This window comes from Saccopteryx leptura, chromosome X (assembly GCF_036850995.1).
Source record: "Saccopteryx leptura isolate mSacLep1 chromosome X, mSacLep1_pri_phased_curated, whole genome shotgun sequence".
Taxonomy (NCBI): Eukaryota; Metazoa; Chordata; class Mammalia; order Chiroptera; family Emballonuridae; genus Saccopteryx; species Saccopteryx leptura.
In genome coordinates, this window is record NC_089516.1 from 82,340,233 (window position 1) to 82,412,321 (window position 72,089).

At 43.5% G+C, this 72,089-nt stretch overlaps 1 protein-coding gene across 1 annotated transcript; it reads left to right on the top strand.

The window, feature by feature from the left end:
- The first annotated feature begins 277 nt into the window (after positions 1 to 277).
- On the top strand, positions 278 to 32,399 carry TRMT2B (tRNA methyltransferase 2 homolog B). Its single transcript, XM_066357832.1, is given in 17 exon segments — positions 278 to 320; positions 3,470 to 3,622; positions 5,359 to 5,370; positions 7,648 to 7,876; positions 9,500 to 9,554; positions 11,003 to 11,137; positions 12,576 to 12,675; positions 14,093 to 14,163; positions 17,979 to 18,125; positions 20,582 to 20,674; positions 21,028 to 21,075; positions 21,077 to 21,236; positions 21,404 to 21,505; positions 22,655 to 22,758; positions 23,237 to 23,333; positions 23,375 to 23,474; positions 32,240 to 32,399. Coding segments are annotated over 17 exon segments (1,809 nt in total).
- Positions 32,400 to 72,089: the final 39,690 nt, after the last annotated feature.

Here is a 72,089-nt window from a genome sequence, read left to right on the forward strand (position 1 = left end):
TCCTTCTGGCCTTCAAACACTGATTTTGTTCAGGTAGCGCACTGGACCACTTGGGCTGCCATGACAAACGGCCGCAGGCTGGGGGAGGTGGCTCACAAAACAGAAACTTATGCTCTACCAGCTCTGGATGCTGGAAGCCCCAGATCAAGGTGTAGGTAGGGTTGGCTCCTTCTGAGACCGTGAGGGAGAATCCGCTCTCAAGCTCCCACATGGCTGCTGGTGGTTTGCTGGCATCTTTGGGCTCCTTGGCTGATAGAAGCATCACCTGCCTCTTCACATGGCGTTCTCCCTGTCTTGCCACATCATCTTCCCCCCAATCGGTATCTGTTTCTGTTTAAGTCGACATGGAGGTCCTACTCTTCCTTGTGGGGTGGAGAACACAAACGGATGTGATACAGTCTTAACCATATTTTTAAATAAGTAAAAACATTATGTACTAGTCATGTTAAAATTGCACATATGAAACAAAACTTGGTGTTATTAGAAAAGAGTGTTGTAAAGCCAGTATTCACTGCCACTATCACAGCTGCCTGGCCCATGCAGGTTCGCATTGGATTCGGACAGTCGGTAAAGAAACAACGGAGCCAAAAACTGATGGGCCATCATTTTTAATCCTAGCTTGCACCCGGCGGGCAAGTAAAAACACACACTGGGCTCCAAAACCCACTCACATTCAGTGCTCACAAAGCTATTGACTTATCCGAGTTTCCTAGAATCAAAGGTTTCTAGCTCACCAGACTTATTCACCTCTGTTCCCCATCTCCTTCCTTCTCTCTGCACAAACTCTGCACAAACTGGCTTCTCACTCAACACTCCGCCATCTTGGCTGCTTCTCCTGGCCTCTTCCACATGGCCTTTCTCTGCTCTCTGCTCTCTAATGCTAATCTCAGGAACCAAGAGCGCAAGCTCCCGTTCTGCCCCCATTTTATAGTGTAGAAATCCAAACCTTTAATCCAATATACAAAATAGGGAAGTCTCTAATACAAGGGTCTCCAAACTTTTTACACAGGGGGCCAGATCACTATCCCTCAGACTGTTGGAGGGCCAGACTATAAAAAAAAAACTATGAACAAATCCCTTTGCACACTGCACATATCTTATTTTAAAGTAAAAAAAAAAAGGGAACAAATGCAATATTTAAAATAAAGAACAAGTAAATTTAAATTAACAAACTGGCCAGTATTTTTTTTTCTTTTTTTGTATTTTTCTGAAGCTGGAAACGGGGAGAGACAGTCAGACAGACTCCCGCATGTGCCCAGGATCCACCTGGCACGCCCACCAGGGGCGAGGCTCTGCCCACCAGGGGGCGATGCTCTGCCCCTCCAAGGCGTCGCTCTGCCGAGACCAGAGCCACTCTAGCGCCTGCGGCAGAGGCCAAGGAGCCATCCCCAGCACCCGGGCCATCTTTGCTCCAATGGAGCCTTGGCTGCGGGAGGGGAAGAGAGAGACAGAGAGGAAGGAGGGGGGGTGGAGAAGCAAATGGGCGCCTCTTTTATGTGCCCTGGCCAGGAATCGAACCCGGGTCCCCCGCACGCTAGGCTGACGCTCTACCGCTGAGCCAACTGGCCAGGGCCCTGGCCAGTATTTCAATGGGAACTATGGGCCTGCTTTTGGCTAATGAGCTGTTCAATGTCCGGTTCCGTATTTGTCACTGCTAGCCGTAACAAGTGATATGACGTGCTTCCAGAGCCATGAGGCGTGCGTCCCGCGTCACCAGAAGTAGTACTGTACGTGAGCGACGCCGCGCTTTGCGGTGGTCTCACTGACCACCAATGAAAGAGGTGCCCCTTCTGGAATGCGGCGGGGGCCGGATAAATGGCCTCAGGGGGCCGCATGTGGCCCGCGGGCCGTAGTTTGGGGACCCCTGCTCTAATACAAAGTCACTTATCTGGGGCATGATGGGATTGTACCACCCCACATCAAAAAGGGTGGGAAAGGCTTAATCCTAAAACCAAGCCCCAGGCTACAAGGATTCTGCCTGCCCACAGCCCACAGAGACACACATTAATATCACCTGGGCAACAGCTCCCACGTGAGCAGCGCCATCTTTAACAAAGTGAGCATAATACATTTTATCTGCCCAACAAGTGTAAAGTTGGGGTTTTGCGGAGGGACCTTCAGAAGTCAGGGTCCAGAGCCCACGCCCAATGCACCCGCCATTAAATCTGCCTCTACCTAGAGCACTACCTTCCTATACAGCATCTCTGGACCCTGGGTCCCTTTCAGATCAATTCCTGAGGCAGAAATAGAGCAGTTGTCACACATTTAAAAAAAAAATCCAGCCTGACTCGGCGGTGGCACACTGGATAGAGTGTGGAACTGGGATGCGGAGGACCTAGGTTCAAAACCACGAGGTCTCTGGCTTGAGCGTGGGCTCATATAACTTGAGTACAGGCTCACCAGCTTGAGCGTGGGGTTCCTGGCTTGGGCATGGGATCATAAACATGATCCCATGGTTGCTAGCTTGAGCCCAAAGGCCAGTGGCTTAAAGGCCAAGGTCGCTGGCTTGAGTGCAAGGTTGCTGGCTTGAGCAAGGGGTCACTCGCTCTGCTGTAGCCCCCCCCCCCATCAAGGCACATGTGATAAAGCAATCAACAAACAACTAGGGAGCTGCAACGAAGGATTGATTCTTCTCATCTCTCACCCTTCCTGTCTGTCCCTATCTGTCCCTGTCTCTGTCTCTCTTACTGTCTCTGTCACACACACACAAAAAATCAAAGTATTTATGTAAAACAGGAAAAATATAAAAATAGTATTTTCTGTGAAAAATATAGTTCAGTGTGGAATTTGCTAAATATGATGAAAGGTTCTTTAGTGGGAGAGATGGCTGGTTGGCACCCTAAAATAGTAGGATCCTATTTTATATAATATCTGATTATTCTGAGGAAGAAGCCTAGATCAACAAGGGGCTTTCTGCTGGGGCACAGGGCAATTAGAGCACTATCTCATGGTGGCAGTCACCAGTGAGAGGACACACACACTCACAAAAAAGTCTAGAAGTCTAAATATAGCTGTCTCCAAATTGCTCAGCTCTCCTGTCCCTCCTTTGCCAACCCCCAAACGGGCCAGGGGCTTCACTCACGTCTCCATGCCAGCTGGCAGGATGGGCCCTTCCTGTACCGGCACCGCTTCCTCCCCCATAGTCTGGGCCTTCTGGTGCGGAGAGGAGTAAAAAACATTCTTTATTCTTTGTCTCCTGCCTTTGCACTCATTTCCTTAAGTGTTTTTTTCTTTTTTTAAAAAAATATTATACACGTACATTTGCCTCACCCTGGGAAAATTTCCTTCACAGGTCACACCCGTTTGCTAGTATTAACAGGTGGTCCAGGTCAGGCCGTAAGCTCACCATGCTGCAGCAGGCACCGATGCAGAAGGGGAGGACAGGGTTCTTGTGTGTGTCGTTTTTTCAGTTTCCCACATCATTGTACTTTCCCTCACACCACTCACATACGTGATTTCATCTCTCCAGTTCTGCATGTTAGATGTGGGGAGGCACGAAGAAGTCAAGTGACGTACTTCACATCGGAGTGTGAGGAAGGGCAGCAACACGTGTTGAACAGTTTCCGTGTTAAGCACAGTCCTAAGCATTTTATATATTTCATTCACACCACAATGCTGAGAGGTAGGTATTATCCATCCTATTTTTATAAATGATGACACTGAGATTCAAAGTGCTTAAGTAACTTGCATCAAGTTGTAGAGCTAGTGAAAAGCCGACCTGGGCTTCAAACACGGCTTCAAAGTCAAGTCCATGTTCCTTTTTTTTTTTTTTTTTTTTTTTTTTTGTATTTTTCTGAAGCGAGAAGTGGGGGGAAGCAGAGAGACAAACACCTGCATGCGCCATACTGGGATTCACCCAGCATGCCCACCAGGGGGCTATGCTGTGCCCATCTGGGATGTTGCTCTGTTGTGGCTGGAGCCATTCTAGCACCTGAGGCAGAGGCCATGGAGCCATCCTCAGCTCCAGGGCCAACTTTGCTCCCATGGAGTCCTGGCTGTGGGAGGGGAAAAGAGAGACAGAGAGAAAGAAGAGGGTGAAGGGGGAAAAGCAGATGGGCACTTCTCTTGTGTGCCCTGGCTGGGAATTGATCCCAGGACTTCCATTTGCCGGGCTGATGCTCTACCACTGAGCCAGCTGGCTAGAGCCAAAGTCCATGTTCTTTTTTTATTTATGTATTTATTTTTATTTTTTATTTTATTTTATTATTATTTTTTTACAGAGACAGAGAGTCAGAGAGAGCAATAGACAGGGACGGAGAGAGATGAGAAGAATCAATCATCAGTTTTTCATTGCAACACCTTAGTTGTTCATTGATTGCTTTCTCATATGTGCCTTGACCGCGGGCCTTCAGCAGACCGAGTAACCCCTTGCTGAAGCCAGCAACCTTGGGTCTAAGCTGGTGAGCTTTGCTCAAATCAGATGAGCCCACGCTCAAGCTGGCGACCTCGGGGTCTCGAACCTGGGTTCTCCATATCCCAGTCCGACGCTCTATCCACTGCGCCACTGCCTGGTCAGGCAAAGTCCATGTTCTTAACGACGTATTTCTTCCTAGGAGTTGGCTGGAGGGCACTATCAATGACACCTGAACTCTGGGCCAGTTTAAATTTATTCTGATAGAAATTTGAAATCCTCCCACAAATGCTTTCATATTATAACAATTACTTTTTTTTTAGTACTTTGTAAACATACAAATGGTACATGGGCTAAATATTACAGCACCTGTGTCAGCGTAAGTTACCTGGTGACCATGACATGCTGATTTACTAGTAAGAGAGGGAGGTGTGGAAGAATCTTACATAGATATCATTCTGAATTAAGGTCTGACTTACATTGGGATGAAGTCCAAGGTAGAAGGCAAGGGCAAAAAGGCAGTTTCACAGAAGATCAGCAAGGTGTCTGGTCAGGTCCCTTCTCTTCTCCTGTTCTGGGTACTCAGAAGAGTTCCACAGCAACGAATGATCAGGCAACGTAAGGTAAATAGGCAACAACACAGAGTTCTGCTGGAGGAAGAGGGATTCTTTCCTCTTTCCAAGTCTCCTCCTCCTGTTCTAACCCTTCCAGCTTTTTCTTCAGTTCCTCCCACTGTTCCTTCCCCCTGCTGACCTCCTTCAGTATTGCCACTGCCACTCAGTCCCATGTTGTCTTTGAACATCATGACGATTATAATGAACACGTACTGAGTTTTAGTACTGGACACTGCTCAGAAGTTTAAAAATTTTTTATTTAATCTTCTAAGTACTTTTTTTTAATTAATGATCCCTTAGTTAACTCTTACAACCACTAAATGAGATAGTTACTGTTATCTCCATTTTACAGATGAAAAGAGGAAGATCAGAGGGAATGTTAACCTGTCAAAGGCCACCTAGCTAGTAAGTAGAGGAACCAGGAGATTGCTCAAGCCTCTGACTTTAGGGCAGGAGTCGGGAAACTTTTTGGCTGAGAGAGCCATGAACGCCACATATTTTAAAATGTAATTCCATGAGAGCCATACAATGACCAGTGTATGTTATGCATTATCCAATAAAAATTTGATGTTGTTCCGGAGGACAGCTGTGATTGGCTCCAGCCACCCACAACCATGAACATGAGCGGTAGGAAATGAATGGATTGTAGTACATGAGAATATTTTATATTTTTAACGTTATTATTTTTTTTATTAAAGATTTGTGGCCCTGGCCGGTTGGCTCAGCGGTAGAGCATCGGCCTGACGTGCGGGGGACCCGGGTTCGATTCCCGGCCAGGGCACATAGGAGAAGCGCCCATTTGCTTCCCCACCCCTCCCCTCCTTCCTCTCTGTCTCTCTCTTCCCCTCCCGCAGCCAAGCCTCCATTGGAGCAAAGATGGCCCGGGCGCTGGGGATGGCTCCTTGGCCTCTGCCCCAGGCGCTAGAGTGGCTCTGGTCGCGGCAGAGCGACGCCCTGGAGGGGCAGCGCATCGCCCCCTGGTGGGCAGAGTGTCCCCCCTGGTGGGCGTGCCAGGTGGATCCTGGTCAGGCGCATGCGGGAGTCTGTCTGACTGTCTCGCCCGTTTCCAGCTTCAGAAAAAAAAAAAAAGATTTGTCTGTGAGCCAGATGCAGCCACCAAAAGAGCTACATCTGGCTCGCTAGCCATAGGCTCCCGACCCCTGCTTTAGGGTCTGCACACCTGAGATCTCAAACCTCATTTGTCCTGCCACTTCCCATTGTCCTATTTCCCTTCTTTCTTTCACCTCAGACTCGCTGGATGTGTCAGTGCCTCCCGGAAAGGTATCTCCCTTGCCCTCCAAACTTCATACACTCCCGGTTCTGAGTTACCAGCATCCCTTCTTGTTCTTCAACTATTGCCTTTCTCCCAGGTTTAGTTACTGCTCTTTTGCTATTCTCTTGAAAGCTCTGTTTGTTTAAAACAATTATTACAGCTTGTACTTCTTATTGGCAATTCATCAAATCTCTAGCCCTGATTTCTTTCCTGCCATGTAGTACTGTTTCTCTACTTGTTAGACATTTCCATTTGGTTGTTTCACTGCCATTTCAAACCCATGCCTCAAACATGAATTTGCTTTTTAATAACCTCCCTGTTTTATCTTTATTTCTCTACAGAAAACCTCCATCAACTCATTACTGCCTTCATGATAAAGTCTATATTTTATTCAGGCATTAAATTTTTTTCAGATCTTACTTTGTTATAGCTTTTCAGTCTATTTCCTCTATTCACTAAAAGGAACTACTATTTTAGCCAGATCAGTCTTAGCCACTAGTCCTCTAAATATCTGATTCACCTTTCTTCTGTCCCTTAAGACCTGGTGCAAGGCCTACCTGCTCTGGGAAGCCTGTTCTGAGTACTTACCAGGAACCAAGAATGTGATGTTTGTTTGTTTATTAGTGAGAGAGAGAGACAGACAGGGACAGACAGACAGAAGAGAGAGAGATGAAAAGCATCAACTCATAGTTGTGGCACCTTAGTTGTTCATTTGCTTCCTCATATGTGCCTTGACCAGGGAGCTCCAGCTGAGCCAGCAACCCCTTGCTCAAGCCAGTGACCTTGGGGTCATGTCTATGATCCTACGCTCAAGCTGGTGACTTTGCACTCAAACTCATGAACCTGCTCTCAAGCCAAGACCTTAGGGTTTCAATCCTGGGTCCTCAGCATCCCAGGTCGATGCTCTATCCGTTGTGCCACAGACTGATCAGCTTGTGGTGTTAATTGTTATCATTGTTTCCTGGTTCTACATTTGTTTTTCTCAATTAGATTGTCAACTTTGTAACCCCTTTAGAACCTCGTGTTGCACAGCGCCTTACATAGTGTAAGTACTTTATAAATATTAGTTGATTGGTTGGTTGTTGGGTGGGAGGGTAGAATATGGAGAAGGACTGACTGGCCATAGAAGTGTATCCAGAGAGTTTAACTTCTTCCTGGAGGACAAAGACTATATTTTTCTTATCCTATTTGGGGGGGGGGATTAAGTCAGTACCTAGCCTTCACTAGTTCAGTTCTTCTCAGCAGGCCTGTTTTACTGAGTGTTGACTGTGCCGGGCACTGTGCTAAGTGCTGATCTTCTAGAAAGGTTTATAAATGAATGAAAGGATCTGGGAGTTGTGCCTTTGCTTCCAAGCTTCTGTCTGTCCACCTTTCATGCAAGTGAATCTCAGTGTTTCTGTGGTTGGCAGGTATCCCAATGCACAACCCGAGATGCGTTCTCTCCAGAGTGGGTCTCTTCCCCAAACCTGGACTGCTCCCCTGGTGTTCCAAAAAGCCTCCAGGTTGGTCACAACTCTTCCTGGGCTCAGTATGTAAGGGAAACTTCACTCGTGTGATCACAAGGAAGTGGCAAAGCAGACAGAAAAGTCAGAAGAAACCAAGCCATCTTGGGCCACTAGATTGCTCCTGGCAGGAAAGGTAAGAGCCAGGTTGATGTTCTTTCCCCTTAGCAAGTCCGAATCTCTGGGCGTTCTGGAAGTCTGCATTCCTGATGTAACTAATAGGGATGGCAGGGATTCGAAGGGGAACCTTTGCTAGGACACCCAGGGCAAACCTGAAGAAATCTGAGGAATATTGTAGGAAATGCTTTGGAATTGCAGGAAATATTCTACTTGCCTTTAAGATATTAAACTGAGACCTTGGCCTGACCTGTGGTGGCGCAGTGCAATAAAGCGTCGACCTGGAACACTGAGGTTGCCAGTTCGAAACCTTGGGCTTGCCTGGTCAAGGCACATATGGGAGTTGATGCTTCCTGCTCCTCCCCCTTCTTTCTCTCTCTCTCTCCTCTCTCCTCTCTCTCTAAAAATCATAAATAAAATATTTAAATTGGGACCTTACTAAAATGGTCCAAGGAAGGTGGACTGACAAGACAACCAGATACCCAGAGAGAGACTGGATGGACTAGAAAGGAATAGCCCATTGCAGCCATCAAACACACATACCTTATTTCATGCAACAAATGTACTTTCTAAATCAAATTATATCTTAAAAACATTAGAGAGGTGGGCTATTTAAAGGAACCCAATAGTTAAGCCTTTTGTGATATGACTAATTACTTCCTTATAAACCTGGATTTTTCTTGTATTAGGGTTGTCCATCTGTTCGGCTTTATTAAGTAGACAGCACCAAAATGGGCTCTTATCCCAGACTTTATCTTCCCGGGGCTATGAGAATTAGGTCCTCTGAATAATAAGAAAAATGCCAGAGAAAATGGTGGCGGGAAGTACTAATGCATAGTGTAGGTACAGGCAGTCCCCGGGTTACGAAAGGGTTAGGTTCTATAGATTTGTTCTTTAGTTGAATTTTTATGTAAATCAGAACAGGTACATTTACTTATTAAATGCAATTTAGACAGATATTTGTCTTAACATAGTTTTTTTACCTTTATGTGGATATAAATACCTAAGCATATTTTTTTACCTTTCTGTGGATATAGATACCTAAACATTTTCATATACAACCTTAAACAATCTTGTGTGGCGCAGAAGATGATGGACTTGTTGGAGGGGACAGTACTGTGTTAGAGAGTCTGGGTTCGATTCTGCTGCCGGAGTCAGTTTCCTGAAGTGTAGGCATCAAGGGAGGTTTGGACAGAGCTTTTCTTTTTCTCATCATACATGGCCCTGTAGCATCTCAGGCCTTTGGTAATTGTACGGGAAACTTCGGTGAGCCTCTCTGTGTCAGGATCTTGCTCCTCTCACTTTGCCATTCCTGCTTCAATGAGATAAAAAGCATCAGCTAACTCTTTTGTAGAAAACTTCTTTGGTTCAGAGTTTCTAGATCCCTGTTTTCTTTCCTAAATGCTGTCACCTGCTGCTCTAGTTCCGTAAGGTCTTCATTGCTTAGTTCTTTGCTGTGGGAGTCGAGTCACTATGATATCATTTTCACTGATGTCCAACTGCAGGTGATTACCCATAGCCCTTATGGTGCTCTGTTCATAAGTACGAGTTGTATGTAAGTTGGATATTTGTGACTTAGGGACTTACTGTACCTAGTTCATATTTATATAATGAACTAAGTCTTTGAATTATTTTATCCAAGGCTGGCCAATGTTGTGTCGCCACTTTGGAGGCTGAGCTATGAAGAACAGCTTAAGGTTGGTACCCAGCTTAAGTCTTCACTCCTCTGTCCCACCACATCAATGGTGTTAGATTTGTAAGAATCTTGACTGGACAGCTCTGCCCAGACACCCCAAGGAGTCCTTAAACTCAATATACCAAGAACTCTGAAATTTTGACTTTAGCCCAGTTATGTCTTCCAAACTAGAGCCATATATAAATGGCTGTTTCCTTTCTTCCTTGCTTTTTTTTTTTTGTTATTCTTACAGTTTAGCTACCTGTGGTGATTTAAATTTAAATATAGTCAATTATACTATAATGCTTGTTTTGAAAATAGAAATTTGTTCCAATGGATTGATATATTAGGAAATAATTTGAACATAATATGTCGTATTTGCTTAGGAATGATTTCAGCTGTAGGAAATATCAGCTGAAAGAAGGAAACAACCCCTCTGAATTGAGTTGCATGAGAATCCATAAAATGAACATGCACGAACACACACACACCTCAGACATCTGCTGCCCTCAATTCGCCGAGTGTGTTACGAGCCACACCCATTCATGGCTGCTGTTAGAAATCTCTGTCCCATTCACATGACCCTCATGATAACTCACGAGTGGATAGCCACCTTCCACAAGCAAACTTCAGGTCGTGGTCAGGGCAAAGTGCCACCCTTATTGTGGTATTTATCCAGTTTGAACCACTTAACATGTGAAACTATACTACTCTCTTTGTTAGCTTCCTGTCTTTTCTGTGTGTATTACTGATAAAGTTTTGGAATGTGTGTACCCAACCCTATTTTTCTCACAATCCCGGTGATTTCTTTTGCATGATTTTGTATAGTATGGTGTAGGAAGGCTTATGTTATGTTATAGCAGAGTTGACTGTACAATTAAAATTAAGATTAAAAATTTAGCCTGACCTGTAGTGGCACAATGGTAAAGTGTCGATCTGGAATGCTGAGATCGCTGGTTCGAAGCCCTGAGCTTGACCGGTCAAGGCACATATGGGAGTTGATGCTTCCTACTCCTCCCCCCTTCTCTCTCTCGCTCTCTTTCTCTCTCTTCTCTCTCTCTAAAAATGAATAAATCTAAAAAAAATTTAAAATTTAGTTCCTCAGTCACATGAGCCACATTTCAAGTGCTCAGTAGCCACTTGTGGCTAGTGGCTGCTGTATTACATAGAATATAACACCAAAATAGAAGATTTCCTTTACTACAGCAAGTTCTACTGGGCAGCACTGACATATAGCTTGGGTGTTCAGTCTGAAAGATCAGATGAAACAATGAGCTTACATAAGAGCTCACTCTTGACCTTATCCCAGTACCTTCTTAGGACTGTTGCTTGTCTATCATTCCGGATTCCTTTTCTGCCAAAACCATGTCGCAAGTGTCTGTGCAACAGTCTTCTCTTACCCTATTTGTTTTCATTCCTTGAGGTGATATTGCAAAAGTCTTTTATTTTATTGTTTATATTCTTTTGCAGGTGAAATTTGAAGCTCAGAAGAAAATTCTACAAACACTCGAGTCTTACCCCCACATGCTCAATGGATTCAAAGTGACAACAGCTGCACCCCAATCAGAGGGGTTCTATTGTCTTCTCCATCCTATTATACCCTCAGTAAGCCCTCATGTCCTGCTCAGTTGCTGGGGATCAGATCTTCTGTTAAGTGATTAGTATGCATTATTGTTTTGTTTACTGTTTACAATCACTCTGGGGGGGGGAGGCACTATCATTTGACAGATGAAGACATTGAGGCTTAGAGAGATTAAGTAATGCTTCCAAGGACACACATCTAGAACGTAGCAGAGCTGAGGTTCATACTCAGGCCTATCAGATGCAAAATCCACTTTCTCAACCACTACACTACTACCTCCTTGGAAAAAAATATGACTTTAGAAACCTAAAGATGCCTGACCAGGTGGTGGCGCAGTAGATAGAGCATTGAACTGGGATGTGGTGGCCCTAGGTTCAAAACCCCGAGGTTCGTTGGCTCATCTAGTTTGAGCAAGGCTCACCAGCTTGAGCCGAAGGTCACTGGCTTGAACAAGGGGTCACTCGGTCTGCTGTGCTCCCAGTCAAGGCACATATGAGAAAGCAATCAATGAACAACTAAGATGTCACAACAAGGAATTGATGCTTCTCATCTCTCTCCTTCCTGTCTGTCTGTCCCTATCTTCCCCTCTCTCTGTCTCTGTCACACACACAAAAGAAACCTAAAGATGCCTCAGGGAGGTAAAATTTACTTTATGGCAGAGGTTGACAAACTATGGCCCGTAGGTTATATCTGTCTTGCTGCTTGATTTTCTAATAAAGTTTTATTGGAATAGCCGCTCTCCCTTGTTTATGGATCATCTATGGTTGCTTTCACATGACAATGGCAAAGTTGAATATTGTGACAGGAACCATAGTCCTATGAAACCTAAAATTATTTACTGTCTGGCTCTTTTTTTTTTTTGCATTTTTCCGAAGCTGGAAACGGAGAGGCAGTCATACAGACTCCCACATGCGCCCAACCGGGATCCACCTGGCATGCCCAAAGGGGGGCGATGCTCTGCCCATCCGGGGCGTCGCTCTGTTGCATCCAGAGCCATTCTAGCACCTGAGGCAGAGGCCACAGAGCCATCCTCAGCGCCCGGGACATCTTTTCTCCAATGGAGCCTCGGCTGCGGGAGGGGAAGAGAGAGACAGAGAGGAAGGAGAGGGGGAGGGGTGGAGAAGCAGATGGGCGCTTCTCCTGTGTGCCCTGGCTGGGAATCAAACCCGGGACTTCTGCACGCCAGGCTGACGCTGTACCACTGAGCTAACCAGCCAGGGCCCTGTCTGGCTCTTTACTGAAAAAGTTTGCCGAATCCTGCTTTATGGCCAGATTGGAACTCCTATCTACTATGAAGTGTCTGTGGTGTGCCTTAATCCTCTCAGCCATGGACTTTCAGTGGTGCCATACTTTGCAAGCAAGCCACTTATTTGTCCTTGTCCAGAGAACATTCTTTCATTCCCTGTATTGTTGTCCTCCTTGGTTCCATTTGACCTGTTTTCCCTTTCCTGCCTCCTCCAGACTGTCATTAATGGCTACTGAAATAAATCCACCTTCTCTGTGAACCGAGGTCCAGATGGCAGTCCGAAGACCATGGGGTACTACCTGGGAACTTGGAGAGGTCAGTCAATGGCCATGCCTAGTAGAAATTACAAACCAAGGACGGAGAAGAAAGGAGATGGTGCAGAGAACAGTGTCAGGAGGACTGGAGAAGAGTAGGGAACAGTGGTGGCCTTAAAGCACTAGGCTGAATTGGGATGCCGAACTTGATCACAAGGTTAATTGTGTATACTTTTTGGTGGGTAATCATAACACAGCCATAAGAATCACAACCCTCACCCCTTCTCCCTTTAAAAGCCATATGCCTGAAACCTAGAAAGTGCCTAGTAAGTGTTAATATTGCTGCTGCTCTCCCGTCATCATCATCGTAGTCGTTGTCATCATTTTGTGCTACTTTCTATACTGAGTATAGTCTCCCCTTTATTAGAGTTGCCTTTTATATGTCACATCCCCATATCTTTGAAAACTAGAGTTTTCTATGATACGTTTGCCTCAAGAGAATCTATAGAGGCCTGATCAGGCAGTGGCGCAGTGGATAGAGTGTTGGCCTGGGACGTAGAGGACCCAGGTTCGAAACCCCAAGGTCATGGGCTTGAGCGCGGGCTCATCCGGCTTGAATGGAGGCTCACCAGCCTGAGTGAAGGGTCACGGGCTTGAGTGTGTGATCATAGCCGTGACCCCATGGTCACTGGCTTGAGCCTAAAGGTCACTGGGTTTAAGCCCAAGGTCGCTGGCTTGAGCAAGGGGTCACTCACTCTGCTATACCCCCCTGGTCAAGGCACATATGAAAAAGCAATCAATGAACAACTAAGGTGCCACAACAAATAACTGATGCTTCTTGTATCTCTCCCTTCCTGTCTATCTGTCCCTCTCTCTGTCTCTGTCTCTCTCACACACAAAAAAAGAATCTATTGGGAAGGTCAGTGCTGGTGAGGGAAATCATTACAGCATATTTCTAAGACTTAATTTCAGTATCCATTCCCAGATTCCATTTCTGAACTTTTCATTTGCCCATTTTCAATAAATCCATTTGAAACACCATCATTTTATATTAGTCACACTGTTTAGTATCCACATGCCTTAAACCACAGTTCATTAGGGCAGGCACTTGGCTTTTTTCCCCTGTGTGCAGAATTAAATGAGTATATGACGTTACCATTCTATTCAGTAATGAGAAACAAATCCCATTACTATTTATTTCCCTTTTAAAGTCTAAATAGAAAGTAGATGTCATATTGCTTATCCCTGGTATGAGATAAAATATTGCATACTGACTCCATTAAAAATAAGCTTTTTTAGTGGCTAGATGAGCACACAAGTTTTCTCTGAAAAATGGCTTTGAGCTTGAAGTAGGTACTTTGCTTCTTCATACGTGCTTATGCCTCTTAGAAGGAGAAAAATATGAACTGCCACACATTTTCTTCTAAATAATGTTTTAGGAAACAAGTGTATAAATCAAAATATTTTTCCTTCCATAGACAGAACCATTGTCTGTGTACAGTCTACCCATCTGAAAAACATCCCTGACAAACACAGCCAAGTGGCACAGGTAAAAAGAACAAGTGCTTGTTGAGGACAACCGGGACATCGCAGGCTGGAACGGCAGCATCCCTGATGTTTTAATAACAGAGCTGCATCAGGGCGAGTGGAAGGGGGGCTCTGTTCTGAAAGCATACCTCTTAACGTGGAGAGAACATTGCTAGTGTTTCATTTTCAGGGAAGATGGAGAGGAGACAAGAGAACTGCATCCATTACCGCAAATGTCAGACATCCAAGGAATTTTAATAAGGGGAAATATTAGGAAAGAGAGGTACTGCTCTGGGCAGCACAGTAAGTGGCAGGTGTCTGAAATATTGGGAAGGCTACTGTGTTTAGCTGAACAGAATGGAGAGATATCCTGAGAGATGTAGGAGTGGTGGTTGGGCATCTACATCATGAGGCTGGACTTGCAGACATTTTTATCTTTCTGTTTCAAGCACCCACTGTTTATTGAGTACCTACTATGTGTCAGGCACTGTGCTTGGTGCTGGGGATCCAATAGTGACTCAAATAGACATGGTGCCTGTCTTCATGAAATTAAAAAAGGCAGGAGCCTTACCTTTGAGGACTGAACAGAAATTCCAGCTAGCATTCTTATTACTTGTTCATTCTTACTAGCATCCGCCCTCCTAATGATTCAGGTTTCTGACACTTGGGTGGTGCCTTCTGATAGGATACCTTGTGACCTCCAAGATTTCCCTGCTAGGACACAGTTCCCTTTGTAAGATCATTTTTTAGAAATCTTCCTACATGGCCCTTGTCAGTTCTCCCATTCTCTTCAGTGACTCTCCTAAACTCCTCCTTGTCCTCAAATTTCCTACCCCACCACTGTTACCCTTGCTCTCAGCAGACGTACATTCCTGCTTCTTCACTGGAAAAGACAATCAGATGAGAACTTTGTTACCTGCTTCTACCATCCAGCATTTCTGCTGAAATCTTACCCCTCCTGTCTCAGTGAAAGGCCGTTGGTCCCCCCCCCCCCCCGATTCAATGCTCTCCGTCCTTGAAACACCATCTTGGACTCATCCCCTCCCTTCCCAGGATCTTACTCCTTCATTACATACCATCTTCCTCCTGTTTCTTTCTTTTTTAAAAAATTTAGACAGAGTCAGAGAGAGGGATAGATAGGGACAGACAGACAGGAACGGAGAGAGATGAGAAGCATCAATCATCAGTTTTTCGTTGTGGCACTTTAGTTGTTCACTGATTGCTTTCTCATATGTGCTTTGACTGTGGGGCTACAGCAGACTGAGTAACCCCTTGCTTAAGCCAGCGACCTTGGGTCCAAGCTGGCGAGCTTTGATCAAACCAGATGAGCCCGTGCTCAAGCTGGTGACCTCAGGGTCTCGAACCTGGGTCCTCCGCATCCCAGTCCGACGCTCCATCCACTGTGCCACCAGCTGGTCAGGCTTCCTCCTGTTTCTTTATCACCCCCCACCTCTATCCTCTCTTTTGTTTTAGTTCATAAACATGTTCAATATCTCCAATCTTTTTTTGTTTTAATCTGGCAATTCTTGCTTCTGTCCCCAACACTCCATGGAACTTAATCTTGCCAATATCATTAGTGATCTCCATTTTGCCAAATTTAGTCAAAATTTTTTGCCCCTAACTTGCTCAGCTTTTCTCTGCTGTTGGCATCACTTATTATTCTTATTTCCCTCCTTGAAACACTGTCTTTGTTTGGTTTCTGTGATTCCATTTTCTGATGTTTTCCTGCTGCCTTGCTGGCTACTTCTTAGTTTGTCTCATGGGATCTTTTCCTCCTCTCTTTTCCCACTGTAAGTGTTGGTGTCCCCCAGGGCTCTGCCCTTGGCCTTCTTTTGGAATATACTCATGGGTGACAGTACCCAACTGTAGCTGATGACTGGAACGATCAGCAATAAATTGAAAACTCTTAAACATACATAGTTGACCCTTGAACAATGTGGGGATTACGGGCACGGAGGCCACACACAGTGAAAATCTACATATAACTTTTGACTCCTCTAAACTTAACTATTCATCAGCTACTGTTGCCTGTAAGCTTTACCAATAGTATAAATAGTTGATTAACACATTTTGTCTATTGTATGTATTATATACTGTAATCTTACAATAAAGTAAGCTAGAGAAAAGAAGAAGGTTATTTAAAATAAAATCATAAAGTTTGTCCATTAGTTTTTTTCAATTTGTTGCATATATCCCCAAATTTTCCCACTATATTTGTTGGAAAAAACCAGTGCTATTAACTGGTAGATCTGGAGTGTTGATTAGATTTGGGCTTGATTTTTGGCAAGAATATTTCTCTGAATATATGTCTGATTGACTCTCCTTTGGTGATGTTGAAACTGGACAGTGTATTCAGATGTCATCAGTCTGATCTACTCATTAAAAATTTCCCCATCGATTTTTCACCTACTGGTTTTAACAGTCACAGATATACACTGTGTTGATTTGATACACTTATATATTGCAATATGATTACAGGTCCCTTTATTCTTAATACTTAGGCATTTCCATTTAAGAAGAGGGACGTCTTGGTCTCCATTTTATAAATGAAGAAACCAAGGCCTAAGCGCATACTGTGGAGAAGCTGTATTTCGTATTTACGTACCCATTATACTCTAGGTCTGACTCTTAATTTCCTATCCTTCCAGGACCTCATTGACATTTGAATATTGCTCCCAAAAAACATTCTTTGCCAACCAGCCAGTAAACAACAATTGAACCAGTTTCTCTTTAAACCACCAATCTAAAAATTTGAAAAAATATGTTCACTATAGTTAGGCATATCTTATGTTGCATTTATGTGAAATTACAATAAAAGTGATTAAGTGTAACCTTAATTTATTTTACCATCTAGAGCAGTGGGGTTTTTTTTGGTATAACTTCCCCTTCTATGCATAACTTTTGGATTGTTTGAAAATACAGTGGATGTAGAATAAATGTATTTTGAAACCAAAAGGACCTAGTAAATCAGACAGTGTGTCCTGTTGTGGTAGCAACAGGCTTGTGTTTGACTAAATCAGGATTGCATTTGACTTATATTCACCAGGATGAAATGGAGCTAATTAAACTATGCTGCCATTGGCACACGGTTATATGAAGAAATATAAAAACGATGGGCTTACATAAAGAAGTTATAGGTAGGAATAGAATCATAGCAGTTGAGTATAGGAATTGTTACCAGGAGAAATTCACAATAATAGAAGATTATTGTATTGCATGCTTTCTTTCAGTAGTAATTATTGAGTGCTATTATTGAGCAACTATTATATGCCAGACTAGGGATACAACCCTAAGCCTTCATGCAGCTTGCTGTTTGGAATGTAATGGATTGTGTCCCTCTGTGAGGTCAAAGGGCAGGGATCATGTTTCTTACATCACTGTTAGTTTGCTAGGGCTGCCATAACAAAATACCACAGACTAGGTGGCTTAAACAACAGAAATTTATTTTCTCACAGTTCTAAAGGCAATTTCCAAGATCAAGAAGTTGACAAGCTGGTTTTTTCTGAGGCCTCTCTCCTTGGCTTGTAGATAACCATCTTCTCACTGTGTTTTCACGTGACCTTTTCTGTGTGTATCCTGTTGTATCTTTGTGTATCCAAATTTCTTTCTTATGAGGATATCAGTCAGATTATATTAGGGCCATCCTAATGTTCTCATTCAACTTAATCCTCTCTTTAAAGACCTTATCTATACATACAGGTACGGGGGGTTAGGGTTTCAATATATGAATTTTTTTTGGGGGGGTATACTATACACCCTATAACAATCACTCAGAATGAATAATCAGCTGTAGAACTTGTTAGTTTTACCTGTGTAATAATACTGTTTTCTTCCTAGTACTATGAAGTATTCCTTCGACAGGCTTCAGTAGAACCCTGCCTTCTGTTTCATGAAGGTGGACACTTGTGTGAGCTCACAGTCCGCACCAATAGCCAAGGGCACACAATGGTCATCATTACTTTCCACCCCCAGGAATTAAGGCAGGTGAGACTCACAGAATGATAATGGGGAGCTTCTGTAGCAACCCTTACTATTACTATCTACGGTTGGTTTGGGGAAGTTTCAGGGAAGATAGCAGAAACTACACATCCACAGAATATCTGTGTCATTTGGGAAGAGAGGTTAGGGGTGAGGAGGGGGAGATGGCAAGGATGCTCTTTAATCATGCTGATGGCGTAATCAAACGATGGGGACTGAGGCGAGGTTACAAAGTTAAGTATCATGTGAGGACCCCTAAGTATTTTCACAGGAACATTACCCATGAAAGTTACTAAGTGCTCTGCCAAATCTCAGAACCAATTCAATAAAGACTAGAATATAGCCATAATTTTATAGCATAAATAATACTTTATATTTGTAATACACTTGGAGCTGTCAAACATTCACACATTGAAACATTCCTATACTTACATGATCATCTCAACCAACTTGTGAAGTAGATGAGAGAGGGAGAGGTATTGTCATCCTTGTTTCACAGATGGGCAAATAGAGGCGTAGAAGTATCAAAGATTAAAGAGCCAGGAAACAGAGTTTGAACCCAAGTCATTGATTTCTGGCCTTTTAACTCTATAGCTCTGCCCTGGCTGGGTAGCTCAGTTGATTAGAGCATCATCCTGATATGCCAAGGTTGTGGGTTCTATCTCTGGTCAGAGCACATACAAGAATCAACCAGTGAATGAATAATAAATGGATAAGTGGAACAATAAATTACTGTTTCTCTTTCCCTTCCTCTCTCTGTCTCAAGTCAATAAAAACAAAATAAATTTAACTCTATAGCTCCAACATAGTTTATTGTGTTGTATCCTTGTGTCTAGCTAATGGTTAGTGACAGGAATTTAAAAATGTTCTGAACTTGCCTTACCAGTGGTGGCACAGTGGATAGAGCATCAACCTGGCATGCTGAGGTCCCATATTTGAAACCTGGAGGTCTCCAGCTCGAGCATGGGTTCCCCAGGTTGAGTGAGGATCACTGGCTTGAGTGTGGGATCATAGACATGACCCCATGTTTGCTGGCTTGAGCCCAAAGGTCGCTGGCTTGAAGCCCAAGTTTGCTGGCTTGAGGCCAAGATCACTGGCTTGAGCAAAGGGTCACTCAGTCTGCTGTAACCGCCCGGTCAAGGCACATATGAGAAAGCAATCAATGAACGACTAAGGTTCCACAACAAAGGATTGATGCTTCTCATCTCTCTCCATTCCTATCTGTTTGTCTTTCTTGCGCGCGCATACAGGGAAAAAAAAAAAAGTTCTGAACTCAAAGAAAGGATTTAGTTATCATGCTCATTCTTTTTCTAGCACTTTTCTTCTCCTAGTACTTATGTCCTCTGAGGTGGTGTTTGGGTGGATGGTTGTGATGTTTGAAGTGGAGAAGTATGAAGGGAATTGAAAGGTTAGTGCTTCTTCGTGATGGGACAACAGCTTGGTTTAGTTTCTGTTTACAGCAAGGATAACTCACACTTTTTAGATAACTATTAAATGAGCTCAGACTAGAGAAAGTGTGTGTCTGTTTTGTAGGATTTGTCAAAAGCTGGTAAGGAAATACTGCTTCTGCTGAGATGTAAAAATAGTTTACTTTTTGTCCTATAGAACAGCGGTGTTCAACCTTGTTACACTTGGGGATCAGTGACCTAGCCAGCCACAAACAGAAACATGCAAAAAATAAAGAATAAAGATTTTCTTACCATTTGTAATAGTGCAACACGGTACAAGCTGGTGCTTGATTTGCAAACTCCATCCATATGTACAATGCGTTGGATATTACATAAATAAGTTTCTCTGAATGTTTTTTTTTTTGTATTTTTCTGCAGCTAGAAACGGGGAGAGTCAGTCAGACAGACTCCCGCATGCACCCTACCAGGATCCACCCGGCACGCCCACCAGGGGCAACACTCTGCCCACCAGGGGGCGATGCTCTGCCCCTCCGGGGCATCGCTCTGCCGCGACCAGAGCCACTCTAGCGCCTGGGGCAGAGGCCAAGGAGCCATCCCCAGCGCCCGGGCCATCTTTGCTCCAATGGAGCCTTGGCTGCGAGAGGGGAAGAGAGAGACAGAGAGGAAGGAGGGGGGGTGGAAAAGCAAATGGGCGCTTCTCCTATGTGCCCTGGCCGGGAATCGAACCCGGGTCCCCCGCACGCCAGGCCGACGCTGTACCGCTGAGCCAACCGGCCAGGGCCTCTCTGAATGTTTTTTGTCTATTGCAGAACATCAGGGTGGTTAACTTTCATAGACTGGCATGAAATTTCTGGTGCAGTGATACCTGTCAGCAGACCAGCGGTTGAAAAACACTGCTATAGAACATTGCTTTACGTTCAGTGTTATTTACAATAAGATTTGAGAAGTGTGCTCTCTTGTGTGACTACTGAAGGGCCTATTTCTTTAGAGCTAGAAGAGAAAATCTGTCAGAGATTCATCTTTGCTTGACTCCTGACTTTGTGGTCTGGACAGGAGGAGATCTGTATTCAGAAAGAGACTGTAAAGGAGTTTTTCATCAAAGAGCCAGGAGCAGTCTGTGACGTGACATCACTATACTTCCAGGAAAGTTAAACAGCAAGCCAAACAGCAAGCAGGAGGCTGCTGGTCTGCCTCAGTCTGGGCTGTGGGTTGGTGAGGTAGGGCTGCTGATAATGGAGGATCTGGGTGAAATGGTACTGGCCCTGTACACCCCCCGGGTCTGGGGGCTTGGGCCAAGCTGCAGAGGAGAGAGCGTCTGCATGTGCCCCCATCCCCAGAGAGGGGAACTCCTACGCTCTGAGGGCCGTGCTGTAGAGGCTTTGTCTTCAAGATAAGATGCTGCCCCTCCCCCCCCCCCCCCCCCCCCGCTCCTAGCCAACCAGTACAGATAGAATGAATGGTCTGCCATTCCAAGATGCTTTCTTATTTTACTCTTTTCCAGCACGATGACCCTTTGCAGCCATCAGTAGTCTCCCTACTAGCTCCTATTTTGGGTAACCGCACATCTTTGAAGAGCTCTTGGGCTTGAAGATCCGCATTTCTCCAGATGCCTTTTACACTGCTGGTGCAGAGATGCTGTTTCAGACCGTGGGGAAGCTGAGTGGAGTGAACTCGAACGCCATCCTGCTTGATATCTGCTGTGGAACCGGCAAGTGGCTGCCCAGGGCCATACCTCCACGTCGCTTAGCTCCCACACTCCATTCACACAGCACCTAGGGTCCTGGGTGGGGAGATGGCTGTAGTGGTGCAGGCATAACCTCATTGATTTAAAACCCTACAATAACCTCCTCTTGTTCTCTTTCACTTCTTCTCCAGATGTGATCGGCCTCTCTCTGGCTCAGTATACCTCCCAGGTCCTGGAGATTGAGTTGGTGCAGCAGGCAGTAGAGGACGCCAGCTGGACTGCAGTCTTCAACGGTACATGGCTCACAGTCTGGGGAGAAATTAAGAGCTATAGTTGTGTCTGTGCTTTGAAAAGCGTGAAAGAATTGTGTTGTGCTGCGAACAGCACGAGAAAGTGAAGACCTGAGTGGGGGCGACGGAAGATGAAGGAAAACACAGAGACCTAGAGAGAGTTTGGGCAGGTGGGACAGTGTGCTTTGATGGAGACACAGTGACCCCAAGCCTGTTTTCAGGCTGGTGATCTCTTGGGGCTTTGAACCTGGGTCCTTTGTTATCCCAGTGCGACACTCTATCCATTGTGTCACCACTAGCTCTGTTGCTGGCGTCAATGCCAGGAACAGCCTTCGGATTGTTTTAGTGACCTTGTCTTGCCAGGTCACTCAAGGCTGAGCAGGGCCCTTCCTCTGCTGTCAGCTGCATGTAGGCCGGTCGCACTCACGCGCAGTGGCTCTCGACACTGTTGGAAAGGGCATCTACTCTCTTCATGACCTGTGAGGAGGAGGGGAGAGTGTTCTGGAGTGGTCAGAATCGGGTTCTGATGATTTGCTGAAAGAGATTGCAATAATGAGTCTTCTTTTTTTCTATCCAGAGGCAAATCCTGCGGGAAGGAATAAGCCAAGCTGATAGGAAGGGAACTTGGCAAAACTTTAGATAATAGAAAAGCGCCTTCTTGACATTAGACTCATGAGGCAACATAGCATAATATAGTCGGTTTCAAACTGCTTTTAGCATCAGAACCTTTTTCTTTGAACAAAATCTTAAGCCAATCTACAATATACAAAACAGATCCCTTTGTCCTGTCTCACCTTCACACAGCTCCTGAGGCTCTGTGCAAAAACCTTCAATATAATAAAAAGAGCGCTTGAATAAAAGTCAAGGTTCTCTTGGTATAGGTACCTTTGTGCTGTGCGAGTCATGAAATTGTGAAATCACCCTGTCGTGCCTCTCAAGCTGAAAAGCCTACTGAGGTATTGCCAGGGAAAGGACGTTGGGAAAATGAAGCAGGTCTAAAAGCATTTCTTTCATTGTTATTCGGAGGTATACTGGATCTAAAGGAAAGTGGCAGAGCGCTGGCTCCTGTACGTTTCTCTAACACTGAAGCTCCCTGCATCACACTGTTCGGCATGAGTTTTCATTTATGTCATGTGGACCTCTCTTTTTCAGGCATCACCAACTGTGAATTTCATGCTGGTCGTGTAGAGAAGATTTTGCCACAGCTGCTGAAGTCAAAGGAAGATGGGCAGTCAATTGTTGCTGTGGTGAACCCAGCCTAGGTGGGACTCGTAAGGATGAATAGCTTTCCTGCTATATAACTATCAATAGTTAGGTGTGGCCCTGGCCAGTTGGCTCAGTGGTAGAGCATTGGCCCGGCATGTGGAAGTCCCAGGTTCAATTCCGGGCCAGGGCACACAGGAGAAGTGCCCATTTGCTTCTTCACCCTTCCCCCTCTCCTTTCTCTCTCTTCCGCTCCCACAGCCAAGGCTCCATTGGAGCAAAGTTGGCCAGGGCACTGAGGATCGCTCCATAGCACTCCGCCTCAGGCACTTGAATGGCTTCCGTTACAGTGCAGCAACGCCCCAGATGGGCAGAGCATCGCCCCCTGGTGGGTGTGCCAGGTGGATCCTGGTTGGGTGCATGTGGGAGTCTGTCTGTCTCCCTGCTTCTCACTTCAGAAAAAGAAAATAACACTATGTGCTGTGCCCATGTTGTCCCCTAGCTTTAGTCCCATTCTCACACCATTCTAAGGGTGCTCCCAATGGACTGGCTCCAAACCCGTTTCTCCTCTATTCCTCACCAATCCTAGGTGCTGGCCAGTTGAAAGTTCGTAATAACCCAGATCATGGTAGTTTAATTATATCAATAGCAATGTCTTTCTTCCTTCAGATTACCAGGTGGTTCAAGCCATTCGAAATTGCAGGGCCATCCACACGCTAGTGTTTATTTCCTGAAAGCCCCACGGTGAAACCACAAGGAACATCATTGAGTGAGTCTTGATGTTTTTTTATTTAATTATTTTTTTTCCTGATGATCAAAGTAATTCATGCTTATTGTGTAGAATTTGGAAAATTCAGAGAAGTGTGAAGAAATAGAAAAAAGTAATTATACTGCCACCAAGAGTCAATTATACGAGCCGGTCTTCGTGAGGCAGGTAAAGTGACTGACTTAGGGTATAAAATTTAAGGGGTGCCCAAAATCTCAGTAATCAAGATACATTTTCACTACAGTATTTTCAAAAGTTAAAATTAGTACAAAAATCTATGATGAACAAAATATTTAGATTGTTTAGAAAGGTGAGATCCACTATTGTACCTTCTAACCCTTGCCTCATTCACCTTCCCCTAAGCCTGGTCTTGTTTCCAATAATTTTTTTTTTTTACAGAGACAGAGAGAGAGTCAGAGAGAGGGATAGACAGGGACAGACAGACAGGAACGGAGAGATGAGAAGCATCAATCATCAGTTTTTCGTTGTGACACCTTAGTTGTTCATTGATTGCTCTCTCATATGTGCCTTGACCGTGGGCCTTTAGCAGACCGAGTAACCCCTTGCTCGATCCAGCGACCTTGGATCCAAGCTGGTGAGCTTTGCTCAAACCAGATGAGCCTGCGCTCAAGCTGGCGACCTCGGGGTCTCGAAGCTGGGTCCTCTGCATCCCAGTCCGACGCTCTATCCACTGCGCCACCGCCTGGTCAGGCCATTAAGATTTTTTTTAATAAAAGTAGGCAGCTGCAGCCTGACCAGGATGTGGCGCAGTGAGTAGAGCATCGACCTGGGATGCAGAGGACCCAGGTTCAAAACCCCGAGATCACCGGTTTGAGTGCAGGCTCATCAGCTTGAGCGCAGGGTCTCTGGCTTGAGAGTGGGATCATAAACATGATCCCATGGTTGCTGGCTAGTGCCCAAAGGTCACTGGCTTGAAGATGAAGGTCACTGGCTTGAGCCCAGACTCGCTGGCTTGAGCCCAAGGTCGCTGGCTAGAGCAAGGGGTCACTCACTTTGCTGTAGCTCCCTTGTCAAAGAACATAGGAGAAAGTAATCAATGAACAACTTAGGTGCTGCAGTGAAGAATTGATGTTTCTCATCTCTCTCCCTTCCTACCTGTCTGTCCCTGTCTGTTTTTCTTTCTGTTTCTCTCTCTGTCTCTGTCTCTCTTGCTTAAAAATAAATAGGCAGCTGCAAGCTATAGTTTTATAAATTAATTTTTCAAAATATTAAATCAAAATAGCATGTCTTGATTACTGTCTTTTTTTTATGGCATCTTCTTTAATTTTGCTCCCAAAGTGAATGCCTCTTGCTTTATATCAGTTCTGGCCCTGGTCAATTATTATTATTTTTTTTTTTTTACAGACACAGAGAGAGAGTCAGAGGGATAATCAGGGACAGACAGACAGGAATGGAGAAAGATGAGAAGCATCAATCATTAGTTTTTCGTTGCACGTTGTGACTTCTTAGTTGTTCACTGATTGCTTTCTAATGTGTGCCTTGACTGCAGGCCTTCAGCAGACTGAGTAACCCCTTGCTGGAACCAGTGACCCTGGGTCCAAGCTGGTGAGCTTTTTTGCTCAAGCCAAATGGGCCTGCGCTCAAGCTGGCGACCTCGGGGTCTCGAACCTGGGTCCTTCCACATCCTAGTCCAACGCTCTATCTACTGTGCCACCACCTGGTCAGGCTATTTTAATTTTTGAGATGGTTTCTTCCTGTAATCTCTCTCTCTCTCTCTCTTTTTTCTCTCTCTCCCTCTCTCCCTTTCACTCCTCTACAATTTATTTATTTGTAATATTGAAACCACATAGGTGGGTATAAAGTACAGATGATATGATGGATAAAACAAGTGAGATTTAAAAGTAAATAAATTGGCCTGACCAGGCGGTGGTGCAGTGGATAGAGTGTCAGACTGGTTTGCAGAGCACCCAGGTTCAAAACCCTGATGTCACCAGCTTGTGAGCAGGCTCATCCAGCTTGAGCGCAGGCTCACCGGCTTGAGCACAGGGTCAGTGGCTTGAGCAAGGGGTCACTCGCTCTGCTGTAGTCCCCTGGTCAAAGCATGTATGAGAAAGCAATCAGTGAACAACTAAGGTGCCGCAAGGAAGAATTGATGCTTCTCATCTCTCTCCTTTCCTGTCTGCCTGTCCCTCTCTCTGACTCTCTGGCTCTGTAAACAAACAAACAAACAAACAAATAAAGTAAATTAATTGAAGGGATTAAGCAAAAAAACAACTCCTAGACATAGACAGCAGTGCAGGGATTACAAGAGGGGAAGGAGGTGGGGGGAGGGAGATGAATGTAAAGGGGGGATAAGTGGAGATGGAAAGAGACTTGACCTGGAGTGCTGAACATAAACTATACTAATCATGTATTATAGAATTGTACAGCCCTGGCCGGTTGGCTCAGCGGTAGAGCGTCGGCCTAGCGTGCGGAGGACCCGGGTTCGATTCCCGGCCAGGGCACATAGGAGAAGCGCCCATTTGCTTCTCCACCCCTCCGCCGCACTTTCCTCTCTGTCTCTCTCTTCCCCTCCCGCAGCCAAGGCTCCATTGGAGCAAAGATGGCCCGGGCGCTGGGCAAGGCTCTGTGGCCTCTGCCTCAGGCGCTAGAGTGGCTCTGGTCGCAATATGGCGACCCAGGATGGGCAGAACATCGCCCCCTGGGGGGCAGAGCACCGCCCCTGGTGGGTGTGCCGGGTGGATCCCGATCGGGCGCATGCGGGAGTCTGTCTGACTGTCTCTCCCTGTTTCCAGCTTCAGAAAAATGAAAAAGAAAAAAAAAAAAAAACTATGAAGAATTGTACACCTGAAACTTATATAATTTTATTAACCAATGTCAACCCAATAAATTCAATACAAATCATTTAAAATTGAAAATAAAATCAAAGTAATGGAATTGAGCTTTCAAGTCAATGAGCTAGAAAAAGAACAATAAACCTAAAGGAAACTGAAGGAAGAAATCAATAATGTTAAAAAAATTCAGAAATTAATGAACTACAAAACAAAAGCCTGTAGCCTGACCAGGCGGTGGCACAGTGGATAGAGCGTTGGACTGGGATGCAGAGAACCCAGGTTCGAGACCCCCAAGGTCGCCAGCTTGAGCGTGGACTCATCTGGTTTGAGCAAAAGCTCACCGACTTGGACCCAAGGTCGCTGGCTTGAGCAAGGGGTTACTTGGTCTGCTGAACACCCGTGGTCAAAGCACATATGAGAAAGCAATCAATGAACAACTAAGGTGTCGCAACAAAAAACTGATGATTGATGCTTCTCATCTCTCTCCGTTCCTGTCTGTCTGTCCCTGTCTATCCCTCTCTCTGACTCTCTCTCTGTCCCTGTAAAAAAGAAAAAAAACAACAACACAAAAGCCTGTAGACTTAGCAAATAAACAAGGTGTTATTACAAGAAAATAAAATAGCTATATAAACCTAATTAAGAATATAAAGGAATCAAATGTAAAAATATAAAATCTGAAGTGAGAAAAATGATCATAGGAACAAATATGAAGACCTTTTATAAAAAGATATGAAAGTACTTTTTACAATTTCCTTACAATATATTTGAAAATCTAGATGGGCGGTTTTCTGGGAAAATGCAAATGGCTAATACTAATTCCAGAAGATACAGTAAATCTAAATAGACCAGTAATTATGGAAACAAAATTGGGAAAGTTGTGAAAGTGCTTCTTCTACACAAAATAATAGCATGAGGCCCATTTGTTTTCAGTCTTATTTCCTTGTCTGTTCTTGCACATTTACTCCTCTATTTGTACTTTATTTTATTTGTATTATACTGTTTAAATTTTTTTTGACTATATGGTAAAGGTGGCACCTCAAATCAATGGAAAAAGACAGACCATTCAATAAATGCCAATGAACCACAGGGTAGCCATGGTGAAAAAATCACAAACTGGATTTGTATCTCACACTGTATGCCAGGATATATTGTGAAGGAGTCGAGATTTAAATGTAAAAAAGGAAAGCCATAAATATTCCTTAGGAAATCATAGAATTTTAAAATAATCTTGGAATTCAGAATTCCTTTTTATGTTTAAAAATTCAGAAGCCATATAATAAAAGGTTGTTAAATTTGGCAACATACATAGTCATTTCTCCCTCCATTATACTGTGCACAGAAATGAAACTGGATCATAGAACTAAATGTAACAGCTAAAGCATAGGAGTGAACCATTGTGACCTTGGGTTAAACAAAACTTTCTTCAGTATGACAACAAAAACCCAAACAACAACAACAAACAAAAACAAATAAATACATTTTGTGTGTGTGTAATTGGACATCATCCAAGTTAAAAAAAAAAACAACAACTTTGTGCTACAAAACCTTTCATGGTTCATAAATACAAATACAATATTTTTTTTCTACCTTCTGTTCATTTTTCTTTTCTTTTTTTTTAAGCGAGAGAGACAGAGAGAGAGGGACAGATAGGAACAGACAGACAGGAAGGGAAAGAGATGAAAAGCATCAATTCTTCATTGTGGCACCTTAGTTGTTCGTTGATTGCTTTCTCACATGTGCTTTGACTTCAGGGCTACAGTAGAGCGAGTGACCCCTTGCTCCAGCCAGTGACCTTGGGCTTCAAGCCAGCGACCATGGATGGGGTCGGGTCATGTCTATGATCCCAGGCTCAAGCCAGCAACCCCGCAGTCAAACTGGAGAGTCTGTGCTCAAGCTAGATGAGCTGGCGCTCAAGGCAACCTCAGGGTTTCGAGCATGGGTCCTCTATGTCCCAGTCTGGTGTTCTGCCCACTGTGCCACCACATGGTCAGGCTTTTGTTCATTTTTCTTTTGGGCTGTTCTTTTTCTTATTGATTTCCAGGAGTTTGTTATAAATCGAGGGAAAAAAAGGTTTTGTCTGTGATATGAACTGCAAATTTATTTACAGCATGTATGCTGCCTCCTGTCTTTGCTTTTAGTGGGTGTTTGTTTGTTTGTTTTGTGACAGACAGATACAGAGAGAGACAGAGACAGATAGGGACAGACAGACCGGAAGGGAGAGAGATGAGAAGCATCAATTCCTCACTGCGGCACCTTAGTTGTTCATTGATTGCTTTGTCATATGTGCCTTCACCAGGAGCTACAGCAGACCGAGTGACCCCTTGCTCAAGCCAACAACCTTGGGCTCAAGCTGGTGAGCCTTGTTCAAACCAGATGAGCCCGCACTCAAGCGGGTGACCTTGAGGTTTTGAACCTGGGTCCTCTGCGTCCCAGTTCGATGCTCTATCCACTGCGCCACCGCCTGGTCAGGCTGCTTTTGGTGGTTTTCATCATGCAAGTTATTGACTTTTTAAAACTATTTTACTGAGATATTATTAATATACTATATGGAACACTCATTTGTGCAGTTCATTGGCTTTTAGTATCTTTACGGAGTTGTGTATCTATCACAACAGTCAATTGTAGAACATTTTCATTAACTCAAGAAAATACCATGCACATCATTTCTCCCCAAACTCCTACTCCCCAGCCCTAGGAAAACACAAATCTATTTTCTGTCTACTGATTTGCCTTGTCTGAATTTTTCCTGTGAATGGAATCAAAATATGTGGCCTTTTGTGTCTGGCTTCTGCCTCTTTATTTAATTCTTTAAAATATTTTTTAAAAATTATTTATTGATTTTGTTGAGAGAGGAAGAGAGAGAAACATCAATTTGTTGTTCCATTTATTTATGCATTCATTGGTTCATTGTTATATGTACCCTGACCCCTGGGAGCAGACCCACAACCTTGACATATCAGACGACACTCTAACCAACTGAGCTACCTGGCCAGGCTGTATCTGGCTTCTGGACACCAGTTTCTTATCAGATAAATAATTTGCAAATATTTTCTCCCGTTTTGTTGGTTCTCTGTTCACTTTCTTGATGGTGTCATTTGAAACCTTAGAGTTTTTCATTTTGAATATATCCAAACTATTTTTCTTTTTTGTGGCTTGTGATTTTGGTTCTAAGGTATGCTACTAAGTGGAAATAGACAAGTGTGCAAAAATTGTTTATATAATAGTAAACTATCTTTGTAAAAGAAGGACAAAGGATGAAAACAAAATAGATTTGTATTTGCTGCATATGCATAGACATAGAGAAACTGTTAAGTTATATAAGAAACTGATGATAATCGTTATCTCTGATGGGAGTTAGGTGGGAAGGAGACTTTATCATATATCTTTTTATGTTATTCCACTTCTGAATAATGACCGAAGTTTACCTTAGAGTTTACTTTTTAAGTTAAATTTATTGAGGTAATATTTATTAATAACATTATAAAAACAACAATTGTTCATTTGTTATTAACAAATGTTAACATTAGCATTTATAGAAACAATCCTGATTTTTTTTTTAATATGGCACCTTAGCATTTTTAGATTTTATTTATTCACTTTTTATTAGAGAGAGAGGGGAGAAGGAGAGAGGGGGAGAGATAGAGAGAGAACAGGGGGAGGAGCAGGAAGCATCAACTCCCATATATGCCTTGACCAGGCAAGCCCAGGGTTTTGAACCGGCGACCTCAGCATTCCAGGTCGACGCTTTATCCACTGCGCCACCACAGGTCAGGCCGAAACAATCCTGATTTTAAAGGGGCTGTACTACTTAAACTATTGCATGTCAGCCAGGGAAATAACTCTTCTGTGTTGTTGGTTTGCATGTAAATTGGTACAACCTTTTTAGAACAACTTAATGGTACATATCATAGGGCCTTAAAAACATACAGCCTCTTTTTTTTTTTTTTCTTTCTGAAGCTGGAAACGGGGAGAGACAGTCAGACAGACTCCCGCATGCGCCCGACCGGGATCCACCCGGCACGCCCACCAGGGGCGATGCTCTGCCCACCAGGGGGCGATGCTCTGCCCCTCCGGGGTGTCGCTCTGTCGCGACCAGAACCACTCTAGTGCCTGGGGCAGAGGCTAAGGAGCCATCCCCAGCGCCTGGGCCATCTTTGCTCCAATGGAGCCTTGGCTGCGGGAGGGGAAGAGAGAGACAGAGAGGAGGGGGGGGTGGAGAAGCAAAAGGGCGCTTCTCCTATGTGCCCTGGCCAGGAATCGAACCGGGGTCCCTCGCACGCCAGGCCGACGCTCTACCACTGAGCCAACCGGCCAGGGCCCATACAGCCTCTTTAACTCAGCAGTTCCACTAAATAAAAAATATGTGCAAACATATGACTATAAGAATATTTATGGAGGGATGTTTTGAAATAGCCAAAAGTTAGAAACAGCTTTTCAATAGCAAGGAATTAGATAACTAAACTGCATTCAGTTTACTTAATGAAATGCCATATATAGCCAATAAAAATGAGATAGCTTTACACATAATATAGTGAAGAGATGCTCATGATGTATCATTATTATTATTATTTAGCGAGAGAGATAGACAGAAGAACAGACGGGAAGGATATAGATGAGAAACATCAATTCTTCATTGTAGCACTTTAGTCCACTGATTGCTTTCTCATATGTGCCTTGACCAAAGGGCCACAACAGAGTGAGTGACCTCTTGCTCAAGCCAGCAACCTTGGGCTTCAAGCCAGTGACCTTGGGCTTCAAGCCAGTGCCTTTTGAGCTCAAGCCAGCGACCACGGGCTCATGTCTATGATCCCATGCTCAAACCAGTGACCCTGCACTCAAGCTGGTGAGCCTGCACTCAAGCCGGCGACCTCGGGGTTTCGAACCTGGGTCCTCTGCATCCTAGTCTGACACTCTATCCACCGTGCCACTGCCTGGTTGGGATTTTGATGTATTATTTACTGAAGAAATAAATTTTAAGAAACCAATTTGAATATACACTTTCGGAAGGATTTATTATGAAAACTCAGCAGTGGTTATCCTTTTTTGCATGGTAAGTTTACAGGTGAATTGCTGATTTCATTTTTGCTTGACTGTGTTTGAAATAAGGGCAAAAATGTAATCTACTTTTTTTATAGTAGGAATCATTTTTTTTCTATTTACTCTTTTTTAAAAGTAATAAAGTAAACTGTTGAAACAGTTCAACAGAGTAATTTAATTCAGTAATACTTATTAATTACCTACTGTGTGCAAATCATACAGAAAAGTATATGACCTAGGCCCTTGCCCCATTCACCGTTGAATCCCTACTCTGTGTCACACACTGGGAGCACAGAGATGAATAATAAGCAGTTTTTGCCTTATTTCCACCCTCAAAAAGAGAATACTCCAGTGAGGAAGGTGGTTAAAAATCAGGTAGTTACATAAAATATGCTGAATGGGCCCTGGCCGGTTGGCTCAGCGGTAGAGTGTCGGCCTGGCGTGTGGGGGACCCGGGTTCGATTCCCGGCCAGGGCACATAGGAGAAGCGCCCATTTGCTTCTCCACCCCCCCCTCCTTCCTCTCTGTCTCTCTCTTCCCCTCCCGCAGCCAAGGCTCCATTGGAGCAAAGATGGCCCGGGCGCTGGGGATGGCTCCTTGGCCTCTGCCCCAGGCGCTAGAGTGGCTCTGGTCGCGGCAGAGCGACACCCCGGAGGGGCAGAGCATCGCCCCCTGGTGGGCAGAGCATCGCCCCTGGTGGGCGTGCCGGGTGGATCCCGGTCGAGCGCATGCGGGAGTCTGTCTGACTGTCTCTCCCCGTTTCCAGCTTCAGAAAAATACAAAAAAAAAAAAAAAAAAAAAAAAAAAAAAAGCTGAATGCTGTTATAGAGAAACACAGGGGCCGTGGGAACACAAAAGCAGGGCTTAAAATGAAAGAGAGCATGTTCTTTCTGAGTTCTTGGTTTATAGGAGCAGATAATATGATTTTTCTCACAGTCTGTGCTGTCCTCCGAACTCCGCTAAGAGGCTTCTTGGCGAGTCTTTTGTCCTGAAACAAGCTGTGCCCCGGGACCTGTTCCCCCACACTCCGCACTGTGAACTGGTGCTCCTCTTCTGCAAGATGGTCAGCTCTTCGTTGAGGCTGAAGTTGCATTAACTCCTAGGTTCAGCATATTGTTACACTGCGGACCCTGAGAGCATTACCAGGGAAACTGATCTTTGGTTCTTGAGCGGCAGGAATATAGCAAGTCTTCCCTATATGAGCCAGATTTATAACCTCAGTTTCCAGGTTGCCTTGCTCTTCCGTGTGTTCTCTGTGACCACTCCTTGGCCCTGGATCTGGACTGTTCCTTTCTTTCATTGTCAGCCTGTCATGGCTCCCGCGGTCCTAGTTTATTGTCTTGTCTCCTATGTCTGACTGTGCCTGGGGTGTGGTGACAATTGAGCTTTTCTCAGGAGCTGGTCATAATTTCTCATTGTCTCAGGTCTCTGTATTTGCCCAGAGATTTTATTAGCTTTGTCCTGAGCTCGTGAGGTAGCCAAGAATTAGAACTAGAAACAAGTCTAGCTTAAAAGATATATATTTTATTTAAGAAATATATATATTTAAGAGAGAGAGAGAGTAAGCTGTCAGGTGATTGCAGGGTGACTGCATGAACTCAGTAGAGCTTCATTTGTTTGGATTTTATAGCTTCTCGAATATTCTCTAAAAATGTGCTTACTCCTAGGAGTAATAACACCAATTAATTCTCACCCAGGGAGGGAGAATTAGTTGTAGTAGAGACCCTATGGGAAAAGTGATCTTCGAAGAAGGGACTGACTACCTACAATTGTGCTGTGTGTTATGGAGGCATAAAGCTCCAGAACCCCCTTGTGATCCAGTATATAGTATAATAAACTGGATATTGAAACTGAAATTCTCTGGTGCATGATTTCTTCATTTAATTTTAGAGTAGTTCTTGGATACTTACCCAACAATTTAAATTGTTTTTAATCGTTTTCATTTTTTTTTTCAGAGAGAGGAAGGTAGAGAGATGAGAAACATCAACTTATAGTTGTGTCTCATTAGTTGTTCACTGATTGCTTTCTCATATGTGCCTTGACCAGGGGCTCCAACTGAGCTGGTGACTTCTTGCTCAAGTCAGTGACCTTGGGCTCAAGCCAGCAACCTTGTAATCATAGATGATCTGGTGCTCAAACTGGTGACCTCAGGGTTTCCACCTGGGACCTCAGCGTCCCAGGTCAATGCTCTATTCACTGTGCCAACACCAGTCAGGTCTGTTTGGAATCCTTTTTTTTTTTACTGATTTTATTTTTTAGACTTTATTTATTGATTTTTAGATAGAGGAGAGAAATAGAGAGAAAGAATGAGAGGGACAGTGATAAGGGGGGGGGGGAGAAGTGGGAAGCATCTACTCGTAGTAGTTGCTTCCTGTATGTGCCTTGACCAGGCAAGCCCATGATTCAAACTGGTGACCTCAGCGTTCCAGGTTGACGCTTTAGCCAGAGTGCCACCACAGGTCAGGCTGTTTTGAATCTTTTAACCTCAGGAGGTGTAACTTAGTAAACATTGTCTGATTTACAAAATGATATCAGACCAACTAGTATTTTCTATTCTAAATATTTCTAGAGAAGCCTCCTCAGAAAAAAAAAAATATTATTATATTATTTTAATTTTAATTTTATTTTATTTATTCATTTTAGAGATGAGAGAGGGAGAGACAGAGAGACAGAGAGACAGAGAGAGAAGGGGGAGGAGCTGGAAGCATCAACTCCCATATGTGCCTTGACCAGGCAAGCCCAGAGTTTCGAACCAGCGACCTCAGCATTTCCAGGTTGATGCTTTATCCACTACACCACCACAGGTCAGAAATGAATTTTTTTTTATTTTAATTTTATTTTATAATTATATTATTTTATAACTTAAATATTTACATATAGAACATAAATGTAAAGTGACTTTTATTTTCTCTTCCTTCCATGAACCTGGAAATGGCAATTCCATCTCTTAGTTATCTAGGTTGGACCCAAGGTTATCTTTCTCATTCCTGTATCCAGCTGCCTACAAGGTACGGTCCACCTGGATATATTCTAAGCACTCCAAACTCAGCATATCTCATGTTGAATGTTTCACATCTTTCCCCTAAACCTGTTCTTGCTCCTATATTTCCAATATGGATGAATATACCAATCTACTCGGTCACTCAAGCTAGAACCCTGGGAATTCCACATCTGTCTCCTTTATCCCCTGCCAACATCCAGTATATCACTGAGTCTCCGTCCCTGCGGGTTACCATCATCTCTCCCTGGGTTATTACTTAAAGGACCATCTTCTCCATTGCTTCTGCTGTCTCCACTTTTGTTCCCGTCCGTTTCATTCTCTACAATCAGACTGAGTTTACTAAAATGCCAATCTCATTGTGTTTCTCCAGTGCTTGAAGTCCATCTGTCATTGGGATCTTACTGCTTTTAAAATAAAGTCCCAAATTCTGGATGCAGCCTCAAATCCTCTTCATAACCAGGGAAGCCTCATTTCTATACATGTTGAATTCCTTTCCCTGGCAGAGCTCATTTATATCGAGGGTAGCAATACTCTATCTTCAGATTTCACCACTGTTCCCTAATGTCTTTTGTTTTCAGTTTACTTATTATATTTAGATGTGGTGTCTCTTTAGTCTCTTGTTTATTTACTTATTTAGTTTTTTCTTAGATTTTGTTTATTGATTTCTAGAGAGAGGAAAGAAAAAGGGAGAGAAAAAGAGAAGCGGGGGGGGGGGGGGAGAAGTAGGAAGCGTCAACTCCTAGTAGTTCCTTCCTGTATGTGCCCTGACCCGGCAAGCTTGAAGTTTCGAACTGGCGACCTCAGCGTTCCAGGTCCATGCTTTATCCACTGCACCACCACAGGTCAGGCCTACTTACTTATTTAGTTTTTAATTATAGTTTTCCTTTTTGTTGTTCTGATTGGGTGTTTTCTGCTACTTCATCTTCTAAATCACTGATTTCATTCTCTGTTTTGTCTAATCTCTTGTTGATTTCTTCTAGTGTGTTCTTCATTTTGATTAGTATATTCTTAATTTCTAACTGGTCTTTTTTTATTTTCTATCTCCATTTCTATGTTTCTTATCTCTTTGTTGATGTTTTCTCTGAGTTGACCTATTCTTCCCCTGAGTTTGTTGAACAGCCTTATAACCAGTGTCTCTTTATTTATTTTTACATTACAGTTTACATTCAATATTATTTTGTATTAGTTTCCAGTGCACAGCACAGTGGTTAGACAATCATATACTTTACAAAGTGACCCTGCTGATATTTCCAGTACCCACTTTGCAACATACATAGTTGTTACAATATTATCAACAGTATCCTCCATGCTGTACTTTACATGGACTAATTTTATAACTGGTAGTTTATACTTCTTAATCTGTTCCCTTTTTTTGCCCATTCCACCATTCTATTTAGTTACTTAGTCTAGAATAGTCTCCCTACTTTTTAAAAGAGCACTGCCTTTTAGAGACCAGTTCTGCTCCACATTAGGAATCTGTCTGATTGTAGTGTGACCAACCATCCTGATTTGCCTGGGACACTTCTGGTTTTCTCAGTGATTCTGCATCCTAAGACACCCCTCAGTCCTGGACAAACTGGGATGGTTAGTTTTCTTATAGTGGTGTTTAGTGCCTTCTTCTAACCCTCAAATTTTCAGTAAACTGGAAGTTATTGGGTCTAGAGGCTTGATTAGATTCAGATTAAACCATTTTTGGTAAGAATGCCTCATAAGTAATGCCATGTAATTTATGCCAAGACTCATGAACAGGCATGCATGTAATATTAGTTGTCTATTCTTAGTAAAGGTGATGGTTAAGGTGCTAGCTCTCAGAACTCTCCATGTAATTTTCTCTTTATAATGAACAGGAAACCTGTGAGTGGTACTTTGGTACCATGTGACTGTCTTCTTCCCCAATAACCTCTCATGTAAAGATTTTAGCATCCATCAGTTATTGTTTCCTGACTCAGTAATTTGTTTTTCTAATTTTTAAACTGTATTTCCTGACTTGATGATTTAATCGAGGGCTGCAAAATGGTAATTTCCTAATTCTGCCATCCAGTTGTTGCTTCTTAGGTGGCATTTTTTGGTGGAGATGAGCTTTTTCCCATTTATAGGATTTGAACCAAAAAGGTGAGATAAAAGCCTAATTCTTTGTCTTGAATACTAATTTTTGGAGCAAGAAATTTTTCCAATAGCAGCAAAGTAGGTTTATTTATTTTATGGGTATCACTTGACTTGATGTTTTTCTTTCTCATTTATTTATAATTACTTTATTTTATTTTATTTATTCATTTTAGAGAGGAGAGGGAGAGACAGAGAGAGAGAAGGGGGGGAGGAGCTGGAAGCATCAACTCCCATATGTGCCTTGACCAGGCAAACCCAGGGTTTCGAACCGGTGACCTCAGCATTTCCAGGTCGACGCTTTATCCACTGCGCCACCAGAGGTCAGGCTATTTATAATTACTTTTAATTATAGTTGGCATAAAATATTATATTAGATTCAAGTATACAGCATAGTGATTAGATATTAATATAACTTATGAAGTGATCACCCCGTGACTAATTTTATAATTGAGAGTTTGTAGTAATATGTTTCTTATTTAAATTCAGTGTTTTACATTTGGCTCAGTCATTTGCTATGTAATGCTGAAATTCTCCCTAGTGTCGCCAGTGGGAGAACCTTCAGGCTGACTTCCACGGCCCTTTGACATGCCGCCACAGTCTTTGAGCACTTCCTTAGATTCTGGCACAAGACTTGCAGACTTCACCTATACTTCCCTGCCCTAGTCCTGGAATCAGTCATTTCCAAGGAGGCCTTGTGTTTTGTTTGTTTGTTCATTTTTTTTTTTTTAATGGCAAATGGCATTGAGAAACTGAGATCTGAATGCTGGATGTTAGAAGCAAAATCTCATAGTATTGTATTCCAGTCTGTGAACTGTAAAACAGTACAGGGACCAACTGTCCTGATTTACTCTGACCCTGGGACTTTCAGCACTAAAACCAGGAGTGTCCTAGGTAAAGCTAAAAAAAAAATCACCCTAGATTGGTCACATTGTTGATGCATAGTCATGATTAAGGAAGAACAGTGGAAGTTGGGATTAGGACACGTGGACCAGTAGTAGCTGAAGTAGCTGTAAATTCCCCGGAGATTTGAGGGCTTGCACTAAATCAGTGTTATGTGTCTCGAGTAGAGTGGACTGACCAGTTGCAAGGACTACTTTGGTAGACCCAATTAGATGTTGCTTCACGAATGTCCCTGAAACACACTGTCCTGCATAGCTGCCTCAAGGTAGGTTAAGACAGAGCCAAGCACAAGTTATTTTATTTTATTTTTTTTGAGAGAAAGACAAACAGAGAAGAAGGGAGAGAGATGAGAAGCATCGACTCATAATTGCGGCACTTTAGTTGTTCATTGATTGCTTCTTATACATTTCTTGACCAGGGGTCTCACAGCCAAGCCAGTGAGCCCTTGAACTCAAGCCAGTGACCTTTGGGCTCAAGCCAGCAACCAAGGGATCATGTTGATTATCCCACATTTAAGCTAGTGAGCCCAGGTTCAAGCCAGCAACCTCGGGGATTTGAACCTGGGACCTCAGCATCCTAGGTCAATGCTCTATCCACTGCACCACCACCAGTCAGACCCAGGGCACCTTTTGAAAAAGCCCTCCTTAAGAGATTTTGATTTAATTAATTTTAGGTGTAATACTAGCATCATATTTTTAAAATTCCCTAGATGACTATAATATACAGGTAAGCATAAGAACTGCAGTCTAGGGTTTGTTTGTTTTTTTCACCAAGCTCAGTGTTTGTCTTTTTTTATGTGTGACAGAGACAGAGAGAGGGACAGATAGGGACAGACAGAAAGGGAGAGAGATGAGAAGCATCAATTCTTTGTTGTAGCAACTTAGTTGTTTATTGATTGCTTTCTCATATGTGCCTTGACTGGGGAGCGACAGCAGACCAAGTGACCCCTTGCTCAAGCCAGCGACTCTGGGCTCAAGCTGGTGAGCCTTGCTCAAACCAGTTGAGCCTGCACTCAAGCTGGTGACCTCTGGGTTTTGAACCTGCGTTCTCCGCATCCCAGTCCAATGCTCTATCCACTGCACCACTGCCTGGTGAGGCTCAGTGTTTGTCTTGATGAGCAAAAGTGTACATCAAGTTGCAGATAAACACTAACTAGTTGGGTAAATACATAGGCCAAGTACAGATATACCTTGTTTTGTTGCACCTTGATTTATTGTACTTCAGCGATGTTTTTGACAAATTGAAGACAAGAGTCCTCCACTAGCAAAAAGATTTAAGACTCACTTTATTGCGATGCTGTGGAACCAAACTTGCAATAACTCCAAAGTATGCCTGTAGCGTGCTTTTCTGCTTTCTCCTTGCTTAGACCCACCCAGGGTCTCTGAGCATTGCTTTTTAGTCCTTTGCAAAGGTTTTCATGCCTTTAAAGCCTTTCCATTCTCATTCTTCCTTCAGTAATTTTGGTGGGTGTGGTAGAGAGTGAGTTTGAGATATAATCAATTGCTGGTAATCCTAACTAAACCTTAAAATTAACCCTCAGACATGACAAGCCAAATTGAGTTTATTTTTTAAAAGTTTTATTCATTTTTAGAGAGCAGAAAGAGAGAGAGGGAGAGAGAGAGAGAGAGGAGTGGAGGAGAAGCAGGAAGCATCAACTCCCATTTGTGCCTTGACCAGGCAAGCCCGGGGTTTCGAATTGGTGACCTCAGCATTCCAGGTCGCCGCTTTACCCACTGCGCCACCGCAGGTCAGGCCAATTGAGTTCATTTTAATACTAAAGTATGACAACTGTTTTAAGGTTTTTGTGCTCAGCCTGCTTGCTACCTGTCTTCCAGAACTGTCGTCTCATTACATTCATCTTTGAGTGGCTGTAAGTGTGAGTACAAATTTTGCCATTATCTTTATTGCAAGTCTGGATTTTCACCTACAGCAGTGGTTTCAGCCTTGGCTGAACATCTGGGAACTTTTAAAAACAATCTCGATTCCTGTGGCTAGGCCCTACCCCCAGATATTCTGATTTAATTGGCCTGGAGTGTGGTCTAAGCATCTGGATTTTTAAAAGGCTGTCAAGATTCTTAGAATGTGCAGCCAGAGTTATGATCCTACATTAGGGCTAAGGTTCCCAAACTGGTCTGCATGTTAAAATTCCCTGGGGATCTTTTAAAACTTCCAAAACCGAGAGAGACAAGATGGCGCTGGAGTAGGCGGACGTACCAGCATCTACCTCCCAGAACCAAAGTGGATTAAAAACTAATTTTATGAACTATCAGCTGGAAAAACCAACTTTGGACTAAACTAAAAGGACTCTTCAACCAAGGAATGCTGAAGAAGCCACACAGAGACTGGTAGGAAAAGCGGAAACGCGGAGAGGGCTGCCCAGCTTCTCGGAGCGAACGGCAGCAGGGAGAGGCTCGCGTGGCGGGAAGTGAGTTTAGCAGAGGGGAAAGGGTCCAGAGCCCCAGGAACAAAGCCCCAGCCTGCAGCCCCAGAGCCCAGAAGAAGCGTAAGGACAGTATTTAGCTGGAAACAAGTCAGGATACTATTTGAGAGAGAGTCTGATTTCTCAGACCCAGGATCCTTCTTAAAGGGACCGCGCAGAACATCTCTCTCACAAACACTAACCCGGGGCTCCTGGGGACGGAAGGAGAGGGGAGAGAACCACAGTAACAGGAAGAGAGTGAAATCTAGGAGGCATAGGGAGAAACATTTTGGGAGATAGCCACCCTAACCCCTGGGACGAGTCACTCCCCAAAGCTGAAGTGAATATTTCCCCCGGAAACAGCAATACCAGTAAAGGGAAGCAGGAGAGCAGCCAAACAAGCTCCCCCGCAGCATTCAGAGCAGAGTAGCATAGAAGGAGGGAGCTTTCGGGTCTACAGTAGTGAGTCTTAGGGTCCGAGCTGCAACGCCCCCACCCACGCGGCTGAGGGCGCACCGGAGAGCGGGCGGCAGCGGGAGACAAAAGCGCGGTTCTGCTGGCAGGGGCGGAAGCCGGCTGGCCACCAGTGGGCTCAGGTGTGAGCTCAATCTTGCCCGGCTAGGGAGAAGGGGGCGTGCAAAAGCGGCCAAGCTCAGCTGCCGGCAGCCTGTAATCCAGCCTCCGGGAGAAGGGCGGGAAACCTGGAAAGGGTAGAAACCAGCCCCGGAGCAAGGGTAGAGGAGCACATCCCTGCCCCGCCCGTGCAACCCAGGCTTGCGGTCTGACTTGGTAGCCGGCTCCTCCCGCGGGGGTGGAGCCAAAAACCCAGAAGAGGCGGAGTTCCGCTACGGAGCTGAGCTTGAGCACGCAGCCCTGCCCGACAGTAGAGCCAAGGCTAGCAGCTGTTCCTTGAGTGGGATCCTCCTGCAAAGGCAGGGCGAAAGCTTGGAAACAGGCGGAGACCCGCGGCTGAACAAAGGTGCTCGCCAGTGCCCTCAGGAACGAGCATAATGTCACACACAGGGGCGGGGCAAAGGCCAAGGCCACCAACCCTTGTGCACCCAAGCACGTGGTCACAGCCACTCCCGTGAAGAGAAAATGTGGAGGCAGAGAAATACAACACAAATAAACCAAGAGAAATCCCCAAAAAAGGACCTAAGTGAATCAGATATAACCAAATTACCAGATGCAGAGTTTAAAATAACAATTGTTGGGATGCTCAAAGATATTAGAACCACCATAGATGGCCATTACGAAAACCTAAATAAAGAGATAACAAATATAAAAAAGGACATTGAAATAATAAAAAAGAATCAGACAGAAATGACAAATACAATATCTGAAATAAAGAATACAATGGAAGGAATTAAAAGCAGGATGGATGAAGCAGAGAATCGAATCAGTGAGTTAGAGGACACAATAAATAAAGGCAAGAAGCAGAGCAGAAAAAAGAAAAGAGACTCAAAAAGTCTGAGGAAACTCTAAGAGAGCTCTGTGACAACATGAAGAGAAATAACATCCGCATCATAGGGGTTCCTGAAGAAGAAGAGAAAGAACAAGGGATAGAGACTTTGTTCAAACATATTATAGCGGAAAACTTCCCCCAATTAAGGCAGGAAAACATTTCACATGTTCAGGAAGCACAGAGAACTCCATTAAGGAGAAACCCAAAGAAACCAACACCAAGACACATCATAATTAAATTACCAAAGCTAAATGATAAAGAGAAAATATTAAAAGCTGAGAGAGAGAAAAAGACTATCACCTACAAAGGAGCCCCCATAAGGATGACTTCTGACTTCTCAACAGAAACACTTGAGGCCAGAAGGGAATGGCAAGAAATATTCAAAGTAATGCAGAACAAGAACCTACAACCAAGACTACTTTATCCAGCAAGGCTATCATTTAAAATTGAAGGAGAAATAAAAAGCTTTACAGACAAAAAAAAACTCAAGGATTTCACTGCAACCAAACCAAGGCTGCAAGAAATGTTAAGGGACCTGTTGTAAACAGGTCAAAGGAAAAAAAGAATATAGCAAAAGAGAAAAACAGTTTTAAAGAAAAAAAAATGGCAATAAACAATTACATATCAGTAATAACCTTAAATGTTAATGGATTAAACGATCCGATCAAGAGACATAGGGTAGCTGCGTGGATAAGAAAACAGGACCCATACATATGCTGTCTACAAGAGACACACCTTAAATCAAAAGATGCACACAGACTGAAGATAAAAGGATGGAAAAAAATATTTCACGCAAATGGAAATGAAAAAAAAGCTGGGGTAGCAATACTTATATCAGACAAAATGGACTTTAGAACAAAGACCATAGTTAGAGATAAAGAAGGTCACTACATAATGATAAAGGGAGCAATCCAAAAGGAAGATATAACCATTATAAATATCTACGCACCTAATACAGGAGCACCTAAATATATAAAGCAGACTTTGATAGACTTAAAGGGCGAGATCAACAGCAATACTATAATAGTAGGAGATTTCAATACCCCATTAACATCATTAGATAGATCCTCAAGAAAGAAAATTAACAAAGAAACAGCAGACTTAAAGGACATACTAGATCAACTCGATTTAATAGATATCTTCAGAACCTTTCACCCTAAAACAGCAGAATATACATTCTTTTCAAGCGCTCATGGTACATTCTCTAGAATAGACCACATGTTAGGGCACAAAAGCGGGCTCAACAAATTTAAGAAGATTGAAATCATATCGAGCACTTTCTCTGATCACAATGGCATTAAACTAGAAATCAACCACAATAGAAAAATTGAAAAACATTCAAACACTTGGAAACTAAATAGTACGTTATTAAACAACGAATGGGTTAACATGGAGATCAAAGAAGAAATTAAAAAATTCCTAGAAACAAACGATAATGAGCATACATCAACTCAAAATTTATGGGACACAGCAAAAGCAGTCCTGAGAGGGAAGTTTATAGCATTACAGGCATACCTCAAGAAGCTAGAAAAAGCTCAAATAAACAACTTAACCCTGCATCTAAAAGAACTAGAAAAAGAACAGCAAGTAAAGCCCAGAGCTAGTAGAAGGAAGGAAATAATAAAGATCAGAGCAGAAATAAATGACATAGAGGCTAAAGAAACAATACAGAGGATCAATGAAACCAGGAGCTGGTTCTTTGAAAAGGTAAACAAGATTGATGAACCTTTAACAAGACTCACCAAGAAAAAAAGAGAGAGGACTCAAATAAATAAAATTAGAAACGAGAGTGGAGAAATAACAACTGACACAACAGAAATACAAAATATTGTAAGAAAATACTATGAAGAACTGTACGCCGAAAAACTAGACAACCTAGATGAAATGGACAAATTCCTTGAATCATATAATCTTCCAAAAATCAATCTGGAAGAATCAGAAAACCTAAACAGACCAATTACAACAAATGAGATTGAAACAGCTATCAAAAAACTCCCAAAAAAGAAAAGTCCTGGGCCTGATGGCTTCACAAGTGAATTCTACCAAATATTCAAAGAAGAACTAACTCCTATCCTTCTCAAGCTATTTCAAAAAATTCAAGAAGAAGGAAGACTTCCAAACTCCTTTTATGAGGCGAGCATAATTCTGATTCCAAAACCAGGCAAAGTCAACACAAAAAAAGAAAATTATAGGTCAATATCCCTGATGAACTTAGATGCAAAAATCCTCAATAAAATATTAGCAAACCGGATCCAGCAATATATGGAAAAAATCATACACCATGATCAAGTAGGATTTATTCTTGGGAGGCAAGGCTGGTACAACATTCGCAAATCAATCAACGTGATTCATCACATAAACAAAAGAAAGGAGAAAAACCACATGATAATTTCAATAGATGCAGAAAAAGCATTTGATAAAGTCCAGCACCCATTCATGATCAAAACTCTCAGCAAAGTGGGAATACAGGGAACATACCTCAACATGATAAAGGCCATCTATGACAAACCCACAGCCAACATCATACTCAATGGGCAAAAATTAAAAGCAATCCCCTTAAGATCAGGAAAAAGGCAGGGGTGCCCCCTTTCACCACTCTTATTCAACATAGTTCTGGAAGTCCTCGCCACAGCAATCAGACAAGAAAAAGAAATAAAAGGCATCCAAATTGGAAAAGAAGAAGTAAAACTATCATTATTTGCAGATGACATGATATTGTATATAGAATACCCTAAAGTCTCAGTCAAAAAATTACTAGACCTGATAAAAGAATTTGGCAAGGTGGCAGGATATAAAATCAATACTCAGAAATCAGAGGCATTTTTATACACTAATAATGAACTGTCAGAAAGAGAAATCAAGGAATCAATCCCCTTTACCATTGCAACCAAAAAAATAAAGTACCTAGGAATAAATCTAACCAAGGAGATTAAAGAATGTACTCAGAAAATTATAAAACATTGATAAAAGAAATCAGGGAAGATACGAATAAGTGGAGGCATATACCGTGCTCATGATTAGGAAGAATAAACATCATTAAAATGTCTATATTACCCAAAGCAATTTATAAATTCAATGCAATACCAATGAAAATACCAATGACTTACTTCAAAGACATAGACCACATATTCCAAAAATTTATATGGAACCAAAAAAGAACACGAATAGCCTCAGCAATCCTGAAAAGGAAGAAAAAAGTGGGAGGTATCACACTTCCAGATATCAAGTTATATTATAAGGCCATTGTACTCAAAACAGCATGGTACTGGCATAAGAACAGGCATATAGATCAATGGAACAGAACAGAGAACTCAGAAATAAACCCACAGCTCTATGGACAACTGATATTTGACAAAGGAGGTAAGACAATACAATGGAGTAAAGACAGCCTCTTCAACAAATGGTGTTGGGAAAACTGGACAGCTACCTGCAAAAAAATGAAACTAGACCACCAACTTACACCACTCACAAAAATAAACTCAAAATGGATAAAAAACTTGAATGTAAGCCGTGAAACCATAAGCATCTTAGAAGAAAACATAGGCAGTAAGCTCTCTGACATCTCTCGCAGCAATATATTTGCTGATTTGTCTTCACAGGCAAGTGAAATAAAAGACAGGATAAACAAATGGGACTTTATCAAACTAAAAAGCTTCTGCACAGCTAAAGACAATAAGAACAGAATAAAAAGACAAACTACACAATGGGAGAATATATTTGACATAGCGTCTGATAAGGGGTTAATAACCAAAATTTATAAAGAACTTGTAAAACTTAATACCAGGAAGACAAACAATCCAATCCAAAAATGGGCAAAAGAAATGAATAGACACTTCTCCAAAGAGGACACACAGATGGCCAATAGGCATATGAAAAAATGTTCAACATCACTAATGATTAGAGAAATGCAAATTTAAACCACAATGAGATAGCACCTCACACCAGTCAGAATGGCGCTCATCAACAAAACAACACAGAATAAGTGCTGGCGTGGATGTGGAGAAAAGGGAACCCTCCTGCACTGCTGGTGGGAATGCAGACTGGTGCAGCCACTGTGGAAAACAGTATGGAGATTCCTCAAGAAATTAAAAATCGAACTTCCTTTTGACCCAGCTATCCCACTGTTAGGAATATGCCCCAAGAACACCATAGCACTGTTTGAAAAGAAGAAATGCACCCCCATGTTTATGGCAGCATTGTTCACAATAGCAAAGATTTGGAAACAGCCCAAGTGTCCATCAGAGGACGAGTGGATTAAAAAGCTTTGGTATATATATACTATGGAATACTACTCAGCCATAAGAAATGATGACATAGGATCTTTTACAACAACATGGATGGGCCTTGATAACATTATACTGAGTGAAAGAAGTAAATCAGAAAAAACTAAGAACTATACATTTCCATACATAGGTGGGACATAAAGATGAGACTCAGAGACATGAACAACAGTGTTGGGGTTACAGGGTGTGGGGAGGAGAGGGAGAGGGTTGGGGGAGGGGAGGGGCACAAAGATCATGGCTTTTCAGCATTTGCCATATTCCCCGCTTAATCTATAGACAGACAGCAAATATTTACATATGGTGTTCCCACTATAAAGACTGCTGTCTTAGGGACAAATGCTGATAAACTATTTCAGCAGTTCCTCCTTCTTCAAAGACATATGTCAACATAGAGCTCCATGTTTCATAGGACATACTCAAGCTCACTCCATGCTCCCTGGAGCTTAAGCACAAGGGAATGCCCTCCCCCTTTTTTTTTTTTGAGTATTTTTTCTTTTATTTATTTATTTTTTGTATATTTCTGAGGATAGGGATGGGGAGGCAGTCAGACAGACTCCTGCATGCGCCTGACTGGGATCCACCTGGCATGCCTACTGGGGGGAATGCTCTGCCCATCTGGGGTGTTGCTCTGTTAGGACCGGAGCCATTCTAGTGACTGGGGCAGAGGTCATGGGGCCATCCTTAGTGCCCAGGGTGGATTTGCTCCAGTGGAGCCTTGGCTGTGGGCGGGAGGAGAGAGACGAAGAGGAAGGAGAGGGGGAGGAGTGGAGAGGTAGATGGGCGCTTCTCCTGTGTGCTCTGGCCAGGAATCGAACCCGGGAATCCTGCACACCAGGCCAATGACTCCGACGGGTCTACCATATCATGCTTTTTACTTAAAAAAAAAAAAAATTACATTTCTTTTGAACAGGAGACACCAAATCTTTTTCGCCTGCAAACTACTACCTTCTTTATTAGATCTAACTAATAACACTGTTCTGTCTTTTTTCCAAATAGCTCCAGATATATGGAAAAGATTTATATAGGCAGATGGGGATCCTCAAACCCCTCAGCGAGATCTTCTGAGAATGGCTTTTAAGATACCTAGAGGCAGAAAAAGCCCAATAGAGATCAGGGGAACTACCAGCTTTTAGGATACACCCTTAAAGGCTCCAACACCCCAAAGGGGTCTCATAGGATGCCATCTGGGTCCTGCTTCAATAGTGGAAAGGAAGGTCATTGAGCTAAAGCCTGCCAGGCTTACACGCCTCTGCTGTGAGGAAACTGGGACACTGGAAGGTGGGCTTCCCCCTCGCTCCTCTAAGGGAGGGTTCAGTCTCTTCCAGCCCTGCTCCAGCCACCTATGACCTAACCTTGCCCAGAAAGCTGGGGTTTGCCACTGAAGGCTGAAGGTGCCCAGGGCCGTGGACCCCATCTACGATACTGTGGACGAGCCTAGGGTATTTCTTCCAAGAAGCAGGTAAACTGATCTAATTCGCACAAGGGCCACTTAACTATATTTTGCCTGAATAGTCAGGTTTTTTATTCTTCCCTCAAAGATCTCTGTTGTGGGTGTTGATAGTCCTATTTTCTGCTGCTTTGCTTAATATATAGTGTTTCCTTTATCCCTCCTACCTCAATGCCCCACTCATATTTCAGGCTGGGACCTACTCCTAATTTAGAGCTCTCTTTCCTCCTTTTGCCAACTTGTATTATGAATTTACCTTTGCCACCCAGCCTAGTGTATCCCAAGGTTCTCTTTACCAGGTCACAGTCACAGAGCTCCAGGGAAAAGCAACCTGGTCTCATCTCTCCAGGCAGAGGAGAACAGAAGCTCCATATCCACGCATGCTGCAAATGGCTTTTTCCAGTCTACCTGGATCATTACCAGCTAGAAGCAGTGGTCATTGGGACTTGGACATGAGCTGCAAAGTATAGAATGGTGACAACAATTCCAGTGCCATGCGGACTCTTCCTGTGGGGAACTTTCCTGGACTCCTGCTCCCTGTGACAGCTCCTAACAGACTGAACTGTGGTTGGGTTGCATTTTTCAGGATTTGGCATGGTGATGGGGCCATCTTGGACTTGGGGAACATGTTAAGGACACTACTCTTTTAGGGATTCTTGCTGTATGGGCCAAGAGTTTGCTTAAAGGATTTTAATCACTATAAAAAAAATAGAAGACTGGATGAAGAAGATGGGGCACGTATACACCATGGTATATTATTCAGCTAGGAGAAATGGTGACATCGGATCACTTATAGCGGAATGGTGGACTCTTGGTAGCATTGTGCGGGGTGAAATAAGCGAATCAGAAAAAAACAGGAACTGCAGGATTCCATACATTGGGGGGACATAAAAGCGAGACTAGGAGGCATGGACAGGAGTGTGGTGGCTATGGGGGGTGGGGGGAGGGAAGGAGGGAGAGGGGGAGGGGGAGGGGTACAGAGAGAACTGGATGGAGGGTGGCGGAGGATGATCTCTTTTCGGGTGATGGGTATGCAACAGAACTAAATGACAAGATAACCTGGAAATGTTTTCTTTGAATGTATGTACCCTGATTTATTGATGTCACCCCATTAAAATAAAAATTTATTAAAAAAAAAACTAATAATAAAATAGAACAACTGTAACAATATACTATAAAAAAAAAAAAAAAAAAAAAAAAAAAAAAAAAAAAACTTCCAAAACCTAGGTCACACCCCAGGCTAATTAAATCATCACAATCGCTGGGTGTTGGCAATTTTGACGTTTACCCAGTGATTTCAAGGTGCATCCAGCGTTTAGAACCACTGAGTTAGGGTATTTGATTGTTTTGAGGTTGTAAAGGAGAAGAGAAGGGTTGGCATTTGTTTAGATTTAAGTCTTCCAACCTTCATCTTCAAAATCACATTGCCAGTTTACAATTTACAGGGTCATCATTGTAATATCTTTAAGAAAATATATTTTGAAATGCCTTGCCCATAAGGTACAGTCATGAATGAACCAATGGAAGGTCCCGTAGAGCTCACCAATCAATGCAAGTGCAAAAGGACAATTGAAGTAGAATATAATTATTATGTTCCAGGCTTAGAAGTTTTCCATCAGCTGATTTAATTTTATCATTATATGTATTTCCACATTATACTTCCCATTCTCCTCAAGGAGTGTATGTGGGATGGCAAGGCCAAAATCTAGCCAGAGCCACACAATAGAGGGATATCCTTAAGTCCATTCTCAACCGCTAGGGATCCTCAGGGTGCAAGGAGGTGAGAGGTCTTTGCTCTGAGGACGGACGTACAAAGGAATTTAAATATTTGGGTTTGTTTTTTAATATTTATTTATTCATTTTAGAGAGGCAGGGAGAGAAATAAAGAGAAAGAAAAGGGCAGAGGGAGGAGCAAGAAGCATCAACTCCCATGTGTGCCTTGACCAGGCAAGCCCTGGATTTTTTTTTTTTTTTTTTTTGTATTTTTCTGAAGTTGGAAATGGGGAGAGACAGTCAGACAGACTCCCGCATGCGCCCGACCGGGATCCACCCGGCACGCCCAACAGGGGGCGATGCTCTGCCCATCCGGGGTGTTGCTCTGTCGTGACCAGAGCCACTCTAGCACCTGGGGCAGAGGCCAAGGAGCCATCCCCAGCGCCTGGGCCATCTTTTGCTCCAGTAGAGCCTCGGCTGCGGAAAGGGAAGAGAAAGACAGAGAGGAAGGAGAGGGGGAGGGGTGGAGAAGCAGATGGGCGCTTCTATGTGCCCTGGCCGGGAATCGAACCTGGGACTCCTGCATGCCAGGCCGACACTCTACCACTGAGCCAACCGGCCAGAAGCCCTGGATTTCAAACCGACAATCTCAGTGTTTCAGGTCAACGCTTTATCCACTGTCACCACAGGTCTAGTGGAATTTAAATATTTGAAGGTGTTGACATTCACTGCTTTCATTTATTGCTCGCCTTTACTTGTAATCAGTTCAAAGAATGATTGAGAAGAAGAGAGAGCTGTATAGTACACAGCTGTTAGTCCCTCTCCTCCAGGTGCAGTGTAAGGCTTGAGAGGATAGGGTTATATCCTGTTCACTATTGTATCTCTGTCTAGCACCCTGTTCACTATTGTATCTCTGTCTAGCACCCAGCCCAGTATCTGAAATGTAGCAAGTGCTCAGCGTGGCAGTATAGTGCACTGGCCAAGGAGACCAGCTTTGGAATCAAGCTGACAGGTCTTGAATCCTGGCTCCTTCACTTATATGCTGTGTGACTTTGAGCAATTACTTAACCTCTCCAACTTTCTATTTCCTGCCACTTCCGTATAAAAGAAGGGTAATAGTAGTATTTACTTCATGGATTGGTTGCGATGATAAAAGAAGGGTAATAATAGTGCTTACTTCATGGATATGCTGTGACCCATTCAGCAAAACAATATATATAAAGCAGTTTGCAAATTGCCTGATACATAGTTGGCATCCATGGAGTGGGAGTTATTATTAATAATCCAATTATTTGTTGAAGTGAATAAATGGATGTTGAAACCTACTTTTCCTTCCTTCTCTTGAGGTTATCAAGCAAAAAAACCTAATCAAGTTGGTTTCTGTATGATTTCTACACTTAATTTTTGTTTTTGTTTTTTTTTTAATTTTATTTATTCATTTTTAGAGAGGAGAGAGAGAGACAGAGAGGGAGAGAGAGGAGAGAGAGACAGAGAGAGAGAAGGGGGGAGGAGCTGGAAGCATCAACTCCCATATGTGCCTTGACCAGGCAAGCCCAGGGTTTCGAACCAGCGACCTCAGCATGTCCAGGTCGACACTTTTTTATTCACTGCGCCACCACACGTCAGGCTACACTTAATTTTTGGGAAACAAAACCAAACACACATTGGAAAGAGTCCCTTCCCTGTTGGTGTGGGTGTTTCTCAACATTTTTGTTATAGTCAAATATTACAGCTTCTATTAAAATGTTTAAATACAGTTTGAAGAAAAATGAAGCACAGAAAACAGATAAGGCCGTCCTTCTCATTTTATCACCCTCATAATATTGGCTGCTAAAATAGCTCACTTGTCAAATTCCTTTGTACTACTGTGGGAAGTGCTAATGTAAGACATGTTTTCTGAAAATAACTGTGATGAGGTGTTATGAATTAAGGGCTTTGGTACAGAAGTGATGGAGTTCCCTTCTAAGTAGCATAGCTAAGGATCATAAATTGCCCAGCACATCTATTGCCTTAGCCTTTCCATCTCCTAAGAGGAAACTTGTGTCTAGGGGTGTTTTTTTTTTTAAATTTTATTTTATTTATTCATTTCAGAGAGGAGAGAGAGAGAGGAGAGAGAGAAGGGGGGAGGAGCTGAAAGCATCAACTCCCATATGTGCCTTGACCAGGCGAGCCCAGGGTTTCGAACCGGCAACCTCAGCATTTCCAGGTCGACGCTTTATCCACTGTGCCACCACAGGTCAGGCTAAGGGTGGTTTTTTATAAAACTAAGCACACTACAACTGCTGTACGGGATCTTGGATTAGATCCTGGTCAGAAAAAGGACACTAGTGGGAAAAACTGGTAAAATCTGAATCAAGTTTGTTGTTCAGTAAATAGTAATGTGCTGATGTTAATGTCATAATTTTGATCAATGAACCAAAGTTATGTGTGGTGTTAATGTTAAGGGAAGCTGAGTGAAGTGTATATGGGAACTCTTACATTTACAACTCTTCTATACATCTATAATTATTTCAAAATCCAAAGTTAAAAACAACCTAAACATACTGATTGAAAGCTATTTCTAGAAAAACTGAGTCAGGGCAGGTGTTGAGGCCAGGGAGAGAATAGTGTTCACCCGGATATTCAGATATGCTAGATGCTTGACTGTAAGCACTATCCTTGACAAGGTGACAAGGGGAAGAGAATAGAATGTGGCAATTCTTTTACAATAAAGAATTTTTGGCCTGACCAGGCATTGGCACAGTTGATAGAGCATTGGCCTGGGATGCAGAGGACCCAGGTTCGAAACCCCAAGGTTGCTGGCTTGAGCATAGGCTCACAAGCTTGAGCACAGGGTCGTTGGGTTGAGCATGGGATCACAGACATGACCCCGTGGTCACTGGCTTGAGCCCAAAGGTTGCTGGCTTGAAGCCCAAGGTTGGTGGCTTGAGCGCGGGCTCATCTGGCTTAAGTGAGGAGTCTCTGGCTTGAGCGTGGGATTATAGACATGACCCCATGGTCTCTAGCTTGAGCCCAAAGATTGCTGGCTTGAAGCCCAAAGTCATTGGCTTGAGCAAGGGGTCACTCGCTCTGCTGTAGCCCTGCAGTCAAGGCACATATGAGAAAGCAATCAGTGAACAACTAAGGTGCCACAACAAAGAATTGATGCTTCTCATCTCTCTCCTTTCCTGTTTATCTGTCCCTTTCTCTTTCGGTCGCTAAAAAAGACAAGAAGAAGAAGTAGAATTTTCGTCAGCCTGTCAGAACTAATTCCTTTTTCTCTGTATAAGCTAGCCTGGTTGAAAATCCAAAAGCCTGACTGAATAGCGGTCCAAATAGATGTTTTCCTAACTGCTTTGTTAGAGTTTGGTCAGGATAGGCTATTTGGAAGGAATTTCTTATTATAGCACCAAACCTGAAATGCTAATTGTGCCGTGAATGTGAGAAGAGTGGGAAAGGAAAGGATCCAACTCATTTTAAAGTGCCAGCCTCCTTAGCATTCGGTTTTTCTCTATTCCTTGAATCAAATGATCTGCAGAGGCGACTCCTGTGTCATTAAACGCCAGATGTCTCAGTAAACCTAGCGTGACCAACATGACAATTTTAAAACATGTGATCATAAAACATGTTGACAGAGTGGTATAATCTCAAAAAGGGCTGTGGTGCTCTTCATTCTCTTAGGTTCGTTTTCCATAGTTGTGATCTGCATGTGTACCTATTCCTTATTTTTCTGTTTTCACTTAACATTATTTCACATTCGGTTCACACCTGCATAGTGCACATAATTTTCATCTTTAATGATGGTGCGTGTGATAATTCCTTTGTATGAAGTAGCATTATAGTTCTGAAGATTGGGCTCAATTTTTTCTGAGCGGATATAAAAGGCCTACAGTCTCTTAGCACTAGAGGTCTATTTTAGTCCCTGGAAGTGGCAAACCACAAGACTGTGGGATTGTGTGGGATCCATTGAGTCATCATTGTGCAGCACAGTTTACATGCTTTGTTAACGTGGCTCTGCCCAGTACCCGACAGCAGAGCCTCCTGGGCTCCCTGGACCTGCACCAGGTGCTTCATGGGTCGGGGGTGGAAATAAAAGCCCCCCCGACTCCTGTCACCCTCAGCTGATACCTATCTGTGAGCCAACAGCAGGAAATTCCTGCCACTTTCTTTCTTGCTTGGGACAATGGATTCACCTGTCTTTCCCACAGAAACCGATTTGAAAGAAAAGGCAAGGGTAATGGGACGATGAATTCTCACAGCTAAAGGAACACGGCACAGGTCAGGAGTGCCATGGCTACAGTTGTTCTAGGTACATTTGTGAGAATGAAGTGGGATCAGGGAATGATTTCAAGGCCTGGAAAACTGGGTGATACTCTTGTTCCCTACACCCCTTCATGCCAGAAATCTAAGTTTTGGGCATTCAATAAAGATTTACCAAGATGATGTCAGGAAAGCAAGGAAATTACTCAGAAAAGGAGAAGCCTATGAACCCCTAGTCAGCCATCTTGCCTGTACCATCCTGCTGTTCCCAGAGGCAGGTGTCAGGCATGGATGTCTATGTTTCACTGGAGTGGTTCCTGGACCTCTGAGGGGAAGGGACAGCAAAAATGGTCCTTCTGCCTCATGGTGGTTGGGGCCAAGAGTTTGGATCCTCCAGCCCTGGGAAAAGACTGGGTAACAGCAGATATCTGAGTGGTTTTCTACAGACCCTCCCACTCCTGAAAGACCACCTATTCTCTCATTTCCCCTTGTGGGGACTGCACAGCATTGGAACTCTGGGGACTCTTGAAGAAGAAAGGCCTGGAGTGGCCTGGAGCTCGCTGCCCTGAGTGCAGGGCCCAGGCTGCTTCCCCTCCAGCTGCTGAGCTGCACAGCTGGCCGCCCCACCTGCTTTCTGTTCTCCTTCTGTCCAGCTTCCAGGGCAGGGGGTAGGCCCTGCCAATGGCTGCAGGCAGTCGGGCCTCTGCACCAATGAGGGTTTCTGTGGCCCCCCCAGCCCCATGGTCAGCATGCTTTGTGCTCTTGGTTGCTATGCTGGGACATAGGGAGAAACCAGTGACAGGAAAGGTGCATTCTGAGGCCACCACTCGCCTGACTGTCCAGAGAAAGGAGAGCCCCTTAAAGCCACCCAATCAGGAGCCCTTGTCCTGAAGGATTTCCTAATTTTTCCTTCCTCAGCATGGAAGGCCTGGTGGGGCTGAGCATGGGGACAGCTTTCAGAATGGGGTGGTGACTGTGGGAGCAAGATCATGAATAGCTGGGACAGTGACTGGAGCGGCAAGAGCAGGGCTGAGAGTGTGTGGCTTTGGCCAGGATTACCCTAGCCCCTCCCCCCTGAGAGGTGGAGTGTGGGGATCTCAGCTCTGCTGTCCCTCACCCCAGGGTTAGCCTAGTTCCTCAGTCTGTTCTCAGAGGAGAGCAGGCTTCCTGCCTCCTTCCTTCAAGATAGCAAGTCTGTAACAACGTGGGGGGGCACCCCCCTTTTCAGTCCTTGGCAGACTGAGACTGAAGTATCACTTAATAAAGACCCCTGAAGCCCCTCCCCCCAATGTTTACAGGTGTGAGTGACAAAGCAGTGAGTCCAGGTAGGTTTGGTGCCTACTCACTCATGGTCAATGGCATTTTACAGTTAAGAATGCTAGTTGAGGCCCTGGCCGGTTGGCTCAGCGATAGAGCATCGGCCTGGTGTGCGGGGGACCCGGGTTCGGTTCCCGGCCAGGGCACATGGGAGAGGCGCCCATTTGCTTCTCCACCCCCCCCTCCTTCCTCTCTGTCTCTCTCTTCCCCTCCCGCAGCCAAGGCTCCACTGGAGCAAGGATGGCCCGGGCGCTGGGGATGGCTCCTGCCCCAGGCGCTAGAGTGGCTCTGGTCGTGGCAGAGCGATGCCCCGGAGGGGCAGAGCATCGCCCCCTGGTGGGCAGAGCGTCGCCCCTGGTGGGCGTGCCGGGTGGATCCCCGTCGGGAGCATGCGGGAGTCTGTCTGACTGTCTCTTCCCATTTCCAGCTTCATAGAAAAAAAAATCTAAAAAAATAAAAATAAAAATAAAGAATGCTAGTTGACACTATTCTTCTGAGAGGAGTGGTATTGTGTTCAGTGCCTTTGGTTAAGTCTTGCTAATAGTAACTGCCTTGAAAATGAATGATTCTAATAGGTTACTGGGAGGGAAGAATGATATTCAAAACACAACTAGTAGGCCAGCACCAAACACTCAAATCTCTAGGAGATTTTTTTTTTACAGAGACAGAGAGAGAGTCAGAGAGAGGGATAGATAGGGACAGACAGGAATGGAGAGAGATGAGAAGCATCAATCATCAATTTTTCGTTGCAACACCTTAGTTGTTCATTGATTGCTTTCTCATATGTGCCTTGACCATGGGGCTACAGCTGACCGAGTAACCCCTTGCTTGAGCCAGCGACCTTGGACTCAAGCTGGTGAGCTTTTTTGCTCAAACCAGATGAGCCCACGCTCAAGCTGGCAACCTCGGGGTCTCGAACCTGGGTCCTCCGCACCCCAGTCTGACACTCTATCCACTGTGCCACCACCTGGTCAGACTCCTGGAGATTTATGGCTAGGTTACCTACTATTAGTTTCCATGCTCCAAACCTAGTTTCCATGCTCCTTACCCCTTTCTGTGTACTAACTATATGACCCATGTCCTGACAATCACAGTGGATACTAATCCACCTAATAGGGTACTATAGGGTAGATAGATAGGGTAGATAGAAACAACATGTGAATGAAGAGTGGTGACCAGATTTCAGGAGTTGAAAACCATTCAGAGCAGATGGAGCCCTCTACCCATGCATATTGAATTCTCTACTCAGAAATCTGAGCAAGACACCATGCGAGACAACATGCACTAGTACACAGAGCCATGTGAAGCTTGTTGAATAATGGGTCAGGGTCCTATGCTTCAAGTGCCTCTGATAGGAGGTAGGCTCTAAAAAAGTCCTGAAGCAGGGAGGCCAAGACCTTGGCAATGAAAGGAGAGGAACTCCAAGGCAACCACTTTCCTGAAAGAAAATATGCCCTCTAGGCTCAAAATCTATTGTTAATCTTGGTCCCTGAGCTGACATTTGGAAACAAATTTGTAAAACTTCTTTGGCAAATTTACGATTGTCAAGAATGGGAGCTGGTGGTTGGCAGTGATATAGTTACCTTAGAGTCTCTATGCTCTTATGGAGTTTAGAATCTAAGACATCTTTGAGTTCTTTGCACAAAAGGAGGTACCTCTCTCAGAAAAAAGGTATAGCTGTCTAATGATCTAGTCTCCTCCCTTAATTATAAGAGCAGTAGCTATTTTTTTTATTTTTTATTTTATTATTTTTTTTTAGAGAGAGAGAGAGAGAGATGCAGACAGGAAAGGTGAAAGTTGAGAAACATCAACTCTAAGTTGTGGCACCTTATTCGTTCATTGATTGGTTTCTCATATGTGCCTTGACCAGGAGGCTCCAGCCAAACCAGTGACCCCTTGCTTAAGCCAGAGACCTTGGGCTCAAGCCAGCAACCATGGAGTCATGTCTATGATCCCACGCTCAAGCTGGTGACCTTGCATTCAAGCTGGTGAGCCCGTGGAGCCCGTGCTCAAGCCTCTGCGACCTCAGAGTTTTGAACCTGGGTTCTCAATGTCCCAGGTTGATGCTCTATTCACAGTGCCACCACCTGGTGAGGCAGCAGTAGCTAAAATTTAATGAGCCATTGATTACGTGCTAGTCAATATGCTAAACATTTATATTTGGATTGTCCCTTTGACCTTCACAAGCCTGTGAGGTAAGGTACTCTTATTCCTGTCTTCACTGGGAGAAATTAGCTTGATAAGGGAGTAGGAAAGTATAGGAACTGCCTGAAGTAACAAAATTAAGATTCATTCTAAAATAAATAAGAGTGTGTTGGCTGTATTTCGGGATATTCTTTAAATATCTACTTGTGATTGATGGATTCTGTGTAGAAAAATTTGGTTGACACCGGGGACAGATATATTGTACAAAGGGAAGTGTGTCAATATACTGCAATTTAATTTTGTCAGAGGCTGTTTCAACCTAAATTCACCCTGCCCACATTCACAGGTGGTACTCCCACACCCTTTTTGTTACAGTTCCCCTTCCCTCTGGGCCTGAGCAAAAAAGAGGCCACATACTAAACCTGACAAGCTCAGGGGACATCCGCATTGTGGCCCTACATGGGTTGGTCTGAAAATCGAAACTTCTGTAACTAAAATCCAATAGTCACTTCTGTAGTCATGCTCTAGGGTGGTATTTTTCCCTAACAAAGGTCAATGTTTACCTTAACTGAGCCTGTCCTCTTTCTGCATCTTACAATAACGTTCCTTTAAAATATAAGTAACATGCCTTTGAAATGAAGAGGAATCTTCTTTATTCCAGACCCTTCAGGGCACAGCTACTAGAATGGAGACCACAAATCTCTTCATTGTTATCATTAATTGTTAACTATCCTGTACCCACCTATGTAAAAGAAGTGTTTTACTTTTTTCCAATCCCAAAAATTTCCCCACTTTTGCTTTCTCCCTCCTCCCTAATCTATCACCAGTAGGTTTCATGTAACCCTCTTAAGTCTTCCCCTTTTATTCTGATGTGTAAAATAAGTGGTAAAACTGCCAATTTTTGGAGGATTTTCTCAATCCATTGAGATTTTGCTTCCTGGAAATTGTCATCAGTTTGCCTCAAAGTCATAAAAATTCTTACAGGTTTGAATGTTTCTTACATTAACACTTGCCTCATAAACACACGTGCTACAAAGAAATGTGGATGATGCAATTTTCTTGAGAATCTTGGTTTGTTGAATTAGTCCCCTGCCTGATAAAACTCCTCTTTAGTAGAAATTTGCTGTGAGAATGATTGTCAGCACTGTCAATGATACCTATTGGACATACTGGAGGAATGAATGTAGGTGGATAAAGTGTGGCCAGATAAGACACAGGGAATATGTAGATGAGGGGTCCCCAAACTTTTTACACAGGGGCCAGTTCACTGTCCCTCAGACCGTTGGAGGGCCGGACTATAAAAAAAACCACTATGAACAGATCCCTATGCACACTGCACATATCTTATTTTAAAGTAAAAAAACAAAACAAAACGGGAACAAATACAATATTTAAAATAAAGAACGAGTAAATTTAAATCAACAAACTGACCAGTATTTCAATGGGAACTATGCTCCTCTCACTGACCACCAATGAAAGAGGTGCCCCTTCTGGAAGTGCGGCGGGCCGCATGAAGCCCGCAGGCCGTAGTTTGGGGACTCCTGTTGTAGATCATGTGCTGCATAATGACTTCTGGGTCAACATACACAGCAGTGGTTGTGATGTTGTATAGTATTGTACCCCAGATTCTGAAAAGAACCATACCTTACTTCAGCGGGTTTATGTAGAGACACCAAGTCCAAAAATGAATTTTGAGGAGTTTTATTTGTAAGAATGAGACGGCACTCGAACTCCAGGTGTGCAGGCTTTATTAGAGGAGAAAGACCTGCCGGGGAGCCAAAAACAGACTGAGGCAAAATTTTATAAGATTGGGGATAGCCTCGAGCAAGGGTGTGCTGGTATGCTCAGCTGTCTGGAATACTCCTCCTTGGGGTGATTGACCAGCTTCCTGGAACCCCTCTGTCCCAGGGCCAATTGTCCAGTAATTAAGGGTGAGGTCTGGCAGCCCAGCAGAACAGCAAAAGGGCAGTTGTAATTCCTGGTAAATTTATGTATCTATCATTTCTCAACTCTGTGGTTACATATAAAAGGAAGGCAGTTATTAATTTTATAATATACGGTGAGGGGTGACGAGGAGAAAGAGGAGAAAAAATTGGAAAATTATTGTTTCTTCTGGAGAGAACTCGAAGAGAAACTTGCCAAACCAAGTCCCTCATTCAGTTAAGGAGGTCGTCAATTTCTGTGCTGTAAGGTCTGAACCATGCGATGTCTTTGAAAACCTGAGTGAGGAAGTAAAAAAATCTTGCGGGGTAATAATTGTTAGTTGCTTGCTGGAGTGCCAATTGAACAGGGTGACATGGTGATACATGGTCTCCTGGATGAACCTCATGAGACGTGCTAGTCTGGTTCCTCTCGAATGGGAGGACATGTGGAGATTTTTAGAGACAAAGAACCTGTTGGTATAAGTTTTAGAGTATGTGTGGTTTAAAAGGAAGGGGGTTTGGAAAACATTCAGGAGGGAACGTCTCGGGTTGAGGGGTGGCTTCTTCCTGCTGTCATCCCTACCTATTTGATATTTCCCTCGTAAAGTTCTCCTTGGGATATAGGGGAATAGGAGTCTAGAAGCATTTGATTGTAGGTAATCTTAGAGATTTCTCTCATCTGGTCCTGTAGGAACTTGATAAAGAAGGGAGCAAGCATTAAAATTAGGCACAGAATTAGGATTGGTCCTATAATTGGTGCTAGCATGGAGAACAAGGGGTTTTTCCACCATTGTTTGGAGTAGGTGTCAGTACCGGCCTGGCCACTGCTGATTCGTTCTTGAAGTTTTTGGAGAGAGTTGATATTCTCTGCGACCAGGCCAGATGCGTTAATGTAGTAGCAACATTGTTCCTGTAAAAAGAGGCAAGTACCGCCCTTCTCTGCTGTTAGTAGATCTAAAGCTCTCTGGTTTTGTAGTGCGACCTGAGCTAGAGAGGTCAGTTGTCTCTGGAGGGAGGTTAGAGAGGTGGCTGAATGATCAAGGGCCTGTTCTAGGTCTGCCTTTAGTTGGTTAGTAATTTATATACTATGGCCTAAGCCAGCCCCGCCTATTCCTATAGCCATTATAGAGGTGGCAAGGGTAAGGCCAAGGAGGATTGGGAGGAAGGCAGCCCGTTTATTTCTGCTTGTTCTCAGCTGGTTTGAAAATTCTTCCTCAATATTCCTTGTTCTTGGTTAGGTAGAATAAATATAATCAAGATGGCCATATTACCCAAAGCAATATACAAATTTAATGCAATTCCCATCAAAATTCCAATGACATTTTTTAAAGAAATGGAGCAAAAAATAATCAGATTTATATGGAACTATAAAAAGCCCCAAATAGCCAAAGCAATCCTAAAGAAAAGGAATGAAGCTGGGGGCATTACAATACCTGACTTCAAACTCTATTATAGAGCCACGACAATCAAAACAGCATGGTATTGGCAGAAAAATAGACACTCAGACCAATGGAACAGAATAGAAAGCCCAGAAATAAAACCACATATATATAGTCAAATAATTTTTGATAAAGGGGCCAACAACACACAGTGGAGAAAAGAAAGCCTCTTCAATAAATGGTGCTGGGAAAACTGGAAAGCCACATGCAAAAGAATGAAGCTGGACTACAATTTGTCCCCCTGTACTAAAATTAACTCAAAATGGATCAAAGATCTAAACATAAGACCTGAAACAATAAAGTACATAGAAGAAGACATAGGTACCAAACTCATGGACCTGGGTTTTAAAGAGCATTTTATGAATTTGACTCCACAGGCAAGAGAAGTGAAAGCAAAAATTAATGAATGGGACTACATCAGACTAAGAAGTTTTTGCTCAGCAAGAGAAACTGATAAGAAGATAAACAGACAGCCAACTAATTGGGAAATGATATTTTTAAACACCTGCTCAGATAAGGGCCTAATATATCCAAAATATACAAAGAACTCATAAAACTCAACAACAAACAAACAGAAAATCCAATAAAAAATGGGAAGAGGATATGAACAGACATTTCTCCCAGGAAGAAATACAAATGGCCAACAGATATATGAAAAGATGCTCATCTTCTTTAGTTATTAGAGAAATGCAAATCAAAACTGCAATGAGATACCACCTCACACCTGTTAGATTAGCTATTATTAACAAGACAGGTAATAGTAAATGTTGGAGAGGTTGTGGAGAAAAAGGAACCCTCATCCACTGTTGGTGGAAATGTAAAGTAGTACAACCATTATGGAAGAAAGTATGGTGGTTCCTCAAAAAACTGAAAATAGAACTACCTTATGACCCAGCAATCCCTCTACTGGGTATATACCCCAAAAACTAAGAAACATTGACTCGTAAAGACACATGCAGCCCCATGTTCATTGCAGCATTGTTCACAGTGGCCAGGACATGTAAACAACCAAAAAGCCCATCAATAGATGACTGGATAAAGAAGATGTGGCACATATACACTATGGAATACTACTCAGCCATAAGAAATGATGACATCGGATCATTTATAGCAAAATGGTGGGATCTTGACAACATTATACGGAGTGAAATAAGTAAATCAGAAAAAAACAGGAACTGCATTATTCCATACGTAGATGGGACATAAAAGTGAGAACAAGAGACATTGATAAGAGTGTGGTGGTTATGGGGGGAGGGGGGAGAGGGAGAGGGAAGGGGGAGGGGGAGGGGCACAAAGAGAACTAGATAGAAGGTGACAGGACAATCTGACTTTGGGTGATGGGTATGCAACATAATTGAACGACAAGATAACCTGGACATGTTATCTTTGAATATATGTATCTTGATTTACTGATGTCACCCCATTAAAAATAAATAAAATAAAATAAAATAAATAAATAAAATAAAAAAAAGAAAATTCTTCCTCTCCATAATATGTTAGTTGTGGTGCAACTATTACCAGGACACAAGGAGGGGGGAAGAAGTGTTTAAGGTTTTTAGAATGGTTCCATTGCACCAGAAATGAAAACCTGAGTGAGGAAGTAAAAAAATCTTGCGAGGTAATAATTGTTAGTTGAAGTGAGTTCTGTTAGGGCTGGTTAGAGAAGTTTGGATTGGGATAGTCTCATTACATAATGGGGTAGGCCGATTGGTGTAGCAAATTGAGAGGGTCTTTTTTGGAACAGAGGAACTCCAGAGAGAGGAAAAGGGTCTTGAATTTTGGTGGTGTTGAGTGGGTATGGTAAAGGAACTGCGGTGATGTGATGTTGTCGACCATAAATGGCAAAAAGCCATTTTATATTTGAGGCTTAGCAAAAGGCTAAGTTCTCCCCCCCCCATCTCCATATTTGGCTATGATGCTGAGTATTTTCACCCACTCTACTCGCTTCCTTGGGTTGCAGGAAGCAATATACATGCCCTTCCTCTGACTCTTTGTTTGTTTCAGATGTTGGTAGATTTCACTAATGTATCCTGTTTTTGCCTTGGGAGAGTTCCTGTCTTAGCCTTGGATGTGCAAGTTTGTATAAAGGTCCTTGATTTGCAAATGGCTATATATAAAGCAAACTGGGGCTATGGGACACTCGGATACTGCCAGGCATTTTGAAGAGTCCTCCCGGTCCCATTGTTTTTGTTTTGATAAGTGTGTTTCCTTAATTCTGCACCGTTATTTGGAGCCGTGCTGGTCCGCGGCAATGGGAGGCTTGTTTAATAAGGCACAGAGAAAGCAGTGAGAAGTGTTGTATACAGAAATGAGGTTGAGAAGTTGGATGCCCTGCTTGCTGAGTCCTAGCCATGAGAAAGGTTGGGAGTAGGGGTGTATTTATAGGGTTTCAGATTTTTCTGTTTCGCGAGGGCAGGTTTCAGGGTTGGTGTGTAGGGTTAGGTAGATTTTTCAATTTTCTGATTGGCGAAGGTCTGCATGAGGTTCTGTAAGAAACTAGTGAACAAATGTAAGAGGCAGGGTCCAAAAGTTAGAAAAATAAATAGGAGAGTGAGTGGACCAATGAAAGGCAATAGTCAAGACACCCCCTTTGTGTGAAACTACTGATTCCATGACTCAGATTGTTTTTTTATGAATTCGTTGGGCTTCAAAGAGAGAGAGAGATTGAGAGAGAGAGAGAGAGAGAGAGTAGGAATAAGACAGGGCACTGGCCAGTCCCCCCGCCCCTAAACCTATTTTGTAGAGATTTCTAAAGCAACAAGGAGAGGAATTACCTGTATAGTTCGTTTGGTCCTTAGATTGATGGATAGTGTACTAGGAATTGAAAGAGGCTCATGGGGTGGGATTAGGTTGATATTTGGGGTGAGATAGATTAGGGTACAGGTTTCTGTTCAATTAGTAGAGAGACACATATAGGTGTTGGTCCCACACAAGTAGAAAGCCCCTGATTGGTTGATACAGAATGAGAGGTGGATAGAGAATAGAAGGACAAGGGGTCAGTTTTGTTTCTCTGTTTCTGAGCTCCAGATGGTCAGGGTAGAGGAAAGAGTCATCCCAATAAGTGGGGAGAGTAGAGGATTGTTAGCTAGGGTGACTAATTAAACATTCTTTGAAAACCCGTTTTCTGATTGTTCAAATTCTTTTTTTCTCCGTACAAACCTCCTACAACCTGCACAAACCTTATAAACCTTCAATTTTAACAATTTGCTTTTTCTTTTCCTTTCAAAAGTATTTCCATACTTTATACCTTCTATTATTAAAACCATACAATTCCTTTCTAGTCAGGACTTTTGATTTAAAAATCTTTAACCTTTAGTGAAAATTAAGTTGACTTTCTTTTTACCCTAGTTTCCTTTTTCCCAAAGTCTGATTAAAAGAGTCCTTAGTTTCTTCATATATTTGCAATATGCAGACCAACCAGCTTCAGGTTTATGGTTGGAGGAAGGCATGCTGTTTTTCTATTTTAGCAGCAGTGGGAATTGTCAGGATTATGGTGTGTGGACCTGTCCACATGAAAGTCAGTCCTTGGGTGATGTAATGCTGGAAGCACGTCTTGGACAGTCTTTGAACAGTTTGCTGAGTAACCTGTAAATCCTGCAAGTACTTAGGGAAAGGGTGGTTACATTTCTACACTTTGCAGTTAGAGTTTAAATCCTAGTGACCACTGCTTCTAGCTGGAATTAGCAGCAGGTCCCAGCCTACAATAGGGATGGGGCATTGAGACAAGAAGAGTAAAGGAGATACTATATATTAAATAAAGTAACAAACTCAGACTGTCAACATGCACAGTAGAGATCTTCGAGGGATAAATAAAACTCAGATATTCAGGCAAGGCGTAGTACAATAGATGGCCCTTGTGTTTCCCAGAAATGAGATCAGCTTATCTGCTACTTGGAAAAAATACCTTAGGCTCGTGAATGATGTCCTTGGGCCTTCAGTGGCAATTCCCAGCATGCTGGGCAAGGTCAGGTCATAGGTAGCTGGAGCAGGGCTAGAAGAGACTGAACCCTCCCTCCATGGAGCAAGGGGGCAGCTTACCTTCTCATGTCCCTCTTTTCACAGCAACGACGTGTCAACCAATGGGACGGGAATCCTGGCAGGCTTCAGTTCAATGACCTTTCTTTCCACTCTGGAGCAGGGCCCTGATGGAATTTTATGAAGCCCTTTAGGGCGCTAGAGCCTGTAAGAGCGTATGCCAAAAGCTGGTATTTCCTGACTTCTTTTGGGCCTTATTTGCCCTTTTTGTATAATGCTCTGGGCCATTATAGATCTTAAAAGCCATGCTCAGAAGATCTCACTGAGGGGCTTGACTACGAGAGCAAAATTAGGAATCCAGTGTCTAAAGAAGCCTATTAGACTGAGGAAAGAAAGGATTTGATCTGTGGTGGTAGGTGGTTGGAGACTGCGGGGGGTCTGAGTTTGATCTAGGGTGAGGCCTTAGGTGGTGGGGGCTAAGGCAATGACCAGATAGACTATGGACTGAGGGACTCACAGAAGTTGAGCCTTATCAGAGAGGACCCAATATCCCTTCACAGTGAGGAAGTTAAGAAGGGTGGCTATGTGTCTCCTTGAGGCAGGCAGGGAGAGGCTGCAGAGGAGTAGGTTATCTACATATTGTAAGAGAATACTAGTTTTGAGATTGCATGTTGCTAAATCCTGAGCTAGTGCCTGCCCAAACAGGCGTGGGCTGTTTTTGAACCCCTGGGGTAAGACAGTCCATGTAAGTTGCTGGGCTGCATTAGTGTCTGGGTCAGTCCACGTAAAGGTAAACAGAAAGTAAGAGTTAGGGTGTAGAGGAATAGTAAAGAAGGCATCCTTGAGGTGTAGGACTGTGAAGTGAGTGGTGTCTGATGGAATGTGTGACAGTAATGTGTAAGGATTAGGGACTACTGGATGGAGGGGAACTACCGCCTCATTGATTAGGCATAAGTCTTGTACGAGGTGATAAGTCTCTGAAGGTTTTCGAACAGGAAGGATGGGGGGTATTGCAGGGAGAGTCCATGAGGATGAGTAAGCCTTGATTTAAGAGGTGGGTAATTATTGGTTTAAGGCCTTAGAAACAGACACAGTTATACATTAAACAAAGATTTTACATCCAAATTATAAATTAAGAAATTTAAATGAGCACGCTTTACTTGTTTCAATTAAATTATACTAGAGGTATTTTCTGACAAACAAAGAGACAAAACAGATTACTCACTCACACAGCCCAATAGACAACTCTGTTTTTTAAAGTTTTTTGAGATGGTAGGGACTTGTCAGCATAGAGGGGCAGAAGAGAGAAAGCAGATAGACAGACAGTGTGAACAGCTGGATGAAAAGAAGGAGGGTTAGAATTTGCAGGAGGAGGGGGAGGAGGTTGGAGTGCTGGTGGTGGCACCATGTGGTCAGAATAGTCAAAAAGATTTAGAGCTCTGAAGGGAGGGGAGAGGACGAGGGGGAGAAGGGCATAGCTGTAGTGGAAGCTGGTGGGGAGAGGGAAATGGGTAAAATACAGCTGAAGCTGGTGGGGAGGGGTTGAAGAAGAGAGACAGGCACCGCAGCCGGAGCCACAGCTCTTAAGGAGGGAGGAGGGATTTAAGAACAGTGGAAAAGGGAGGGGCCCCTGGCCAGCAGGGGAGGAGAAAGAGAGACAGGTATTTTCAGGTGAATAAGAAAGAAGATTTTAGTGAAGAGAGGAAAGGAGGTTTTCTGGAGGGAAGAGACTGGAGCAAAAGAGATTTGCAGAGGAACCAGAGAGAAGTCCCGAGAGAGGGGCGCCCCCGGGGTTCAGGCAGGAGGGGGAGAGAGTTGGGAGTCCGCGGAGAAGGAAAGATTAGGAGTGGAGGTTTTAGGTGAGTTTTCTTTGGCCAAAAAACCACCTGCGTGTAGAACAAGCGGTACAGAAATTAAGGACAGGAGAGAAGGGAGAAGAAAGGCCTGCACATAAGGAATCTCTGATGCCCTCCCCATCCGGTGGCAAAAGTTGTGAAGGTCTCTTAGCATATTGTAATGGTAGCAGAAAGTAACCTAGCTAGGCTCCTAGACTTTCAAGGAAGTCTGTAGAAGCAGGTTGCTTGGAGTAGAAACCTCCCAAACTGTGAACCCCAGAGAGTAGAGTGAGCATCCCAAAGGAGTAGAGGAGTCCCGAAGGAGTAGAGGAATAGTCTCTGAGGCCTGAGATTGAGAGGAGCCCATGTTCCAAGGGGAGCCTGGCTGGACGGTTTGGACTGGGAGGAGCCCACAGTAGAGGAGACTGGTGAGGAAAGGGGTGTCCCCGCCTTCAATCACAGTTCCAAGAGGAGAAAATCTCCATAGAAAGAGAGTCTCAGACAAGAGGTCTTCACCCCAAGGCCGAGATCCCGGGACATAGGAGAGGGGCCTGGCTAGGCGCACCTAGACTTTTGTAGAAGTCCAGTAGAGGCAGACCACTTGTAGATATGGGGTCCGAAGTCAAAACCGTCCGACCAGGAAGGGGTGTTTTGGAGAGAAATTTGGAGGCCAACCGGGGAAGGGGAGAGAGAAACTTCTTACCTTCCTGATTCAATAGGGTTCAGGACAGGGTCGGACTGCTGGTCGCTCAACTGCGCTCACACAGCTGAACAGAAAGAGGGAGTTAGCCCAGACAAGATGCCACTGTCCACAGCTTCCCTGGTTGTAAGTTCGGTCAGCAAGGGGGTCATCCAGGCAGCTGGTGCCCCATCCTGGGTTTCGGCACCAGATGTAAGAATGAGACGGCACTTGAACTCCAGGTGTGCAGGCTTTATTAGAGGAGAAAGAACTGCTGGGGCACTTCTCCGAAATAAGAGCCCCAAAAACAGACTGAGGCAAAATTTTATAGGGTTGGGGATAGCCTCGAGCAAGGGTGTGCTGGTATGTTCGGCTTTCTGGAATACTCTTCCTTGGGGCGATTGACCAGCTTCCTGGAACCCGTCTGTCCCAGGGGTGATTGTCCAGTAATTTAGGGTGGGGTCCGGCAGCCAAGCAGAACAGCAAAAGATGCATTTGTAATTCCTGGTAAATTCATGTATCTATTGTTATTGATTAAGCCAGCAGCATACACGGGGGATTCTTCAGACCCAAATCATGCAGCCCCAAGTATATTTCAGAGGCTGGTTATATACCCTTTTACTACATACAGGTTGGGGAGGGGTATGATAGCATGACACAGTTATGAGTTATTAACAAGATTAATAAACTTATAACATTTCTCTAAAGGATCTATAAAAAATGTTAAAACTTTTAAGGTAATACAATTAAAGACATTCACAAATCTTTTAGTATTTATCTCTCTGCCTTTGCCTAGAGTTACACATTAATCTCAGGATTCCAGGAAGGGAGGGAGAGGTAAAGTCAGAGTAAGGTGGTATGCAAATTTTGTCTCTTATTGAAAGGGAAAGGAAGTTCTTCAGATAACCTTAATCCTTTCTGAGAATTAAAACCAAATGATCCAGTTATCCTTGTAAGTCAGGAGACTTTCATATCCTTTTCCCTCCATTTTCCAAAGAAAGGACAGGACAGAAAGCCTGACTTTTCCTCTTTAAAATGGCGTTGCCAATACTAAGTTTTACAGTTCTCTGGCACCTTACCACATTCCCCACTGGTTTTATATCCTGAGTCAAATCCTTGATTCATTTTAACAAGGTGCATGAGGCAATTTTTAATTTTTATAAATTTTCTTAATTATTCAGAAATAACTGGCTTTTATAACAATTTACTTTCTTCCTTTCTCTTTCAAAAAGTATAGCTGTACCCTATACCTTTGGCTACTATACAATTCCTTTTAGTCAGAACTTTTAAAAAACTTAACCTTTAATGACCACCAAGCTGGCTTTTCTTTTACCCGTTTCCCTTCTTCCCCATAGTCTAATTAAAAGAAGTCTTCAGTGAGTTTCTTCATGCATTAACCATATGTAGACCAACCAGCTTCCGGTTTGTGGCTGGAATAGGGCATGCCGTCCTTCTCAGGGTTAACTTACAAGGGTTGGTGGGGTCATCTCCACTGTACAGGAGGGTGTCTCTGCTGGGACTGCAGGCTTTAACTGGCTATGGTGGACCCAGATGAACATGCCTTCTACCTTGGCAGCAGTGGGAGTGGTCAGGATCATGATGTGTGGTCTCGTCCATATGGGAGTCAGTCCTTTGGTGATGTACTTCTTTATTCGGACTGAGTCCCCAGGCTGAAAAGGATGTACCAGATCTCCCGGCAGTGCTGGAAGCGCCTCTCAGACAGTCTTTTGAACAGCCTGCTGAGTAACCTGCAAACTCCACAAGTACTTAAGGAAGGAGTGGTTATGTTTCCTTTATGATTTGATTTATGCATTCTATTTGCCCTGATTTTTTGGGACCTGTGGGCACAATGTAACTTTAAATTAGTTCCTTTCCTGCTAGCAAAATCTTTTTTCTAATTGGTTGTGAATAAACCTTTGACTATATGGATTTTAGTCCTAAAAACCCCACTGGTTTTAGGTGGCATCTTTAGCTGTCTGGCTTTTTCCTGAGTTTTTAGGGAGCTTTCCTTCCTTTGGTGTCCTGGTCAGTGGATGACCTGTATTGTTGGGGTGAGGTTCTGAGCCTCACCTTTGCTACTTCTTAAGCCTTCTCTTTATGCCCCCCCCTGACTGTATCTGTCTTAGGTTGTCCTTTTCTTTTAGGGATCTTACCGGTCATTCACTCACCAGTCATCTTGAGAGCCAGGCAGAGTTATGTGATTTAGAGAGGAGCAATGTCCCTTCCGACATGCTTAGTTTTATTCATTTATTTTTAGCAGCTGATGATGCTATTTTTTTAATAATGTTTCCTTTTTTTTATATTTTATTTATTTGTTATAGAGAGGGGGGAGAGAGAGAGAGAGAGAGAGAGAAGGGGGTAGGAGCAGGAAGCATCAACTCCCATATGTGCCTTGACCAGGCAAGCCCAGGGTTTTGAACCGGCAACCTCAGTGTTTCCAGGTTGATGCTTTCTCTACTGCACCACCACAGGTCAGGGTGATGATGCTATTTTTTTTTTAAAAAATTATAATACATTTTCTTCCTAATTTCTAGAGCTGATTGCTATGTAAAGGCTAAGTTGCCTCAGTATCTTTTCTGATCCTGGCTAACATAAACTGAGGAAAAATGTCTAAATTTTCCTCACTTGCTTGGGAGCTAGAATCTTACTTCAGCTAGGCAACTAGAAATATTTTCTTGAGGTGGTCTTGATTGTCTAACAGTCCTGTTAGGGCTTGAGACTTTCCTGATAAAGGGAATTCTGAGCTTTTTAATTCTAGAGGTCACTTTGAAAAAAAGGACTTAAATTATTTTTATTACATTTGTGTCTCAAATTCTAAAGATTTAGTTATAATTACTAACTGAAATGACCAATATTTTATAAGCAATGAATTTGGTGACCTAACATTGAACAATACTGCTTCAAAAATAATAATAAACTAAACATCGCATAAAAAGACATTATTAACAATCATTACATATTTCCCAAATATTGAAACCAAGATTTCAACATCACAGGGCTATGAAACAGCAGATAAAAAGGAGAATTAACAAAAGGCTTTTAAAATAACATCTATTTCTAACATGGAAAATATTTTTTACATAACAAGAGATCTTGGGTATAAAAAGCAAGTCTTTGGCAGGCTATACAATTCTATATGCCTTATTATTAGTACAATTTTAGTACAGTTTACAATAAGAGGATTGTAAACTACTACCCCAATGAATTACTGATTGACTTAGAAAAATAAGGAATGGTCAAAATGCACTCAATATTTCGTAACTACTCAGCTGGCAAAGAGATACTAATCTTTTTTTTTTTTTTTTTTTTTTTTTACTACAGTGCTTTACACCATTGTTGGTTAAATAAGTTTGTAAATATGATATATATGTTTGCTCACTTATAGTTTGCATTGGGTGTGGGAGACAGGCTTGTAAGCAGGCAGGGTCCTTATTGCCTAAGGCTTAGTTTTAAGACTAAGCTTTTCCCCACACCCTTGACTGTTGCATGATGTGGGTGGTGCACTTTTATGAGGAATCCCATTATGCCTCAGATAAGTGACTTTGTATTAGAGACTTCCTTGTTTGTATATTGGATTAAAGGTTTTGATTTCTATACTATAAAATGGGGCAGACTGGGAGCTTACTCTCTCTTGATTCCTGAGATTAGCATTAGAGGAGAGAAGAGAAGGGCCATGTGGAGGAGAGGAGAAGCAGCCAAGATGGCAGAGTGCTGAAGATGAAGCCAGTTTGTGCAGAGTTTGTGCAGGGAGAAGGAGATGGGGAACAGAGGTAAATAAGGCTGGTGAGGTAGAAACCTTTGATTCTAGGAAACTCAGATAAGGCAGTGGCTTTGGGAGCCCTGAATGGAAAGGGAAGTGTTTTCCCACCGTGTGTATTTCTTGCCCGCCAGGTGCAAGCTAGGATAAAGATAATAGCCCACCAGTTGTTGGCTCTGTTGTTTCATTACTGTTTGTTCGAATCAAATGTGAACCTGCATAGGCCAGGCAGCTGTGATGGTGGCCATGGCTACTGGCTTTACATTTGCCGTAGTCCATGGCAGGATTCGATACAGATCGGTATGTGTTGGGCAGATAAAATGTATTATGCTCACTTTGTTAAAGATGGTGCCGCTGACCACGTGGAGGCCGTCGCCCAGGTGATATTACTGTGTGTTGAGAATCCTTGTAGCCTGGGGCTTGGTTTTGGGATTAAGCCTTTCCCACCCTTTTTGATGTGGGGCGGTACAATCCAATCATGCCTCAGAGAAGTGTCTTTGTATTAGAGACTTCCCTATTTTGTATATTGGATTAGAGGTTGTGAAGCTACAGTATAAAGTGGGGGCAAAACGGGAGTTTGGGCGCTTGGTTCCTGAGATTATCATTAGAAGAGAGAGTAGAGCCAGCAGCGGGAGGAGGCCACATGGAGGAGGCCAGGAAAAGCAGCCAAGATGGCGGAGTGCTGAGTGAGATACCAGTTTGTGTAGAGTTTGTATCTGGGATAAGGAAGGAGATGGGGAACTGAGGAGAATAAGGCTGGTGAGCTAGAAACCTTTGATTCTGGAAACTCGATAATTCAGTGGCTTTGTGAGCACTGAATGTGATTGGGTTTTGGAGCCCAGTGTGTATTTTTACTTGCCCGCCGGGTGCAAGCTAGGATTAAAGACTATGGCCCACCAGTTTGTGGCTCCGTTGTTTCTTTACCGACTGTCTGAATCCAATGCGAATCTGCATAGGCTGGGCTGCTGTGATGGTGGCCCTGGCCTTAGATACTGGCTTTACAGTATGGAGCCACAACCACCTTTGAGCGGTGGAGTAAAGGACTGGCTGCTGTTATGGTTCCCCATGGCTGTCCTTTTGGGGGCCATAGGCTGGCTGACTTTTACAGCCATGCGCGACGAAACCAAGAGCTCTGTGCAAGAGGCTGCCCAGGACCTGCAAACCGAGCAGTGGAAGGAGCTGGAGCAAACGTGGGAGAAAGAGATGCCAACCCTGGAGCTGGAGCAAGTACCAGAGGAGGCCGACCAGGTTCGTGAAATTCGCTTGGAAATGGAGCAGCCACTGGAGAAGGATTCACAGGTTTGTGAGTTGCAAATTGCCCTGGACATTGTGGAGAGCCAGCAGTGGTGAGAGGCCGGGGCTGAGGTTGGAGCTGGGGCTGCAAGGCCCACAGAGCAGAAGGTGGCAGCGGCTCGGGGCTCGAGCCCAGCTGCGGGAGCGGGTGTTTTCAGTTCATCTTTGAAGGATGAGGAGAATTGAACTGGAGTTGCAATCTGCAGTCTCCAGAAGGTGAGAGCCCAGCAGCAAGGAGTACCTACTACGCCTCTGGTAGGTCTGCGATTTTGGGACATAGGGGTGAGTGCCATCATGCTCTCCAGAGCAAAGATGGAAATGCTGACTGCTATTGCCACATGTTCCTCTTTGGGACAGTGTAAGATCTTCCAGGACAGCAGGGATGAGGGATAAGGGGGGTGGCTGAGGCCCCATGTACGTGGACTAATTCCTGGACTACAATCGGAGTGGGAACTGGCTCCTTTGTTGGATGGACTTACGAATTTTGGACAATGTGAAATGCCCTGATAGGGGTGGGGGATGGCTTTGCTGGAGGCCCTTCCCCTGCCCGAGAAGATTTTCCCATGGCTAGAAAGATGGCCGAGGACATTTTGTGCTTTTGGCAAAGTGCTCAGAGACTGGTAAAATATACCTTTGTAATTGTTGAAACTGTATAATTTATGCTGTTATTGTAATTCTTGTAATATGCTTAATTTCCTTGTACCGAATACCTGTGCTTTAGATTATGAAGCGAGCAAAAGGGGTGGAATGTTGGTCAAATAAGGTTTATTTATTTATTTATTTTATTTTTTAATTTTTTTTTCTTTTTAGGTTCAAATAAGTTTTTAAATATGATATATGTTTGCTTGCTT